The 50507-nt window shown below is 41.5% G+C and overlaps 2 protein-coding genes across 6 annotated transcripts; one reads left to right on the forward strand and one right to left on the reverse strand.

Annotated features, from left to right (window-relative positions):
• Positions 1 to 3885: 3885 nt before the first annotated feature.
• On the forward strand, positions 3886 to 7282 carry ckma (creatine kinase, muscle a). The gene is made up of 8 exons (XM_012868137.3): positions 3886 to 3994; positions 5018 to 5225; positions 5342 to 5496; positions 5647 to 5779; positions 5984 to 6155; positions 6272 to 6395; positions 6478 to 6667; positions 6792 to 7282. The coding sequence occupies exons 2-8, from the start codon at positions 5033 to 5035 to the stop codon at positions 6968 to 6970; spliced, it is 1146 nt and encodes a 381-aa protein (XP_012723591.1). The 5' UTR covers positions 3886 to 3994; positions 5018 to 5032; the 3' UTR covers positions 6971 to 7282.
• A 1817-nt stretch (positions 7283 to 9099) lies between these two features.
• mark4a (MAP/microtubule affinity-regulating kinase 4a) lies at positions 9100 to 49892 on the reverse strand. 5 transcript variants are annotated; one of them, XM_012868133.3, is made up of 19 exons: positions 49218 to 49892; positions 45231 to 45428; positions 39365 to 39418; positions 30667 to 30715; positions 30502 to 30567; positions 28046 to 28116; positions 27903 to 27959; positions 27211 to 27447; positions 24805 to 24924; positions 24628 to 24727; positions 24424 to 24533; positions 21721 to 21907; positions 21255 to 21466; positions 19994 to 20097; positions 19287 to 19571; positions 16355 to 16437; positions 15752 to 15800; positions 14757 to 14789; positions 9100 to 14686 (listed from the first exon to the last, which is right to left on the reverse strand). In XM_012868133.3, exons 1-19 carry the CDS (start codon positions 49269 to 49271, stop codon positions 14350 to 14352), a joined length of 2406 nt encoding a protein of 801 aa, XP_012723587.2. In that variant the 5' UTR covers positions 49272 to 49892; the 3' UTR covers positions 9100 to 14349. The 5 variants fall into 5 exon arrangements, with proteins under 5 accessions (XP_012723587.2, XP_012723582.2, XP_012723583.2 ...); XM_012868130.3 differs by lacking the exon at positions 14757 to 14789 and having other exon boundaries at positions 14504 to 14686; positions 15756 to 15800; positions 21255 to 21481; XM_012868131.3 differs by lacking the exon at positions 14757 to 14789 and having other exon boundaries at positions 14504 to 14686; positions 15756 to 15800; positions 49218 to 49891.
• Positions 49893 to 50507: the final 615 nt, after the last annotated feature.

Raw genomic sequence — 50507 nt, forward strand, 5'->3', positions numbered from 1 at the left:
TTTGTTTTCTCCATCTGAAACTAAGACACAGCTACAGAGATGAATGTTTTGATCCATATCCCGACTGTTAGCCATCACCTCATCAGCTAACGGTCAGCCCGTCAGCAGGCCAGGTGTCCTTCAATGGACTTTGTCACACTTTTATTAAGAAAGGACAGCATTTGGATCGGTCTGGGTAATAGTCTAATGTTCTTAAGAATGCTCAAATCTGAACTGGATTCTGGATTCTAGTCCTTAAAAAACACTGATTCTTAAATACGTCTCCTGGCAACGCTGGAGATCATTCAAGGCCTCCAGCAGGGAGCAAATTTCTATAGTCTGTAGGAATGCTGCTTTTCAACAGACTATGGATAGAAAAATGATTTATAATTTAAGTGATTTAATAAATAATGTCCGGGGAAAGTATTTGTGGTTATGTGGGTAAAGGAACATCCTGCCCTGGCAGAGAAAGTTTTGAAGCAGCTTCTTCCATTTGCATCCACTTTTATTTGTTATACTTACTACTTTGCCATTAATGTGTTTGAAACGAAGCAAAGACACTGACGGAACCTGGGATAGAGCTTGATCAGTCATGCACTATCCCAGGGACTGCAGGGAATCAAGATATGACTCCCTGCAGGCATGTCTTGATGACATCAAACGCTGGATGACTTTAAATTTCCTCCATTTAAATTCGGACAGAAGACAGAAGTTGTAATCTTTGTGCCAGAGTCCTCAAAAAATAAATTTATTAATCAATCACTTAATCTGGATGGCATTAACTTGGCCTCTGGTAATAAAGTAAAAAATCTTGGTGTTGTTTTAGACCAAGACATGACATTTAAATCCCATATTAAACAGGTTTCCAGAGTATTCCTTTATTCACCTCAGGAATATCGCCAAAATTAGAAACATTCTGTCCAGGGGTGATGCTGAAAAACTAGTCCATGCATTTGTTACTTCAAGGCTGGACTATTGTAATTCTTTACTATCAGGAATTCCACAAAATGCAGTTCAAAGCCTTCAGCTGATTCAAAATGCTGCAGCAAGAGTTCTGATGAAAATCAACAAGAGGGATCATATTTCTCCAATTTTAGCTTCCCTTCATTGGCTTCCTGTTAAATCAAGAATAGAATTTAAAATTCTCCTTCTAACGTATAAAGCCCTTAATAATCAAGCTCCATCATATATCAGAGCTCTGATTACCCCGTATGTTCCTAACAGAGCACTTCGCTCTCAGACCGCAGGTCTGCTGGTGGTTCCTAGAGTCTCTAAAAGTAGAATGGGAGGCAGATCCTTTAGCTATCAGGCTCCTCTCCTGTGGAACCAACTCCCAGTTTTGGTCCGTGAGGCAGACACCCCGTCTACTTTTAAGACTAATCTTAAAACTTTCCTTTTTGACAAAGCTTATAGTCAGAGTGGCTCATACCTTGAGCTATCTCTATAGTTATGCTGCTATAGGCTTAGGCTGCTGGAGGACATCAGGGCCTATGTTTCTCACTCTACTGATTTCTACTCTTCTCCAGTTTTGCATTGCTTGTCGTCATTTCAGCTTTTAACTTTTTGTTCTCTCTCTTTTTTCTTCAACGTAGGTACACCTGGTCTGGCGTTCTGTTAACTGTGACATCATCGAGGGAAGACAGATCCAGCTGTGCTTCTGTGCTTTTTTGTCTCTCTTGTTGTGTCTCTGCTCTGTCTTCTGTAACTCCCAGTCGGTCGAGGCAGATGACCGTTCATACTGAGCCTGGTTCTGGTTCTGCTGGAGGTTTTCCTTCCCGTTAATGGGGAGTTTTTCTTCCCACTGTCGCTTCATGCTTGCTCAGTATGAGGAATTGCAGCAAAGCCATGGACAATGCAGACAACTCTCCCTGTGGCTCTACGCTTCTTCAGGAGTGAATGCTGCTTGTCGGGACTTTGAAGCAATCAACTGGTTTCCTTATATAAGAAATATTTGACCAATCTGTATAATCTGACCCAATCCGTATAATATGATTGAATTTGACTTTGTAAAGTGCCTTGAGATGACATGTTTCATGAACTGGCGCTATATAAATAAAGTTGAATTGAATTGATTACAGCAGCTGCTGCACAGGATGAGAAAATCCACAGGAAAGCACAAACAGGTGTCTCTCAAAAATGAAAGCGCAAACAAACTCAGTCCACTGCAACAACGTCATTTCAGTCCAGGGTAATTAAATGTTAACATTTCATTAATGCTCTTTATAAATCCAAAAAATGTCAGAATTATTTTGAGCAAAAATTGTATTAGAAAATCTTTTTCTCCAATTACAAATCATATTGTCTAAGCTTCATAAGAATATGTTTTAGTACCACAAATGAAATGCCACATTAAGTTAATGATTCTTCATTTTTTTATTGAATCAGCCAGTGAGACCTTTGCTGTACATTTTTCCCCCAGATAGCTACTTTATGTGAGTTAGTGCTTCTTCACCTGAATTACTGTTTAGCAACTTGTACATAAAAAAACCCTGTTTGGTTAATTACTTTGTACAAATAGCCCATAGATGTGAGTGTGCATGGTTGTCTGTCCTGTGTTACCCTGAGATGGACTGGCAACCTATTTAGCATGTACCCCGCCTCTCGCTCAATGATGATAGGATGGAAGCTTTTGCTCCATCTAGCTGAATGTATCATCACAATAGTGACTCATTCAACAACCTGCTATAGACAAGACATGTGAATAAGTGCTTTACATTTGTAGCAGCCATCCTGAATCGTAAGGTTTAGGATGGCTGCTAACTTGGAGGTGAATCAAGTTAGCAGCCATCCTTGGAGGTGAATCGCTTAGAAGACATTTAAGTTGATTTGAAACTTGGGAATTCAGACTTCTAGAAACAAAGTAATGTCGCTGTGCTGACACAAAAGGTTATTTACAACTTGGTGTGCTAATATTTGATCAATGTAGCTCTACCATAAACACTTAACTAAGGGTTAGTACACAAATCCTCACCAAGAAGTAGGGCTGGGCGATCGATCGATAGACGTACATCGATGATAAAGTGTCAATAAAAAGTTTAATAGAATAACAGTTTTCCTTCCTTTTGCATTCTAGCCTATCATGTAGGTTAATATTACAGTGATATCCTCCCTTCCAATCACAAACGCAGACCCAGGAAGGTGCCATCACCAAGCTCCGCCCACTTCAAAGAGTTCAGAGAGCACACGGTTCTTTTTCTTTTTTAAAAACTTGCAGTTTTGGTAAAAAAGTTGGTTAAATGAAGGGTTGAGTTTGAATTCAGTGTTTGTGTTCTTCATCTAAAAAAAAAATTGCGAAGCAACAGCATAAAATGGCCAAGGTTGCACTTAAAATATATGTTTAGAATTTTTTGATAATTATTGATATCAATCAATATCATTTTTATTTTATCAATATGCTTTTTTTCTATATCGTCCAGCCCTACAAAGAAGGGTTCTGTTATAAGGAAAGTACTTTTGAAAAGTACACACACAACTCTTTACTATCTGATTAATACCCACCCTTGCCAGACAGCCTCACTTTTTACATTTCTACTCTTCCCAGATGAGAAGAAGACAAACTCTTTCTAATATTCACACCTAACACAAGCATCCCTGTTCTCCCAGGCATGCATGACAACCCAAAAGTTTTATTTTCTATCTTTACTTGCTGATCCCCTCCATATCGTCTGCACCTCCAACACTATTACTCTTCTGACCCGCTCCTCCCCTCTTTCGTACGCCCCGTCATCCTACTGGGGCCATGTATGGGTTCTGGTGGGGTGGGGGTCCAGCTGGGGTAACCTTCTTGGATGACAGTGCTGCAAAGGTGCCCCTTTCATAAACCGTTCAACATATCAGTACAGACACCAGCCAATGAGAGCTCAGCAGGCACTAAAATGGCCAAGCGAATGGCTGATGTCTGCCCAGTATATAAACAGGGAGCAGGGACCTCCAGAGCTGGGTGACCCCTATTTTGGCTGTGGTGAACAGGATCTGATCCCAAGGACTGTTACCTCTGTTCTTATCTTGTGTGCAGGTAAAATAAATTATATAACACAATAATGTTTTGATCTTAAGATAAAGACAGGGAGGTATAAATCTAGCTACTGAACATGGAAAACATTTTAGTGGTGCAAGATACTTGTATTGTGTTTTATATCTGGAGCAGTGAAGAAGCACAAGAGCTAAAGTTACAGATGGACATTGTTTTCCAAAGATAATGCACTTGGTTTGTCAGTTCACTGAATTTTGACACTTTGTCTGATTACAGTAAATCTGACTTGAGATAATGTTTGAGCTTTATCCATACCTATTCTGGTAGTGACTCTACATGTGTTCACACTGCAAAGATTGAGATCATTTGGAAAGTTCTCTTTGTGAAAAGGGAGTACATAGTTTAGTGCATGTTGAGACCCATCAATATCCAACAAGCTGTTGTAGCATTATTTTTCACTTTAATGCTATAACTGCTAAAGAAATCGTTTTTATTTGAAATCAAGTTCATTCCAGTGGACTGTGGCTAGAGAAATCAGGAAGAACTTAAAACCACGTCTTAATGAATCTTGTTGGTGGGTGAAGTCTCTGGGTTGAAACTTGTCTCCCACTCGTTAAAATTCTGCCAGCAGCTCAGTATAACAACTGTGCACACTACTCTGGTGTTGATCTGTTAAATGGTAAATGGTAACCATGTCAGATATGCATTCAACACTTTGTGTCATTACCAAGATTTTTAAGGCATTGCCTGCATGGGCTGAGTACATAAAGGGTATACAGTCAGATGTACTCTGGCTAAAAATACCCCAAGATCAGGCGCTGCTCCGTCTGCCCTCCATTTCGGTGTGACATCCGAGCCAGAGCCGCACATGTTACCAGGATTCCTCAGCAGACACCATTTAAATTTTGCAGCTGTCTCAGAGAATATCTCAAGTATCCAAATCATGACTGCAGTTTCACAGCTTCTGATTGCCTTCACATCGAGTCTGGTTATGTGTTAGCTCAGGAAGCTGTAGGTTTGTGTTTCTTCTCTTCTTCTCTTCACAACAATATTCTTTCTCTGTAGTGTCAGAAAGCAAACATGCCTTTCGGAAACACCCACAACAACTTCAAACTCAACTACAAAGTTGAGGAGGAGTTCCCAGACCTGTCCAAGCACAACAACCATATGGCCAAGATCCTGACCAAGGAGATCTATGGCAAGTTGAGGGACAAGCAGACACCAAGTGGTTACACTTTGGATGATGTGATCCAGACTGGTGTCGACAACCCTGGTGAGAGAAACAAAGGAGCTGAACACTAGACAAATAAGATTCAGCATTAGTAGTTCCATGCAACACCACTGCCATCTGATTCCCGCTCTCCTCTTGTACTTACTCCTATTCTTCAGGTCACCCCTTCATCATGACTGTTGGCTGCGTCGCTGGTGATGAGGAGTCCTACGAGGTTTTCAAGGACCTGCTGGACCCCGTCATCTCCGACCGTCATGGTGGATACAAGCCCACTGACAAGCACAAGACTGACCTCAACTTTGAGAACCTGAAGGTAGAGTTCGATGTCTATCAGGAAGCAAAAGTTTCATGAGTCTTAAAACAGATCTGTATAGGATTCTTGGAGATTTTATTAACCCCTAACATTTCCACTTAAAAAAATCACCACTGAACTGACATTGAACTTGTGTAACTTTTTGATTAGGGTGGTGATGACCTGGACCCCAACTATGTCCTGTCCAGCCGTGTTCGTACTGGTCGCAGCATCAAGGGATACACCCTGCCCCCTCACAACAGCCGTGGCGAGCGCAGAGCTATTGAGAAGCTGGCTGTTGAGGGTAAGCCATGATTAGTTTGGGAGAAACGGGTTAAACAGAAAGGAAAAACCTTATTGAGTGGGTTGTGTCATCTAAGGGTAAATGGTGAAACAATTTAGATATTAGAGAAGAAAATACAACCGTGTTCTTTTTACTGATAATTGATTGTCGTATCCCCGTCTCTCTTTGTTTAAAGCCATCCTAACACACTGTCTGTCCATGCAGCTCTTACCAGCCTGGATGGCGAGTTCAAGGGAAAGTATTATCCCCTGAAGTCAATGACTGATGCCGAGCAGGAGCAGCTGATCAGTGATCACTTCCTGTTTGATAAGCCCGTCTCTCCCCTGCTGACCTGCGCTGGTATGGCCCGCGACTGGCCCGATGGCAGAGGCATCTGGTAAGTGTGGCCAAAAACTAATCTGGCTACACAAAACACTTTCCAATTCTTTTGAGTGACTACTTCTACTTTTCTTAAGCATTTCATTAATTGCGTTTTTTTATGTCTCCTATTAGGCACAACGACAACAAGACCTTCTTGGTCTGGGTGAATGAGGAAGATCACTTGCGTGTTATCTCCATGCAGAAAGGTGGCAACATGAGGGAAGTCTTCAGACGTTTCTGTGTTGGCCTGCAGAAGGTAAGTGATGATGACAGGATCAAAATAAAATGTGTAGGTGAATAAATCATGTTTGACCAACCGTCTTTACATGACTCATAAGATTGAGGAGATCTTCAAGAAGCACAACCATGGCTTCATGTGGAACGAGCATCTTGGCTACATCCTGACTTGCCCCTCCAACCTGGGTACCGGCCTGCGTGGTGGCGTGCATGTCAAGCTGCCCAAGCTGAGCACACATCCCAAATTCGAGGAGATCCTCACAAGGCTGCGCCTGCAGAAGCGTGGCACAGGTATTCCCAGATTGCATGAGGTTGACCTTTCAAATATCAGCTTTGTCAGCTGAGATTCCAACAGAGCACAAAAAACTGGGGAGATCTGGTTTTCAGCTTCTCATCCCTCCCTTTTCTTCGTTAGGTGGTGTGGACACTGCATCTGTGGGCGGCGTGTTTGACATCTCTAATGCTGACCGTCTGGGCTCCTCTGAGGTGGACCAGGTCCAGCTGGTGGTTGACGGTGTCAAGCTTATGGTGGAGATGGAAAAGAAGCTTGAGAAGGGAGAGGCCATTGATGGCATGATCCCCGCCCAGAAGTAAAGAGGGACAATCTTCCTGTTTTCTTGTGACCATTCATGTGCTATAAAGCCACCTGATGGGCACGCAGAGAACAGCTCCTCTCCTAGAGACTTTTGCCTCTGCTAAACTCTTTCCTTCCTTCAATCTTTTGTTTCTTTCCTCTATCCTTTTGACTTTTTTCACGTTCTCCCCCGTTGCCTGGTAACATCCTGGGATCAACCTCCATTGAGCTGGGCTCTCCTGGCAGATGCGGCATCATCTACTTTTTGTTATAAAAAGTGATGATTAATGAACCTGTTCATACTGTTCAATAAAAAGTCCCCCATTACAGAATTTTCAGAGTTCCTTTTGTTGTTGCTTGGTTTGGTTGTCATGAAAAAATGCCTCAATGTAGTTGTGGGGGGAATCTAAGCTTGTAGGCCACCTTTACCAACTCTACCTTGAAGTAGCTGGTTCTCTGAATGGCTTCTCAGGCTTTTACAGTGTTGGTGACGTATATTGATCTGCTTGTGGTTACAATGTTGCTTCAACTCATCATGGTTTGCAGGTATTTGTTTCAGCACAGGTCTCCACTGCTTCTTATTTAGAATTTTTTTTTTCTTTTCCAGCGTTCACCTGTAGATCTGCTTCTAATTATTATTCATTATTCTATTGATGAACTGAGTTTGACCCAGCTTCAGTTGTCGGACAAGTGGGCTAAAATTTGACCCCACATTACTCTGTTATACAGAGGACTAATGCTAAACAAGCCCCAATCAACACCACCATGGTTGACAGCTGCTATAATGGATTTGTACTCATTAGGCTTTTTGTGATAGCCAAACATCTCCACTTTGGTATCACCTGTTCAGATGACATCATGTTGTAGGCTTCTTTAGAGGAAGAGGTTGTCTGGACAAGCACAGCTCCTCAAACAAGGTATATTTGTTTAGTCTTTTTTTCTAATGTTATGAACGTCAACATTTTCCGTGCTAAGGCCTGTAGAGACTGAGATGAAGCATTCATTTTGGCATTTTTATGTATTTAACAGTTTGCCTTATAAATACTCTTGCTTATTGAGTAATGAAGGACCTTACATTGATTGGAAATTGGGTTATAAACCTTCCCAGAGTAATGAATAGCAACAATTGCTTCCTTCAGTTTATTTCTGTTGCTTTGCTGCCCTGACAATATTAAACATACAACTATGTGCTCCTAACCAACTAAGTGTCAATAGTCTGGCTTTTACAGCAGTTGTCTTACTTGCTAATGACCCATTAATTGCATGCTATAATTAGCAGTACCAACTTTCCCTTCACAAACCTAACAAAGGTACACATTTTCAGACCAAGCTTATCTGGTTTGGCTGGTTTTGTATAATTATTAGTTAGGAGTCGTTATACGCATTTGTACACTTGGTGACATTTTAAATCTTTCAAAACCCAAAGATCAGGATTATATTATGATACACAAAACCTGATTTGATAGTTGTATTTCCAAGAGTCCCTACACAGCTTTCATGTAAAAAGTTATTTTTAAAATCTAAAATGCTAAAACTCAACATAAATCGATGGCATATATATTATACTGTGGGGAGATAAGGAACAAAAAAAAGTAAGGATAAAAAAAGAGACAAGTGAGGATGAAAAGATGGTAAGGAAGTATGGAGCAAAGAACGTAAGAAATTGAAGGAACAACTCAAGGAAGGGAGGAAAGAAAGAGAGAATGACAAGAAATGACAAGGAAGGAAAGAATGAATAACAAGGAGGGAATGAAGGAAACAACTGGGGGAGGAAGGAAGACATGAAGGACACATGGAAGAATGTAGAGAACTGACAAAAGGAAGTAATTAAGGAACAACAAAGAAGGAACGGAAGGAAAAGAGGGAAAGAAGGATGGACACCATGAAGAAAGAATGGAAAGAAAGAAGGATTTTTCCCCCCATAACTACCCCAACCTGGAAAGTACTGAAATCAAATCCCAGGCTTTTCCTGACTGTGTGGGAACCCTGACCCTTTTCTTTTGTGACCGTACATATGCACCAAATGGCCGCCAGGGGGCAGCACAAGATTGCAATGTGAGGCTAGAAGGTTGCTAAGGAACAAATTAACCCAAAGCCAGAGAAAACACTTAGTTCTGAAAACACAGGACACATAAATGAAGCACCACAATGCCAACATCAGTGAATTTTATTCAACTTCAGCGCCATGTTCTCTTCAGATACCACAACCACTCAACTCATGTTGTTTATGTGGGAAGAAATTTGACAGCAGAACAGAGTCAAACTGTGAGTAGTCTGTTTTGCATAACATCAGCTGTTCTGAAAATTACTTTAGAAATGAAGTTGGTGTAAAATACTGAGCCTACTGGGCTCGTAATACTGTTCTGTTCCAAATAGCCAGACCGGACTTCCTTCCTCAAAACTCACACCAGTAAATACTCCTTGAAAAATTCTTCCTGGGGTGACACTGTCACACTTCAAGGCAATGCCCCGCCCAGATTAAACAATATTAGCGAGTTGTGTGACTCCAAGTTATCTTTATCTTTAATTTTTTTCACACATATTTAAGATCAGACACCAGTAGTATAGAGCATTTCTATGGCTTGCTTGCAACTCGTGTTTTTTTTTTTTTTTAACGTGTCATGGCGTTAGCAGGATTGGTGTGGATTCAAGTTAAACCTCCATCGTTAAACGACGAGGCGGAAGAAAGTCACCGTATCTCACTGGAGCCCTTCTGTTAGTTTCTGTAGAGAGGGGGAGGGTGTGTGTGTGTGTGTGTGTGTGTGTGTGTGTGTGTGTGTGTGTGTGTGTGTGCGTGTGGAGGGGGGGGGCTTCAATTTGTTGGTACAAGGTGGTGGTGTCTGCATCTCATAAAGCATCCAATCCCAGGTGTGCATCAAAGTTCCTTTTCCCCCCATTAGAATCCAAACTCCTAAGTCATGCAGAATTGCAGGTTGGTTTTGCTCCCCCATAATCACTGACAGAAACTGTTTTAATCTAGAATTACTTCCCTTGATCTAACTATAAATAAACCTTGAGCTCTAAGATATATACTATATTCATATATTTTATATACAGTCATCAACTGACTGATATAAATCCTGTTTTTTTAATGATATTATTCTAAAAAATAAATAAAGTACCTGTGCAAATATCCACAAATTGAAGTGTTTCACATTTAAGACATTGGCGCCCTCCAGTGACTAGTACCGGGCATGACCTAAACAGGTACACTGGAGGGAGCTGATTCAAGTCAAAGCAAAGTGCATTGAGGTCTATATTACCTAATGCTAATATACACCACAATGAAAACCGTCCAGAGAGAGGACAAGGACAGACTCCTGGCGTCCATGTTGGTGCGTGCTTCTCAACCTGAGGGGGACGGCGGGTCCCCTGTTTGACTCCCAAAAGCAGCACACACCAAACAGGACCGAGATTATTCCACACGACATGACAGAGTGAAATACGGCTGATTGTTTCCTTGTGGGAGGGAGGGAGGGAGGAGGGAATGAAGCCAAAATGCTAACTGTGAGTCATACAAAAAGTTCTCTGTGTATGAAGGCGAAGGAAAGATGAGATTAAATGGAGGAAGTTGCTGAATTCCTGATGGGTGCGGACATGTGGAGGTGGGGGTGGGATGGGGCTGGTTAGTTTGGGTTACCATGAGTCAAACCACAACTGAGAGAAAGTTTTAACAGTAAATCAGCAGCCAAACAATATGACCTCTGTAGTCTACGCAAATATCACAGTACATTGTTCACTAAAAACAGGGAGGGAGCATAGAAAGCTTTCTCATTTTTTTTCCTTTTTCTTTTTTACATTAAATAAGTACTGTATGAAGGCGCTGGGGGGTGTTCACTTTAAAGGCAACTGGACTAACAAGAAGAAAACAGAATCCACATTGCCTCCATTGTGCCTGTCCAGATACAGAACACTCCCCCTGATCCCCGCAGTCGTCAATAATGGACTGAGCAGTTCTTATACTGTGCCACAGGGCTAAAGAGGTGCACATTTGGGAGAGTACATGACCTCGGCATGTAAGGGTGAGGTGGAGTGATAGGTGCTGCTGCTAGGCTGATCCGTGTTTAGATTTTACCACTGATAAGAGATGATAAGGTGAGATCACATGGCACAGAATAGAGTCAGCAGAAGAGTTGCATTGCATTGATAGTGCGCTAGTGGTGTGGTGTTCTTTGTTATTCTGCTGAGGGGAAAGGCTGCTTTGAAGGGCAAAGTTGGGGAGATGGTTTCAGTTGAAAGATTTCAAACATCCATCGTCTTCCTCTTATCTGAGGTTGGATTGTGAAGGCGACGGATCCTGGAAGGAATCCAAGGCGCCAGCTCCCTAGTGAAAGCTCATTGTGGGGGGATCCCCAGGCATTCCCCAGGCCAGAAGGGAATTATAGTCCCTCCAGCACCTTCCATATGTCTCCTCCCAGTGGGGATTGCCTGGAAAACCTCCAAACAGAGAAATCCAGGTGGAATCCAATGCCATAACATTGTAAACTGCCTTGTTTTGATACAGAGAAGTAGTGGCTCTACTCAGCTCCCCATGGGTGATGGAGTTTATCACTCTGTCTGTAAGGCTGAGCCGTCACCATGCAGGAGAAACTCATTTCAGCCAACTGTAACCAGGATCCCTGATTCTTTCGGTACTCAACAGCTTATGAAAGTAGGTTCCCCCAAGATAATCGATTAGAACAAATGGACTGTGTCAGCTTTCCATGGATTTGTCACCTGATCCCATAATGTAGTAAAACACTGATTTTCTTTTAAACAAACAATTTCTATTTAAGAACAAGCAACAAATCACTATTTGAGTTGAGAGAAATTGAAAGGTGGGACAGAATCTTACACAACACCGATAAATATGTTGAAGGTAGTGCTGACAAGCTTTGAGACCGTCAGTAAAATAAAACCCTAATAAAAGGTCACTATGGAGGTTCTTTAATGATCTAATAACAGCTACCTAGATTTAGATGTATCATTCTACACAACAATCACGTTTACCTTTTAACTACTACTAAATTAAGCAGCAGTTTCTCCCATATATCAGCCTTGTTATGTCACCATTGTTTTGGTGTTTACAAAATGTTTGAATCTTTTCAGACACCCTTCTGGCTCTCTGGCAGTTTTTCTGGCAATGATTTTAGATTTTATGACACTTGTGGCTGAAACAGTGTAGCCTTCATCAGTTTTACAAGAACAAGAAATAGTTTGGCACAGATTTTTGGCTTTAACAACTTCCATATGCCTGTGCATCAGATCAGAGTAATAAATGTTATAGATAACGCTATCATAGCTATATACCATTGTGATATTTTAGCAGCAGTAAGAATTGTATTTCTTATTTTAAATGAAAGCAATTAGAGTTGGCCAATACATTTTTGTTTTAATAGCGTAGCTCTGTAAAACAACAGAATTTTGCTTAGGGTTTAATGTAGTGTCTGAAAGTCATAATTAGTTACTGCATGAAGCAGAAGAACTAATCCCAAATCTGAAGGGAACCAATTTTTACAACTTTTCTAATTCTTTCCTTGACACTCTCAGTGGTGCAGACTTCACATATTTATACGTGGGAATGTTTTGCAAATGATCCCACACAACTGTTTTTGCTATGATGCTTTTCGGTCATCCTTTTTCTTTCTTTTTTACCAAAAGACAATTCTGTCAGGTGTTCCACAGGGCTGTGTGTTTGAGACCTTCAATGGCAGAATGTGAGCCATATTCAGATTGGTCAACAAGTTGTAAAAGCAGCTGTTGACATTAAACGCAAGGACGACTGACAACTATTAGATGGCAACAATGAACGTAATGAGTCACTTTTCAAGAGGAGAAAATGCATTTGTCATTAGGCTTACTTACATATTACTGTATCACTGTAAAATGTGATCCACACTTTTTAACCTCGACTGGATTCACTTTGCTGTTCATCAACTGTCTTCTTGCCTGAACGTTCTGCTCTGCTCTAGATTTACGTGGAGTGGGTGCGGCAAAAATAGAACAGCCCTGTATTTTAGAGAGGCGGCAAGCGCTGGCACTTCTGGGACGCTTCAAAGATGCACCGTGGCACGCTGGCTGGAACTGCTCTGACTGATTAGAGTTGCAGCAACCAGTGGCAAAGGCACGCCGCTGCCCCATCACAGCACTTCTGTGACGCTTCTGGGTTTGGTGGAACACCAGGGTCACTCTAACATGGTGTTTCATTCACCTAGTGTTAATTCATTAATTAAGAATGAGTAATGTTTTTTTTTTTAGGAAAACATATTTGGTTTGTCATTCTGGCACATAAAGCATAGGTTGGTTACTGGTTATCTAGGTAAACAAAGATTTTAAAAAGCTACAGTTTGAAAACTGCTGCAATTCCAACAGTCTAAAGTACTATTAGTTTCATCTATCTGAACGGAGCCCAGATTAACAAAGCTGTCCCTCCCCTACCCATTGCTGCACACTGGCAGACAGCTAGGTGAAATAAGGCTACTACTCTATTCCCTTACAGCAAGGACACAGTTGGATGTATGGATATACATAGACAGTAAAACTTTAGCATATCAATAAATCTTAAATGAAACTTTAGCTGCAGAAGATGGAATTGATGCTTTTAAGAGTAATAAATAATGTAATGCAGTTTTGTTTTAAATCTTTGCATTACTACAGTGATGTGGTATTTTTACAAAAAGTTACCCAACTGTGAGAATCAGTTTGTCTACTGGAAAGCTTTGCCTTCGCCACTTCATAAACTTCACATTGGCTTTTTGGACTTAGAATGGCTCAGCATTTGGTCATTGTTACTCCACATTAGTCTGTTATTGGGTGTTATTGACCTTAATCCGATGTAGTCGTCACCAGACTGTGCACGAGTCAATGCAATGCAACCCTTTAGATTTGCGCATCCGATCACTAAATCACACGTTTTCATGTATGTGAATGTCCGTAAGTGATCAAAAGGGGGAAAACAGAATGAAACAGTGCATGTGACTGTCATATAAAAAGAGCTTAAAAAAGGAGTGGGTGGTCAGTGAGGTCTGATAGCCAACAGGTGTTTCTTTCTGTGGAGATGGTAGTGACAAAGGGTAAAAACAAGGATCAGAGCATAACAAAATAAAGAGTCATTATGGCTAAGAGTAGCAATAAAAATATTCAACTAGATTCCATCTGATCCAGATCCAGTGGTTGCAGTAGCTCAGTGAAGCAGCTGGCTGAGCTGGGTGCGGTGATTGGGTGGACGGTGGGGTGCTTGGGTCAGCTTTACCTTACTGCTCAGGTGTGTGTGAGTCTATGTGTGTCTGCAGAGGGGGGTATTCTTGAAAGGGTCCAGCCCCTTGCCCCGTCTCTATCCCCCTTTCTCTTCATCAATTCACTTGGCGCACACACATAAACACACAAAAACACACTCTCAAACACAAACACTCCCTCTGGCTCAAAGTTCAAGGTCCTTTGAGATTTGGGTAGCGATATCCCGAAAAGCTAACGGTGCCCCCCAAAGTCGCGTGTAGCGCACCCCGTTAGAAGTCTCGGAGGTGCCCGTGGATAGATGGCACACCTCGGCCTCAAAAGCCACACGGCCCCCTGCCACGCCGTGGGTGCAGGAGAGCAGAAAGGGGCCGGAATGGTGGACCTGGCAGCCACATCCAAGTGCTGCCTCCCGCAGAGCCAGTACCACCTCCGCAGGGTCCCGCCGCCCACCTCCTCTCAGATTCCAGCCACGTCCGACGGCCCGGGGCTCGGGCGCTTTTTGATACCCAGGTAGATGGCAACTAGTGGAGGACAGTTCAAACGTCAAGTCAGGACCACTGCCGCTAAAGTTAGCGCAAAAAGTAGGACAACTTGTGTTTGGTTGATTTCGTCTTTGACGCAAGCCTGTTTTGTGACAATAAATTGTATTCTGTTGGAAAGCCTGTTTATTTCCCCTTAAAGGGTGCATTTGTTGGTTAAGCAGCAGAGTTGAGTAGGTGGGCATGTGAACACCTTGCCAAACCTTGTCTGACAATGGCTTTTAGTGTAGGTAGTGTGGAGGCATTATCCTTTGCTGGAAAAACAAAGCTCGTCATCATTGGAGAATGTGAGCTCTTGAGATGAGATCTAATAACCAGTGGGAATAAATCTTGGGAATCAAACTCTATCCTTCTAGATGTCCACACACACACACACACACAGTGTCCGAAATTAACTTCCTGATTCACCAGCCAAGTTGGCTGGTAGATGTAAAAATCAACCGGCCAGGCATATTTTTAACCGGCCAAAATATTATTCCTCACCAGACCTCAACTTTTATAAAAATTAAGAGTGAGATTATGTTAATTTTCGCGGGCGTGGCTGACTGGACCCTGGAAGAGAAATCTTTGTTGCCTGACTTTGATAAGAAAATATTGTAGATGATTATAAAAGACACAATCTGAATTATCAGATTCACATCCAGGCAATAAAAAACACTACAGATTATCATTTTTCTATCCATGTTGGCCTTATTTATGAATGATGCAGAGTTTCATCAAGCCTATACATCCCAACATTTTTCTCACTTTGACATTTTGTAAAAGAACCACACTGTCAACTTTGCTGCTAAACCCACAAATGCTGTAATTTGTGAAAAAGATAAAAAAAAAAAAATATATATATATATATATATATATATATATATATATATATATATATATATATATATATATATATATATATATATATATATATGGCAGCATTTAAGGGAAATAACCCTGTTTTTAAGATGTAGCAAAGTTCTAACAAAGACATAATGAACCAAAGACAATTCACTTACTTCTTGCGCCAAGTACTGTCTCCTAAAGCTGCTTGAGCACAAGTACTCACCTTGTGACCGCAAATCTCCTGATTCCCTCAGATTCATTTGTGACCCTGCAGGGCAGACAGAGTAATAAGTAAATCCACAATAAGCCTTTTAAATAATCCTCAGTTGTCAAGATGAGACGGCATTCAGCAAGTGGATACCATAAACTGAAACAAAAAACAAGCAAGTGATGTGAAGAACACTGTCCTTGTCCTGCAGAAACACGTTCCTCTAATGTGGAACTCACTCTCCATACGGCATGCAGACATGAACTCAGCCCCTTATGTCACCGCTAGTCAACTTATCCGTACCGATCGTTTTTATTCCACAAAATGAAATCAGAACACTGCAACTCTACTGTCGATGCATGAGATGGCATTCTACAACCAGTTTCTATTCACATGGATCATGAAAGCGTGAAAATAATCATTGACTCTACCCATGCTGGAAACCAAGTGTGTGGGCGCCTAGACAGAATGAAGAATATACACAAGCCATGCACACGACAAACAGCACGTGAAGTCAGGCACTGGGGTGAACTGAGCAAATTCCAGTGAGAGAAGCCAAACAGATGGGGGCAGCACAGGCAGACAAGAAGGAAGCGAGAGACATGGGAACTTACTAACTGTTTTTGATCCTTGGGGAAGAGTACAACCCGAGACTGATTTGTTTGAGCCCTGGCGCTTGGACGGGTCAAGGTTGACCCTGATGCCGTAACGGGGAAGGAAGCAGAAGAAGATAAAGACGGAGAAAAAAAGAGGGTTAGAAGCAGGGGGATGGGGGGTGTAGGAGGGGCATAGAAGAGTATTTGAGTCACAGGCCAGCAAGTGGTGAAAAAGAGCGCAGCGTGGGAGCTGATTGGCAGGGGTAAAGCTGAGGTTTGATAAGATTAGATATGTGTGATTATGACGACCAGGAGGGAGAGGGGAGCGCTGGATAATCCATGGCCACAGGAGGGCTTGCCAAAAGGCCAGAGTAGATTAAATGTTTGGATAAACATGAAGCCATCCCCAGACTGTGCTCAAGCTGAAAGGCAGGGCTTCATGAAGTCAACGCTGTTTAGACAATATACAACGTTTCTTCAGCACAGATTTTAACCTAACTGCAACAACAAAGAAAAAAGAGCTTCACAGAAAAACAAATCACTGGGATTATTCATAAGACACATTACAGCCACTGATTTCCAGATATTTTACTGGGGTTTCATTTGACAGAACAAATGTTATGCACTGTTGAGAGGTGTACACAGTATGCCCAGTTGTACATTTCCAGTTTTTAACACATTTTAATGGAATTACAGCTTGAACTCTTTTGTCTGGGTCTCATTTCGGCCCTTGTTTCTTTACATTCTCGGTCAAGCTCAGTCAGACTGGACTCTGAGCATCTGTGAAGACCAGCTTTCAAGTGTTGAGACACATATTTGATTGACTTTAGGTGTGGACTTTAGCTGAGCCAGTCTAACACATGAATACAAGTGTATCTAAACCATGCCACCGTAGCTCTGTGTGTTTAGGTTGCTGTTCTGCTTCAACTCAGATGATCGTATCATTTCTTGGATTTTGTAGAACTCGATTGGCTTCTGAAGGGTAGTAGTGAATAGGCAATGTGACATAGCTTTGCTGTTAGTATGGTAAAGTTACCACCCATCTAGAGTGTAAATGACCTGTTAAAATATTTACCACGGTTTTGATTTTGTCCGAATTTGAAACGGCTGAAATCTGAGGGTATTTAATTTGCAGGTAAGCTGTTTCTGTATTCCTTCCTTCACGACCTGGCAGTGAAGCAAAGTAGTGGATTTACACAACTGTAGCTACGCTGGAACCATTGTGAGTCCCCGTGCACATACCTCCATTGGGCCATTCGATTCAGGTGCATTGGTGCAGGCATGCATGTAAACGCTGCAGGACTCTGAGCCTTGAGGACTGAATTTGAGACCCCTGCATTAAGAGAACAGTTGGCTAGCTAGTTGGGAGATGCTTACTGTCAAGGTAAGCATAAAAACTGTCAGCCTGGCATTGTGGAAACTTTAAAAGTTATTTTATTAATGACTTAATGATTAAAGAGCAGTGTCATTTGGCTCCTTCATAAGACACTTTCAGTTGAACCTTATGGACCAGTTTCTTCCCATATATGGCTAATTCATAACTCTATTTTCTGCATGACTGTAAACCGTGTGATGTGAATGTCATCATATGTCCGTGCTCAGTGGTTCCTACTAGGACTCTCCCTGCGGACGTCCCACATGCGGCTCAGATTCTTTTGACTATGCTGATTGTGCGACCTGGCAGCAATAATCACACTCCCAAGTCAGAGGCCAGCACTAAACACAGTAAATAAAGAAAAAGATGGGTCCGATCATGAGAAAAAATAACAGTAACAATGAATGCTTTTAAGGATTGTATGTGACGAGATCTCCTGGATTTCCAGTGTGGATATTATTAACTCAGGATATTAAAAACTACATTTCTATTTGTCTGAGAAATCACTTCATTCTCCTTTTTCGGTTCCTTTCCCCCCTGAATACAAACTGTATGAACCGGCAGTTCATGACAACATGACAACAATCTGCTGTGTGTTCTCCATATGCGTGGACTGAGGGGTGGAGCGGTAAGCCTGAAGAATTGATCTGGTTCAGAGAAAACATCCAGGCCTGTTATGGTCCGACAGAACAAAGCTCTAAATGGTATGTGTGGCATAAAAACAACCCAACTCATCAGCAGGAGAACACCATACTTTCAGACAAATATGCTGGTGGCAGCATCATACTCTGGGGTTACTTATGACTTTCTTCATATGGAACTTGGTGTTTTATCAATATTAATGACGTTAACAGTTCCAAAGCAAAATAATGATATGATGGAAAACATAAGTTTAGGAATGGCCACACAGGAACCCAGAACTACATTGAACAGAGAATCTGTAATAACCTGAAGCGGACTGTGGACAAGAGAAGTTCTCACAACCTGATAGATGTGGAGAACTTTGAAAAACTTGACTCGACTCGCTAAGAGACGTTCACTCTACTCATTGAAAGCTCGATTCTAGTTTTTGAACTGAAATGAACTTTCACAGAGTAGAGTGGAGAAATTTGATCAAGTCAAGTTGTGGGCTTTGTTGAAGCTGAAGGAGCCTTAGTTTGATGTAGAACAGCTGTACAACCAGCTCCCTGCACCCTTTATCATCATTCTTTTGTTTCTTAAGCAGATTTAGCGTTTTTCAGTCAGATTCTACGGGATACGTGTCACTCTATATTGTGAGAAAGTTTAGAAATGATTTATTATCTGTTTGTTTGTCACAAAAACCTGCCATTTTAACCATGGTGTGAAAACTCAGGAGATTCCTGAGTCACCCATCAACCTTCACTTCACAAGTAACAAGTCTTTTGAAAGTTTTACTCATAACAATATTAATAACTGTAGATAAAAAAAATATTTATATTTATTTTGCTATGGTTCTGGCTCCATCATAACTTAAAGACTTGACAAAAACTCTCCACATTAGTATTTAGAGAGCACAGGTTTTCCCTGGCTGCATGTTAAACAGCACATATTCACCTGCGAGTGAGTTTGGAGGTCAGCTTGGTGAAGAGGTTGGAGGTTGCCCTGGTGCGTGCGTGGGGCAGCGGGCTGGCATCATGGTGGGACAGGGTGGGTGAAGTGGGCGGGGCAGAGTAGACTGGCGGGCCGCGGTCCCTCAGCTGCCCCCCATGGAAGGTGCTGCGGATGGTGGAGCCCCGGGTCAGGCGGCATCGGTCTGATGAGGAAGAGGAGGAAGCTGCCCCCGCTCCAGCCATGCTGAGCGTGGAGGGAGACGCTGTGGGCAAGCGGTGGCCCAGAGAACTGAAGGGAACAGGTCAGGAGATTCTGTGTGAGACTGGTCATGGATTAGTATGGCAGAGCCCAGCTTATTTTCACATGTTCCTATTACAGAAGGGATATTTAAGCTATCGTTGTTCATTAACACCATAGCCTGTTTATCAAAGGGAGTTATCTCCCTTTAGCAAAAATAAGATCTATCTCTAAAAGCCAAAGGTTGATGATGCAGGCCTAACGTAAAGCTGAAGAATCTAGCAAAGTGTCTCAAGGTCTCACGTCTAAAAGAGCTAGAAATACTGTTGTGTCTGACATTATTCAATAAATCAGACAGAAACTTTGTTTTTAAATTTATATTTACAGTTAATATTTATTTTTAACTATGTGGTTGTTAACAATTTGTGCAGATGAGAATCAATCCCATAGATTTTTCCTGAGGCTGAGCATACCTGTTTTCTTTGCCGTTCTGCAGAAGAGAGTGCCTGTCAGCGCCTGAGCGATCTGTGCACACGTATGTATTCCGGCGAGTCATGGTGCTTCCAGGGATGTTATTCTACACAGAGACGAACAGTTAGCCCACAGAGCCATGCTAAAACGCTGTGCAACTACTGCACAACCCAAGACTACGGACTTGATCACAATCTCCACCTGTTGAGGAGAGAAACGTTTTGCACAAGATTCCTAACATTATGGACAACCCTGCTAATCCAGTGCTTCAGCTCCGCCGTCCAGCCTCTATTCAAATTTAAAGACGACTTGCCTCTGTGGCTCCTCCCACAATTTCATCACAGACAACTTCTTTGCATATAAACTCATATAGACACAATGCCTCCAGCAACTTTCATACATGACTGCGCACTTCCAAGCAAACACAAAGGAAATGCAGTAGCTAAGATCATTTGAATGACACTTGTCGCTAGTATGTCTGTGGATGTTTTAGCCACATTATTATTCTCATTATTAGCCCCCTGCCCTTTTTTCCTTCTTCCTGATCCTTTGGGCAAGCTAACACTCATGGCCTGCCCAACTTTCTGTCTAAACCAAATGCTGCCTATAGAGGCATGTTTTTAATAAGTCAGTTGTGCAGCAGCAGAAATAACTCATGTGCTTTCGTTAGTGAAGCAAATCTGTCGCCGACACTCCACGGCAACCACACCCATCTTACTCTTCATCGTGTGCGAGCCACCAGGATTGACAGACTCCTGGAGAGGTGTCGAAACGTTTCAGAAAGAACTGAGCAAAATCTGGTTGCCTCTGATTTAAGCCTGTTTGCTGCTGCGATGACCCAGATGACTGACAATTTGCACATGCATACTATTTATCTTGCTATATTTCTATACATTACGTGTTAGACACTGCAACAGGGAAATGTTACATCTGATAAAACAGTGAAAGTTCTCTGACCTTTTATAAACACAGGTAATATCACTCAAGCCTCAAGCCAAGCGGTAACTCACTTTGTGTAAGAAAAATGTATAAAACATCCATTCTCTGTACTTCCAAGACTCCTTTAATTTTTTTTTTTATTTGTCACAACAAGTCATTTTTAACAATTCGTGCGCACACACACATACACGTATCCACTCCTCTGCAGATCGGTGGGGAAAGTTGGGACATTATATGCAACAAAACCAAATCAGTGTGTCTCCCCTCAAAGGATCCTGGCACCAAAACCCTCGCTCTCCTTTTATCGGTGGTAGGCTCACTAACCGTGGTGGCCGTCATGTCTTTGCGGCGGTCTGGGATCTCAGACTTGTTGGGGTTGTTGGCACTGCTGACCATCGGGCTGGAGGGAGGAAGGCTGTGGCTCCCCATTACGCTGCAGCTGGCTTTACGCGAAGGCATCCGGCCCTCCCGCAGCTCCCGGTCCCCTGTGCTGGTCGGGCTCCGCTTGGGGTGCATGACGGGCATGGAAGGCCCGCCTTTGTTGTGGAGGACAGCAGAGCACAGACACACAGAGACTCACATAAGGAATATTCTGTGGGTACGGTGTCCAGACGGGTCCCAAATAATGGGAATGTTCACAAATGTCCCTCTGTTTGTTAAGAATCAAAGGAGCCCAATAATGAAGCATAAATTATTAGCATTAATACCATTTAAAGCTGGAGTGCAGCATACAGAATAAATGTAAAAAATGGCATAGCAAGTTCAGGATGATGTCAGAGAAGAGACTCACAGAAGTCGCTGTGTCTCCGCTGTCTGTGGTAGGTGGAGGCGCTGCGCTGCGACTTGCTATGAGAGGAGGAGGTGGAGGAGGAGGAGGAGCCAGTGGCCGAGGAGTGCTTGTTTGTCCCATTGGTAACGGGGCTGGGTCGGACCCTCGCCAGAGACAGCGTACTAGCAGTGCGAGCATCACTGCTCTCCTGTAACGCCACACAAATGACAGAAAGGTGAACGTCCCCCACAGAACGACGTCCTGTTGCAGAGAGACACGTGACCAGTTGGACCAATCAGGAGATAAAAATCCCTTTATACTCGTGTTAGTGTGACTGTGGACACCATCTTGAAGAACTAGATCAGACAGGAGTCGGCTTGCATGGGCTTGAAGCCCAGGTTCACAGGAACTGCAGTTCCTGGAAGGGCTGCAACAAAACTTCTGAGCAGGTCCACCTTTCAGCAACAGCTAAAGAAGGTTTTGTAGCAGGTCTTACTTCACAGAGCTTTGATTTTACAGTGATAGTTGCTTCAAGACCAAATTAATAAAAAAAAAAATTCTCAGCCACAGGACCAAGCTTATAAATATCAAATATTTGAAAATATCAAGAGCAGTGTAGTTGTGGCCCCAAGTTCATCTTACTTTAGTAGAACAAACACAAACAATAACAGGAACTACTGGACTTACAGTGAACTTTGGTTTTCACCTCTAGATATGACTAAATATAGTACATTTGAAATTGTTTGTAGCCGGCTGGAGGCATTGAGTCAAAGTAGGCAATATTTCACATCAAGATGGTACACACAGTTAGCATGCACACTGCTAGTAAAATGTGTTGAGAAGAGTTTGAGAAAGGTCTCTCCTGTTATCATTTTGTTATTCAACACAATCTTAGCATCTTTTTGTAGACCTTCATTGAGCACAGTGACTCCCCCCTTTCACATACACACCACAGGGGGCCGCTTCTGCTCCTCATATGAATAATTAATGTGTTCACTGTAGGAGTTCTCCACTTAATTACCCAGTATAGTTCAAATAAAATCAGTGTGTCAACAAACAAAAAAATAGGGAAAGTACTGTCTTGGTCAGCCTTGATGCTTAATCATTTTTTCACAGAGTCTCTGTTATGGAGAGGATTGAGTAGAATTAAATGGCATTGCTTTATTTAATAAGGAACCAAAGCTAAATTTGTTAATCTTTAGACTGTATAGAGACTGTAATGGGACTTGGAAACTTCAGTATATTTAGGAGTTATTAAAGACCGGGGCAATCTATTCAAGGAAAACTGCACAAGTATCAACAGGAACATAAATAGAGAGCTATCCAAATGTCCAACAATAAATGGACTTTAGTTCAAGGACATAGTTGATTAAAATTTGATATTTTCATCCGTTTAGCTCTCTACCAGTCCGAATCATAGAATCTCATTTCACAGCTTGGGTCGACAAATATCAAGGTTTATATGGGCAGGCAGGAAGCCAAGGGTCAGATTTAAAACACTGCAATTAGAGAAGGAGCAGGAAGGACTCTTTCTACCGAATTTAAGAGAATAAGAGAGACTGACCAGACTTTCAACAGGTGGACAGACAAATTAAGCAACAGGTACTTTAACTGATGAAAACAGCTTTCAGTCAGTTAAAAAAAAATTCAAAGAAATAAAATACATAAAACAGAAATAAAATAAATAAAACAAAATAAGGACTTATTCCAGTACTTCCAGTTTAGATACTTCTAGGACACTCAGTAAAACCACATTTATCTGTAGTGTAGTGTAGTGTACTGTAGTGTTCTGGTAAAACATCTTTTTTACTTCTCCCTTCACCTTTTTAAGCTGTTGATGCAATTATTCTTACAGTAAGTATATACTTTGGACATTCTCTTTTTCTTTAAAGCTAACAAACCAAAAAACAGAGAATAAAGGACAAACAAGCCACAGGGAAAAAAGGTGAAACACAAAGACAAATAAAAAATAACCAGAGCAGAGGGAGCGGGACTGTACATAAACTTTTTTATCATGTTATACCAGCGAGTATCTGAACTGCCCATTAACCATGGTGTCAGATGTTTAAGGTGGAAATGCTCCATCACAGTTTCTAATGTTTGAATTTGCTGTATGGCTTGACAAGTTATGATGTTTCAAATTAAACCCGAATGTCATTTTTTGAAGCAAATGTATGCTTTCTACTAGTAAAAATGTTCTAAGAAATGGGCTGGTGACTGACTGGTCCTGAATGGTGACTGTCAGGTTGGAAACTAAAAAAATGTGTGTTAATCTTTTTCAGATTAGTGAATGCACCACACGGCTAGCTACTAGACTGTGCTGACAACATTCTTTGACATGGAAGAAAGAAGTTAGCTAATTTCAGCAACAGTTAGGTGTTTCAGTCAGAGGAGGCATAGAAAAGTAGGACGCCGTTTAAAAGTAAGGTGCATAATCTAAATAATGTCAAAACATGCTTGTGGTACTCTGAAGCTGCGAGAAAGTGAGAGAGAGCAAGACTTTCAGCGGAAGTCAGGTAGTCTGCACATCGTACATTCAGGCTTCTTTGTTTGATCCTTATAATTCGGTTTAAACCTAATCTACACTTTCAAGGAAAAGACTTTTGGAAACCAGGACACACAGAGACCAATGCAAACCGCTAATATAGTCCTTTCATGTCATTTGGCAAGTTAGTCCAGTAGGATTGTCAGTAAATTTAAGCAAGAAATAAACAGCAGACTCACGTCTCCTTTTCGACCCAGCAGTAAGTAGGTGGCGGTGACTTCATTGTATTTCTGATTGAGCAGAGAGTCTTTGATTTCTTCTGGCGTGAAGCCCATCCCAACCATAACCTCTAAGTGACACGACCAAAAACAATGACAAGTGAGAGAAGAGAAAAGCCTCACCATGAAAGAATCAGGTAGGTAAGATAAACCAGGCTGACTGACCTATGCGAGCTGGATCACTGTAGTCCTCCACAGGTTCTATATGGGGCTTCAGCTCATCCCCCTCGTACCCTGCATTTATCCATTTGTCCTTCATGACTTGCTACAAAGACAGAATCATACACATTGCCTCAGCTTGGACAACCTCCAATCTTCTCGTGTGCGTTTTGCACTCCTTACCTCCAGTGTGCAGCGCTTGGTGGGGTTGAGCACCAGAAATCGACGAAGGATACCCTCGCAGTCGGTTGACATGTAGAAGGGCACGCGGTACTTTCCCCTCAACACGCGCTCCCTCAGCTCCTATTGGTCACAAGCGTTTCACATTTAACACGACACCTTGTTGACTTATGGTTAATCGTGGAATGTTTAAAGTATGAGATTAAGCTAAGAGATTTACGACAATAAACATCAAGAACTGCACATAGGGTCATTTTTACCCCCACACAAACACAAGATGCTGCAATTAGCTGGCACGTCACAAACTGGTTGTTACTAGGGCAACTGGGTTGTAGCATCAACTGGAATATTGACTAACAAAATAAATCTTTGCTGAGATTGTTTATTGAATGAAATTGATTTGTCAATATAATACATTATTTATGTTTTCCTCCATTAAAATAGCCTTTAACTTAGTCTATTGTTTATTTCAAACAGGAATCTGGTACTAAACCACCGTTTGGTACCAGACAACCGTTTTGAAAAAACCTGCATTTTTTCCTACAGTGTAGCGATACAAGGGGGCAATTAGTCCCTATTGACAGAATCTGTCACTAAGCAATAGAAATGTTTTCCCAGAGTGCAACTCTTGGAACTTTTTTTCTATTTAGGGAGCTCAGGCATTTCCTCTGGATTTCTGGCCGCCTGGGAGGTATGCGGTATCCAAAAGCCTCTACTGTCCACATCCCACAAAAATACAGTCCCAATATGACATCTGTGATGAGCCAATAAACAGGAGGACTGTTGACTAAAACACTAAATACCAACAAATGAATAAAAATAAAATGGAAGTCCCAGGGTAGACAGCGGGGTTCCTGTCTCGTCTTGAATGTCAGCTATGCTCTGGGATATCTTCTGGCGCTGTTTCCTACAAAATGTTTCTGCAATCAAAAACTTTTTGTCATCCTGTGTAGGTCTATCCCTAGCCCATTTTAATCAAAACTCAGTTTTTTCCAGTGTTGAGTCTGAATTAAATGAATAAAAAGGTGCTACAGCATTACTGGATGTTACCTTATCAGAGGTATAGAATGGAGTTTGGGATGTTATAATCTGATGATTTTATTCAATGACGTGTGCATTCCCATGGTATTTCATAACCACAAAGCATGACTCAAATTAAAGCTACCCATATTTTGTCTATAAAATCTAAATTTAGTAAATGTTAGATTTTGTAATGAGTTAACAGACCCAGTTATAATATCTAGTAATGGGAAAACATACCTTTAGATTCTGGCTATAGCCAAAAGTATTCAGTCACCTGCCTTGACTCTCATATGACCTTCAGCAACATCCCATTCTCCATCAGACACTGGCCCACAGTTTGCAACTATAACAGTTTCAACCTTTGTAGGAAGGCTGTCCACATGATTCTGGAGTGGTTTTGGGAACTTTTGACCATTCTTCCAGACGTACATTTGTGAGGTCAGACACTGATATTGGATGAGAAGGCCCGGCTCTCAGTCTCCGCTCTAATTCATCCCAAAGGTGTTCTATCGGGTTGAGGTCAGGACTCTATGCAGGCCAGTCAAGGTCACCTGCACCAGACTCTCATCCATGTTTCTATGGATCTCTAGTCATGTTGGAAGAGGAAGAGGCCATCTCCAATGGTTCCCACAAAGTTGAGATCATGGAGTTGCCCAAAATCTCTTGCATTGCAGTTTCTGTCAGCCTGCCCCACAGCAGCTCTGGCTGCAGCATAGCTCACCACTATCAGTGTGTGAATATAATATATATAATATATAAATGGGTGAATGACTGAATAACACGTGAAGCGCTTTGGGGTCCATGGGACTTAATAAAGTGGCTTACAAGTACAGGCCACTTACCATTTACCATGTATGGTTTGGATGCACTGTTCTTGAGCTACATGAAGTCTGGAGGTCTGTAGCGATCGACTCCACAGAAAGTTGGCAACTTGCACCCACTCTGCCCCTCAGCATCCACTGCCTGTCAGTTTATGTGGCCAACCACTTGGTTGCTACGTTGTTATCGTTATGAATCCTTTCCACTGTGTTATAATACCACAGACAGTTGTCTGTGGAATATTTAGGAGTGAGGAAATTTCACGACTGGACTTGTTGCACAGATGGCAATCTATCCTGGAAGTAGACTGGAATCCACTGAGCTCCTGAGAGTGATCCATTCTTTCACAAATGTCTGTAGAAACAGTCTGCAGGCCATGGTAGTGATGGAACACCTGGTTTCTATTATTTGGACGGGTGAACCAATACTTTTGATAACATAGTAGATTGCAGTTTGGGATGACCTTTTTATTCAATGCAACCATTCCTAACATTCCTTATGATGCTAAGTTGCCCATAATTTGTGCACAAAATCAAAATGTGGGTATAAGATGCAGTAATGGGAAACCTTTAGATTCTGGCCATCAAACGGCAGCGAGCCGCTGACCAGCGTGTAGAGGATGACACCCAGGCTCCAGACGTCCACCTCCGGCCCGTCGTACTTCTTGCCCTGGAAAAGCTCCGGCGCAGCATAGGGTGGCGAGCCACAGAACGTGTCCAGCTTGTTCCCCAGCGTGAACTCGTTGCTGAAGCCGAAATCAGCAATCTTGATGTTGGCGTCGGCGTCCAGCAGAAGGTTCTCCGCCTGAGACAATTCAGACCGAGCGGAAAGATTGGACAGGAGGAGGAGAGCAGAGTAGAAAAGAAACCATTATGCACACAGCAACAACACATTCAGGGAGAGTAGATGGAAGTGGAGGGGGGGGGGGGGCAGAAAATGAATGAGTAGATCTGAAGAAGAAAAAAAGGAAGATAGCACAAAGTGGACAGATGGGGGAGGGGGGGGGGTTGCATGCTGGACATGACTCATGCTGTATGTATGTCACAGTGTGTTTAGGCTCTGGCTCCAGCCTCTTTATTCAGCACTGCAATTAGGATGTTGAAGGACTGCTTTTAGAGACACAGATCAAGATTACTCCCACACGTTTGACTCGCTTGAACAAATTCTGTGAGGGGAGAAGATCGTCCTAGTCTTGGTTGACTTCTCCAAGACTTCTAGCTAGCTAATATAATTGACTCGATTTATCTGCTCTTCCTTACCTTCAAATCTCTGTGGACAATGTTCTTGGTGTGGCAGTAGTGGACAGCAGAGACAATCTGTGAAAAAACAACAACAGACAGACCTGAAATATTGAGGAGTTAAGAGCTGAAGGCAGCTGGACTGTAAGAAGAAACATTTCTACCTGTCGAAATTTGGCTCTGGCTTCAACCTCCTTCATTCTCCCATGTGACACGAGGTAGTCAAACACTTCACCTGCGAGTAAGAGCGTCAGGTTAGCTATTAAAGTCAGAGGAATTACTGTCTCACTCCAGCTCGCTTAAATATGGCGGATACACAGAATGAAAACTCATTCATTTTAATTTTGGTATTAATATTTAATTAACAGTAGCTCCTATCAGTTTTAATGCCCTCCAGGGGGAATGCTGCAATACATAGAAAACATACATACCCAAGAGTGCTTTAACAAAATGGGGAATGCATTTTCTTACCAGGAATCTGATGAGAAGATCAATTGCGTTCCCACATGTGACCACCTAATATAAAGTTACAACTTGCTTACTAATATAAAGGCAGGAAAAGCCTGGTTCTGACAAAGGCAGAAAACCACCTTCACCAGAGCATCAGAAGCTAATGCTTTGACTCCATAGATCTTGTTTACACAGCAACGTGCAACTAGTTTTAGGTACCTTGTTTTTCCAAACTTGATAAGTAGTCATTTAAATGATCAGAATCTTAATAGTGACCAAAATGATGAGAATTATAATTTATGCCACAATCAAGCAGCCCTTGTGGAGGCTGACAGAATAATATCACAAAATTGGCCAATTGTTCTTTTTTAAATATGAAAATGGAACAAACTGAACTTTTATATTTTTGACCAGAAACAGCATTTAACTTTATATTTTGCCTTTTTAAATGAAAATTAAACAACCACTTCCTGATGAGGTAGTTATTAAACCAGACATGCAATCGAAGGTGGATTGGCACCAATATACCATACAGATCCTTTGAGGAGATCAGTTTTATAGAAAGTCATGTTTACGTGAAATCCCTTACCCTGAAAACATTATACAGATCTATCAGAATAATGAATTTCCAATAGTTTATGTTCTAGACAAACAACTAATCAGAATTTGTTTGATCAATCCAATAATGTGTTGCATTGATTACATGTTTATATTGCCACAGATCCCACACAGATCCCCGGGCAACCTACTGTTTGTCCCTCTTCTATCGGTTAAACTAATTCAGGAGCATTAAATAAAAAACTAATAGACTTAAAAACAGCGTCTTTCCCAAAGCTGTGAGCTTTTTGCGATAGCCCTCACAGCAAATAAACCACCAGCCCAGTTCATATTCTGTTACATGTTTACAAACATGCTACTGGTTCCACAGGTTCCTGATTCCATTGAAAATTATTTACACTCTCTCACATGCTAATGTCTATTTGTGCACTTTTAGCTTCTCAAGGAGTGTTTGTTTGGACATACATGCAAAGTCCACAGTTATGTAAGTTGAAGATTCAAATTATTGGTCATGACTATTTCACACTTTAAAAAGGTGCATTGTGCAAGTTCCAGTTTTCTTTTTACTGACGTTTGTCCCCTCTGACGACGAGCTGAAATGACACCAGTGTCATGCACATGCACGGGAGATGAGAAAAAAATACTTCACAGGTCTCTTTTAGAGGTGTCATGTTTTCTAAGGTAAGAAATATTATTTAGTTATATTATATAGAAATTATTTAGTTTGAATGGAAATACTTCATATTGAGTCAATAGTCCATTTTTTTAGGGGAAAACCATACCTACCCTTTTAGTTGGGCAATAATGGCGGTGGCCATTGGGAGCACCGGGAGTTGTCCCGGTGGCCCCGGTCCACTCAGCGATCGCAAAGGTTCAGATCACTTGATAACAAAACTAATCCATGCCATTCCTGCACGAGCTTGCTAGCTCGACTTCAGTAACAGTTGAACAACACAGCCTCCTCCAAAACAAGAGGAGTTTGAAGGAAGTACGTGCTGAAAAGTAAGCCGACGTTTAAAACAGCCATAACATTCAGTTCTTTTAATTTATGGCAACACGAGCTTTCACCTTTGATTTACACATTCAATAAACGCCTTTCTCTGATTTGTGTTTTACAGTTTCTTAGCTCATTTCTTTGTGGTTGTCATTGGTGTCCATAAACTAACATGGATCAGCTGATTCATTTAAAAACACATTAACAATCATGAGGTGCTTTGCATTGACCATTTATGGTTGAATGTGGGCGTGTAGAGGCCAGAACACGAAGTGGAACCTGGCATGCAAACACTCAGCTGCAGTTGTGATCTGCACCTGAATATAAAGAGAAATTGTTTGCTTGTGTGCATGCTCATGGTTTTATAAATCAGGATTATTTTTGGAGAACGCGTTTCAGGTGTACGCAAACTTTTACTATAGATCCTACGCAATATTCTATAAATGAAACCCCAGATCACTTGTTTAAAATGTAGAAGTGATAAAAGTTGCTTTCTATTTTATTTTGACTTTAGTGTGTCTGTGACAAACATTGTGTTATTGCTTGATTTATTTAGGTTGTGGTGTAACCAAGTCTATAACCATCTGCAACATTTAACACCCTGACCAAACTACCCACCTCCACTGGCATACTCCATAACCAGGTAAAGGGTCCTATCCGTCTCAAGCACCTCAAATAGCTTCACTATTGACCAAAACAGAAATAAATAACATTAAATACACTATTAACAGCACTGTTCGGTCACACATGAACAAACCAGAAACATGGAAGGAGGTGCCTTACCTATGTTAGGGTGATTTAGGCCTTTCATTATCCGTACTTCCCGAAAAAGCTGAAAGAGAGAGAGAGAGGGAGAGAGTGAAAAAATGAGTGATTACGCAGCATAAGGTTAGGATCTGAAGCTCAGCTTCAACAGCCCCAGAGTTTAACCATACTTGGACACTTCCATCCAGTTTATGATGAGTCACCAGACAAAGTTAGTTGACCTCAGAAATCTGGGACTTAATCTGGCCCAGCAGGGTTCCTGTTTTAAACTGATTGTTCTTTATTTCTACAACAACCATCAAAATGGTTTTAACTATTTCATTAATTTATTTAGAACCAATTCACAACAAAAGCCATCTGAAGGCGGGTCACATGGAAAATAGATACAGAGATGAACCCACCAAGCCAGATCCCTTTTGAGCCCACTGAACGTCCTCCCAGGCACAAAACAGGCGTTTACAGAGAGAAAAAGAGGAGCAATAACCTGTTTCAGATATTAATATCACCTTCATGTCTCCTTTCACTCATACATGCTTACATTTCTAAAATTGTGAGCAATACTCAATTACTTGTGTTTCTTCACACCAAAATTTAGATGACATTTCAAACTATGTATGACACTCTGGTAGTTTTGGTAGCAACAACAGAAGCACCCAGATTCCAGCACATAAGAAAACTGAGTACAGCAAATTTGCTCTTTTTTATTGTTGTGAGCTTCCAACCTGTCTGCTATGGAACATGCTGCATTTGGAAATGTTGGGAGTATTCAGGATACGTCAGAGTTAGAGATTTACATTCTCTAATACACACAGGCATCTTAACAGTGCAACCCTAACATTTAAACTATGACCTCCATTGTCAACATAAACCATTTTGTTAGTGAATGCTTTCTCACATGCATAGTCAGACTCTAATCCTAATATAAAATCCTATAAAAAAAGAATAAAGAGTCATGAAAAGAAGAATAAAAAAAGTTTTTTTTATTTCTTCTTGTATTATATACCCTACCAGTCAAGTCTGGACTTACCTTCTTATTCAATGGTTTGTCTTTATTTTTATTACTACTCCTTCAAGACATTTGGAAAACCATTTCAGGTGACTAACCTTATGAAGCTCATTGAGAGAAGGCCAAGAGTGACCAAAGTAAAAGAGAGAAATATGTATCATGTGACCCTGCTCTTCAACAACGCCGGAGGAGCCCAGGCTGGCTCTGAAAAAAGCTGCTCCTGAAACACGTGAAAGTGGGCGGAGCCGTGCGCTATGTGGCTAATATGACTTGGCGGAACTGGGTCTTAAATCTCCGCTCTAGTTCATCCCAAAGGTGTTCCACAGGGATGAGGTCAGGTCTCAAGGATATCCACACTAATCTTTCTCATCCATTTCGTTATGGACCTTGCTTTGTGCTCTGGTGAACAGTCACGTTGAAAGAGGAAGGGGCCATCTCTAAACTGTTGCCATAAAGCACATGGAGCGGTTCAAAATCTCTTGGTCTGGTGAAGTATTCAGGAACTCTTTCACTGGGATAAAGGGCCAAGCCCTGCTCCTGACCCCTCGGCAAACCCAGACGTGACCATCAGATTGCCAGATGGAGAAGTGTGAACTCGTCTCAACTGTCCAGTGTGCTTTACACCACTTCATCCAATGCTTTACGTTGAACCTGGTATGGCTTGGATGCAGCTGCTTGGTGATGGAAACCCATCCCATGAAGCTCTCTACACACTGTTGTTGAGCTAATCTGAAGGTCACATGAAGTTTGGAGGTCTGCAGCGATTGATTGGCAACCTCCACTCCATCAGTGTACGTGGCCTACCTTTTGGTGGCTGAGTTGCTGTCGTTTACAATGCCTTCCACTGTGCTGTAACACCACAGACAGTCGACTGAGTAATATGTAGGAGTGAGGAGATCTCCAGACTGGACTAGCTGCAAAGGTGGCATCCCATCCCAGAACCACGCAGGAATTCACTGATCACCTGAGAGCAACACATTCCTTCACAAATGTCTGTAGAGACAATTTGCAGGCTGGGCTGCTTGATTTTATACATCTGTGGCCAGGGAAGTGAATGCAACACTTGGTTTCCGTTATTTGGATGGGTGAGCAAAGACTTTGGGCAGTATAGAGTATGTTTACACTTTAAAGACTGTTCCTGAAAGTAAAAATCAGTGCCTGCCCTAACTATTAGGTTGCTTGGGAATGTATTTTAAAAAGGACATTTTTAAATATGAATGCATTTCAAACATGACAGACCAGCATTGTTCTATTATCAATAATAAGTAAGGTCATCAAGCCATAACTTTTCATTTCTTAATTTTACTAAAGCTCAATTTGCCAAAGGCATCTGAGCCAGTTTTTATTCTCTGGTTATACAAACAGGAAGTGGATGAAGAACAGAGAAATACCACCAATCCTTTCTTTGTGCAGACATGTGAGCAGTCGCAGTCTTAGGGTGACCAGTTCACACTGACATCTCGACACCTAAAATAACTGTATCACATTCAGAATTTGTGAAATCCTCCTCATCGCTTAAAACGGCAACAACAACAAAAGGCCCACGCACAAATGTGCAAGGAAATGTGCAGCCAAAAATCTGAATCCACTTTGGACTTGGTGTAGCATGTCTATTGAGATAGATCTATCCAGTACAGAGGATTTCATGTAAATAGCAGTACGTGTCCCAGAGCAGAGAGCATGGCTGAAAACACAGCGCTGATCCACCATAACAAGGACAACAGGAGGAAAAGGATGCCTGATAAGCTATTCTACTCCCAGTCTTTTCTCTGCCCCCCCTCCTCCATTCAATTCTTCTAGCAGTCTTCACTAGCAGCGCCTGACGTCACTGTTGCCATAGCAACCCAGGTATTAAGACCCGGCTCGCTCCCAGCTTTTCCAGCTGTACAGGAGGGAATCTTGGGATACGTAGTGCTGATTGAAAGCATCGCATCCTCCCAAGCATCCCATTAGTTCCCTGGTCAGAAGCATCAGGCCGACGGGATCTGATCTGTCAGAAAAATAACAGCGAAGGACTCCCCCAGCGACACGTTTGACCCTCATTGCTGTTGATTAAATAGCAGCCCTGTAATAACAGTGGATGAGCAAAGCTCTGTGGCAGTAAGGCTCCTCCCGCAAATCTTGGCTGTAGTTCAAATCAAGCAGATGGTGACAAGCTGCATTAAAAGGGAGTTTTTTTGCACCAATGTGTTTTGAACAAAGAAAAAATGGAAAAGAAAAACAAACCCACAAAATGGAAAATGGTTGAATTTAATTTCTGTAGTATTCCATGTACAAGACAACCATCCTTCTTTCTCCTCTCTATATATTAACATCCAGATTATGTTAATATGAGCTCTGCTGTGTTTTAGGGCCAAAGAATATTCCACTGTCATTATTCTTAATCTGATCATTAGTCCAATATTAACATATTAATATTAAGATGAACGGTGCTGACAGACTCCAGCTAAAGAAAGCTAAGATTCTAGCTAAAGGTACCAGTTTAAGGCTGTGCACAATTATACAGCATCTTATTTCACATTTATCCCTCAAACAGATTTTGTTTCTTTCCGTTTAAATTGGAAATATAACAGGGGTGTGCAGAGTTCTTAGAGCCACTGTCCATAAAGAACTGGAACACTGCAGAAATATTATGTGGATTTGGTCAACCAAAGCCGCTCCTAAAGATATTTTTGCTTTTGCCTTTAACGTTTTCATTGAATATAATCTTTTCATTCTCATAGCCTCTGATACCAATGACCTTGTACTGCTAGAGTATTATACAGGGTTTAGTACATGCAGTAAATACAAGAGCTTATTGTTGTTTTGTAATCCAGATACTTTACTCTTTGCATGCATCATTTTACATTAGAACAGAAAATGGGTACGTCTCAGTTTACCTTCCTGAAATTTTAAATCATCTTAAACATTTTGTCTTAGTTATTAGGTTGGTTAGCTTTGCTTCAACAATTATCTGTAGGTACTCCCAACATAATCATTAACTGAATAGGAAATAAAGTAACTTCACTGTCCCCTTTTAGCCTTCCAGTTGCCTGGTTTTAGTTGGGTTTTCTCTGGCAGGCTGAATGAACCACTGACATATCTTAATATATAGAAAATACTGCTTCCTTTTAAATAGTTTCTTACATCTCTGTGCTTCCTCCAACTTTTTAAAAGGAGCTAATCTAAGGTGAAAATAGCTAACCCAGTTTTCTTCCTACAGTACAAACTTCCACACCCTATTACTGTTACTGTGATCTGGGGCTCAATGTGGTACATTTACTGAAAAAGGTCTGATTTTTGACTTACCAGTCAACATTCAGTGATGATCAAGGAAAACATTTAATGTACAGCCAATTTCTGGTGTATCTCTATTAAAAAAAACAACATACTATTCAGAGCAGCCCCAAATGCTACGCAGCTTTAAAACCATAGCTGATTAGAACAATTAATATTGTAGTAATATCTTCGCCGGAACAACGTGACTTGTGATACAAAGAAATACCTAAACAATGCTAATGTCTTTCTGCTTCAACTTCAATGCAAACACAACCTGCAGATAATAAGTTGTTCAAACAGCCAAAAATAAAAACATTATTTTCTATCTCAACATTTTTTGTTAAAGTTTTATAGGCTACATCTGATGAAGGAAATAACTGTCATAGAGAGCTTAAATCTTTTGCTGTTTAACTAGTTATTTTGCAATACTGATATTGCATCAAGTAAAATTGTCATAACGATAAATGTGTGATATATGGCGCAGCCTCTAGTTTCCATACACCACTTGTTATTTGAAACAGTATTTATATATTAATATGGTAATAAAAGGACACCTGTTTGCAGAGATAATGGGACAAAAAATGTGTAATTTGTGCACATGAGTTGCCTCCCTGCACCATTTCTTCAGACACCACACATCCTGGGCACAACCTGCTTAGACTTTTACCTTCAGGTCAGCAATACAGCCCACTTTTCACAAAAAACAGCCACCACAGAGACAGTTTCTTCTCCCAGGCGTTCTCTTTGATGAACATTTAACAGCCCAGAGGACCCAGTTTGATATCAAGCTTAATTGCACAAATCCAACCGTGTCTTCCTCTTTTGTAAAACATTGAATATATACATATTTATAAAAAACATTTTTCTTTACCTTTTTATATAGTTATACTTAAAATGTATTCATTAAGACCAAAGAATCAAAGTCAAATTCCTTGTTTGCACAAATTTGATGAATAAAGCTCATTCTGCTTCTGACTGTCCTAACCAAGCAGACAATTTTCTGGAAGAGTTTTTTTTTTGTTTTTTTTTGACAGAGACACGTGATGTCATGAATTTGGACTGGCTCTCTGGCTCCAGTCTATTTCCATTTTGATGGGCAAACTTATGTGACCAGTTTACTGCATTTTTCTTATTTTTGACAGACTTCCGGGGTTTTTCAGTTGAGTTGTTCAGGATTTACAGTGCAGGCCAGCAGTTTTAAAGGTATATAGCCACTTTATATGGCTATATCAAAAAGACCAAAACCTTTTAATCATGATAAAATAAGGATATATACTCCAAGCGTCCATCCAGATAGTGCTTTTATATAGTAAAGCGACCGCTCGGCGTGATTGAAGACCAACCGTTATTACCGTATCTTTCGGACTTTAAGTCGCTCCGGTATATAAGTCGCATCAGTCAAAAAATACGGCGTAAAACATATATAAGTCACACCAGACTATATGTCGCACTGGACTATATGCACTTATTTAGACATTTATTTCACACTGTCCAAGACTAAAAACTGACATGTAATCTGGTGAGCCAATTTATTAAATTACACAGCTGCATCCACAACCGGCTGAATAACATGGAACATTCCTGGGAGGCTGAATGGAGTAAATTAGCAACTGCAACCAGCAAGATTTTATTCAGCGCATTTTAGCATAACTGGCCTTTACGCTGAAAGTTGTCAAACTATGCCTAAATTAGACAGTGGGCGTAATGGTGCTACGCGCTAAGCTAATAGTACGACACAGATGTTTCAGAGCATCATAAAGCTGCCCTGCATCAGCGAAGCTGTAACCCGTCCAGACAACAGACCTTTGAGCTAGCGCTAGCTGTTATTAGCTTCACAGACAGCCCAATAACAGGGTTCTGCTGCAGTCTGGGTCCTTCAAGCAGCTGTCTCTGTCAGGGAGTGGGTTTGTTTTGCATGATCTGCAGCATCGACGGGGCTGAGCGGCAGGACCGGGTAAATACGCTCGCTGCACTAAGCTTTTTTCCTCCATCATGATGCATGAAATCGGGGACATTTCCAGGGACAGCTTTTGCCAGGGACAGGTCATCAAAAAAATAGGGTGACATCTGGTCGCAGTATTTTAAGTGGTACAGGAACAGGACAGTTTTCACAAGCCTAGCCAGCCCAGTTGTGGATATAGACTGTAATGTTTACTCCTTGGTTCATGCTGTTCAACATAAAGTACATTTTAAATTTGATATACAAGTCACACCTGAATATAAGTCACAGGATCGGCCAAACTATGAAAAAAGTGCGACTTATAGTCCGAAAAATATGGTAATTAAATAAAGCAATCTACAGCAGCTCTGACAGCCTCATATCAGAACATCAAGGAGAAATAAAATTCACACTTATAAACGGAAACAGGGACACAGCATCAAGGTAAGAACCAATCAATTCATCTATTTACAATGTTGTTTGTACTTAAGACTGTAGAAGGTTAAAGGAGCATTGCTATTACTATTATCACAGTATTTATTAGGACGTTTACTCACGTCAATCAACTCTGCAGTCACATCTGAGCTTCGGCAGCTTTAGCATCTGCTAAATCCAGTCTGTTCCCTCTTTTGGAATTATTTTTTTTTTGCATTTTTTCCCACTGGATCTTGCACCTTTCTACAGTTTGCTGGGAAATGCTAATAGCCGTTAGCTGCTTCCTGCATATGCATAGTGTCATACTTCTGTTATGAATAAACACGAAGGGCTCATATGCAAACAAATTGAGCAAAAACAAAGTGTAAAACGCCAAAAATAATAACTAATATCCCAGCAGGATGTGATTATCTCACATAAGAACTTTGTAGGCAACCAGAATGAGTTACTGATGTTTACAGTCAAAAAAGTTAAATAATGTGGCTATGCATCTAATTCTAATTTATACCAAAAAAGATTAAAGTTCATTAGAGTTCTTTGCAGCAAATTGGCCATTATTACTCAAACAATCACTTATCAGAATATCCACTGAGGAAAATAAAAATAAAAATTTATTTAACTATTTATTTATATAAAAATGCATTTAACAATGGTCTGGTAAGATCAATGTATACTGAAAAGTGAACTAAGGAAAGGGTTCATTTTAATGAGAGACAAGCTTGATCATGCTGTAAATACGTGCCAAAGATCCACAGAACACGTCCTGGTTTTAAGAAAGGCACAGTGAAGGGAAAGTTGTTTCCAAATGTTTGTTCTGCAGAGGATTTCACATCAAAGGTGGAATAAAAATCTAAGTCTCAGAAACCTGGAATTTTAAGAGGGGCGTGTACACTTTTGATAGTCAGGGTAAGCGGTCACAAAGATGTTGAAAGGTGGAAACCTTTTAGTTCATTGATTTCTTACTCAAGCTACATCTGAGCCCCTTAAGGCTAAATGTTGGTGACAGCCATACAAGGATGCAATCAGCCCTGCAGGGCGTCTGCATCCTTTGTCTCTATAAGCTTCCTCTCACATTTGCTTGAGGTGACACTGGCGCAACTGGGAGAAAGCAAGGCAATATCTTAGACCCAGGGTTCCTATATATTTTCAAGTCAAATTCCATACTGAAGGAGAAATTGGACACAAAGAATAAAGGGAGGAAGGACCATCAAAGAAATGAAGGAAGCTTATAAGAATAAGAGGAAGATCACAAGGAATGAGAACGGACAGAAAAAAAAGGAATAGCAAAACTTTTAGTAAATAGAATAGCTAGGAAAATCTGGGAATAACACATTTGTCCATGCTCTAGTCCCCCCATTCTTATTCCAATCTGGAAAATATTAAAATCAAATGTCAGCCTTTTCTAGCCTGCATAGGAACCCTGTACACCAGTCTTCATGTGTGCTGGACATCCAGTACAGGTCCCCTGATCAACAGCTCCGTATATCAGGCTACAAAGCAGGAACTCAAATCACACATTCCTGTCACGACATTTCTCACCCTTCTACAAAATCAGAGACAGTTCCAAACATGAACACCTCTACAACACGTCCTTTTTTTATTTCTACAAACCCATGTCTGAGGAAGAGATGTTAAGAAGACATGCACACACATAGAGGAAAGCATGGGTTGGGTGACCGCGGTCTCCAGGATGAGTCAGCCCCTCTCAGGGCAGCGATTAACCAAGAGAGAGACCAGAGATGATATGTGGAGCAGAGGTCCCCTCTTCCTCCCGTCCAGGCCCTAGCACCTGCCAAACAGCATCACGTCCCACGAGCCCTCAGCATCAGCATCAGCATCAGCTGCTCTCCCTTCCTGCTCCTTCTGAAGGGGGAAACAGCTGAGGAGAAGCCTGAACCTCTCACAAACCTCTCCAATCATCATTCTGTTCTTTTCAGCAATTAGAGCAAAGCCAAACACTGTATATGCACAACATTAAAAAAAACAGGCCAGGCTCTGTTTTCTTTTCTTGCTGCTCGGAGACATGACACACATTTCTGAAGTAAATGCTCAGAAACAGAAAAAAGAAGAGAACTGACCTTTTGTAGACTGGTTGGGTTCAGCTGGGTTTTGTCAATGATTTTTATTGCAACCTGGAAGAGATGAGGAAGAGGTTTTGTGAACAAATCTTGTTTAACAGAACAAACCCCAAAAGTAAACGTAAAGCAAGGATATTAATATGAACAACTAATAAATGCCAGTAGTTCATGTCCCAAACATTTTAAGACATGACTTCTGGGCTTGAGATCATGAAACATAGTTACAGCTGAGCATTGGGCTGTGCACCTGCAGCTCCGCACATCTAAAGAGCAAATCTTTGCAACCCAACATCATTTGGATTATTGGAAAACATGTTTGAACCGCAAACTTCAAGTCTTACCACAGGTGTCATTCAGCTTTAGGTCTGAACTTTGCCATTTTATCAAAACCATTTCATTGTAGCTCTGGCTATATGTTTAGGCGTGTTGTCCTGTTGGAAGGAGGACCTCTGTATCGGTCTCAAGTCTTCTGCAGCCTCTTACAGCTTATTTTCTAGGCTTGTTAAGTTTTTAGATTCATCCATCTTCACATCGGCTCTGACCAGCTTCCCTCTCCCTGCCTAAGAAGAACAACTCCACAGCATGTTGCTGCCACCATCATTATGCAGTGTTAGTTTTCCCCCCACATAGTTTTTCTCATGAGCACCACCGTCCACATGTCCACTGTGTCCCCTCAATGGCTTGTGGGAAAGAGGACTTCATATGACTTTCCTTCAACAGTGTTTTTTTTGTGCCGCTCTTCCATAAAGCCCAAATGTATGGATCGCACAATTATTAGAGGTTCTATGAACAGGTTCTCCCACCTGAGCTGAGGATCTCTGCAGCTCCCTCAGAGTTAGCTCAGGCATCCTGCCTACTCTGTGTTTAACGCTCTCCTTGGTTAGCCTGCCGGTTTAGGTGGACGGCCATGTTAGTGTTAGTTTCTAAATGTAATAGCTGGTTAGCACCTTGCACATTGTGCTGCTTCTCCAGGAGATTCTTGTAAAAGAGATTAATAATCTCATTGGATTTCTTCCTGGGAAAAATAAAGTTTAAAAAAATGTCTTGGAAGGGTTGAGCAGTTGGTCCATCCTTTCTCCATGTTCAGATGATGGATTGTTCAGAGCTCTGAGATGTACGACGCCTTTTGTTTTCTAACCTAAACTTCTCCACAGCTTCCTCCCTGACCTGTCTGCTGGGTTCCTTGGTCATCCTGATGCTGTTTGTTCACTAATGTTCTCTGACTGACCTCTGAGGACAGAAACAGGACAGCTCCACTATTCTGAAATGAAATCTCACTGCTGGACTCCATTTACTAAGCAGGAGATTCCTGAAGAGAATCTGTTTCATTGGACTTTTATTTAAATGGTTTCAGCATTAGGTAGGTTTAATACAAATGCCGACACGCCTTTATTTTTATTGGAAACACAGGATTTTTTTAAAGTATCATTTTCCTTCAGTTATATAACTCTGCACTACCTTGTGTTGGTCTATCACACAAAATCCCATTGAAATAGGTCAAAGGGATATGAGTATGTGTGCAAGGTGCTGTGGACGAGTTCAATTTCCTCTTCAGGTCTTCTAAATGTAAAATAAAACATGCCTCCTTCCACACTATGCAGAAATGTGTAAAAGTGTTACATTTAATATGCTAACTGAGGAACAAAAGAGTCTAAACTTAAGCTCCTGGGGTTAACCATTAACAAATGGAGTGACTTCTGGGTAAATTTGCAGGAACATTCCCTCCTTAGAAGTTTGGCAACTGTCTTCAATGTTTTCCACTTTGTGACAAATCTTTGAGTGTTGGACTCTAATTTGACCTGAAAACACCATTTAAACCAAGAGAACCAAACACAAACAGAGCTGATAAATCAGGCGAATGTGGATCCTGTTCCTACGGACTAATTCCCGACAAACAAGCTGACCTGGGATCAGGAAACACAAACACAAAGACATCTTTAAAAGATAAGGGGGCAAATAGGACAACCATTATACAATAGAAAATCTCAGTAATAAAGCTATTCTTGAGAAAATATACTTTGAAAATATTCTATTTATTTAGCTATATATTTCACATCTATTCTCACGCTTTTCATGCAGTATTTAATGTACTATTGTATCAGGAAGGAGGGCGCCACACCCCCCCAATGGCCTTCCCCACTCTCCTTGATGGTCATGTTCATAATATTTTTTTATTCAGCCTTGATCACAACGCAAGTCATTTAAGGTCACCTTTCCAAACATTTAGGTCTCATAACTTGTCCTCTTACTAAACATAATAAATATTCTCATCTTGTGTTTTTAATTTTTTTATTTGCATGACTGCGTGTCATTTCTGTTTGTATTACAGTTCCGATTTCCGCCCTGGTGCACCACTTAGTAAGTCCAGATAGTGGGCTAAAGCTATAGAGTTATGTTTAAAATTTACGGTTTGAAAATTTCAGAAATTTTATGGGTTAAACTCTCCCTGTTAAGCTGTCCAAGAAAGTTTCGAAATGGGCAGAGTTTCTCCAGACTTGCTCCACACTGCCCCTCCCTCACCTGTTTCTGTACTCTGTGAGTAAACTATGAATGGATTTTGTTCAAAGATTTGGAAACTGAAGCAGTGACATTTATTACTGTTATTAAGGTAATACTTTTACATCTGGCATGAGCCTAGAGTGGCAGATCTGTTCAGCATCATGGTGCAGGCTAGCGAACAGAGTAAATAGCCCATCTCTATCAGCTGGTTAGACTCACACATTTGAAGCAGACTGACAAGAAGTGATAATACTCAATTTAATTCTACTGAATTGAGCAAGTATGTATTCCATGTTTGGTTTAGTCTTCCAGTGCTGTGTATATTGGGTACATATAAAAATATATATATAATTTGTTTGCTTGTCTGTTTTAGCTGAGACTTATTTTAAATTGATCTCATCAGTGTGACTAATGTCGAGTTTTATTATCTGTTTATCTAAATGAAAACAGGTCATTTAAATTGTGGCTATCAACGCTCTCACGATTGCTCTTTCACTCTTCGGATCCTTTACCATGGATCAAAATCAAAATAACATTTAAATATCTAAATAAGACAACATTATGGCAATAATACATTTTTCAACAGCAGTAATGTAAAGATTGCTGCTATTCAATAAAAGCAATTGTATCTTGTTTTAAATCTTGGAGTTAATAACATGTATGGTTCAATTCAGTTTATTGTTATAGTGCCAATCCATATGTTGTCTCACACCCTTTAAAAAAAAAAAAAGTAAATTCAATCCAAACATGCAGACAGATTCCCAGGCGTTAGGATTAATTAGGAGTCATACATTCCTAATTAATCCTGGCTATCAAACAATGTAGTCAAGTTCAGTTTATTACTCAAAAATGTTATCTATCTATGGAAACCCAGCAGATTGCATTGACTCATTGACTAGCAGCATTCACTCCTCCTTGGAGGAGCATGGAGCCACAGTGGACAGCCTCCTTTGAGTCGTTGACATTGCAGCAATCCCTCATGCCAAGCCATGTATGTAATGAAAGTAGAAAGGAAAACTCCCATTTAACAGGAAGAAACCTCCAGCAGAACCAGGCTCAATGAGCGGCAATCTGCCACACAACAAGCACAGAAGCACTGATCCAGGAGTAATTTTTACGTTAAAGGAAAGTAAAAAGTTACAAGTTCTGTTTTCTTCTTGGTTTTGCGAAGGTGCTGTCATATATGATAGGAAAGCAGAGCAAGCCACCGTGAGCACCATGATTATTTTGTTTATGTGTTAGGGCTGTGACGATGCAAAACGTTGATATATAATACTTTAGGGGAAAAAAAGGAAAAAAAAAAAAAGGAAAAATTCTTCATACCATTTGATACATCGGCAACATTTCTGGAAAGCACAGGATTATTTCTGGTTTGAAACTAAAAATGTAAAAACAGTATGACAAATGTAACTTTAACTTCATAAATTAGGACAACCCCAATAAGAAGGGGACAATTTAGCCCTCCTTCATAGAAATTTATAATTTTAATGCCATTTCCTTGTTTTCAAAACAATAAAAAAAATGATAACACTTAGCATAAGTTTATGCAAGTTTATCCCTTTATGCAAGTTTAACCCAGTTGTATAATTATTTGATTTTATTATAATTGCTTTTCCTTAGTGTGTCACTGTGTGCGTCCACTTGCCTGTTAATTTGCTGACAATATAAATAAATGTTAAAGGAGTCATCATCTGGATTTCTGACATTATCATGTTAAAACTTGAGGGTTGGTGGAAAACCTTCCATAAAATCAGGAGTGTGGGCTCTTTGTACAAACCATAAAAACCCACAAGAGCGCTCTTCACAAAGCGAGATCTTGGTGCTCCTCCTAGTTTTACATCATTCGTGGAAGGATGCTACCATAAGCCACACCGTGTCTCATCAACTGACTCTCTGTATGCTCGTCACATTCTGAGTTTTTGTTCACTTGGGACAATACCGGACAAAGATGGTAACAAGCTTGCGTTTAAAGAAAAGGGCGATGCCAACAGGAACTCATCTGCAGTGCAGTCAGTAAGTTTTGTTCCTTGTGTAACTTTTTACCAGGGTTCTCTCTTCTCTGCTGACTTTACTCTGACTGCAAGCGTGGAGCTTTTATTGCGGCCAGCTGCAGTGTGTGTGTGTGTGTGTGTGTGTGTGTGTGTGTGTGTGTGTGTGTGTGTGTGTGTGTGTGTGTGAGAGAGAGAGAGAGAGAGAGACATACACTCATGGCAGCGCCGGCAGACGATGGTAAACAAAGCATGGCACATGAACGCACACGCAGGTCAAATGCTCGCAGGTACTCTCGCGAGAAATAAAATGGGGTATGAAAAGGGTCAGAATGAGCTCTGTTTAAAACATTTTTGTCCTACAAATGACTGAATATTAATTTAAAGACATTTACAGAAGTATATGTTAAATACCAGGTTATGACTCCTTTAAAGGTTTGTTTAATTGCTTAGCTATTGATTAGACTGAGCCATCCACTGATTTACATATCATTGCGTCAACTGGTGCCACGCTGGAACTGAGCGGAAGTGCAGGTCGACAGGGGAGCTCAGCCTGACAGAACTCTGTCATTAGGTAGTCCACGTCCCTGAAGCTAATATTTAAATAGACAGCGTTAGCTTATGTCGTCCAGGAGGTTTACTACTTCACTGGTGCAGATATATGATCTTAAATGCCTTTTTTCGGCTAATCTCAGAGATCAGTGTCGTAGCATTAGCATTTCATGTTAGCTTGTAACTATAGCATGTGGCATCATTTATCATTTATTTTTTTCTTGTTTGTCTGCCTTATGAGGAACGATACTTTTGTGTTTGTCTTGTCGATAAAGAGGGTTGCATATGTTTTTCTGGCTGTACTCAACATGTTAGAGTCTAAAGTTCCAGCAGCAGCTCATTGTTGAGGAGCGGCTGCAGGGACGCTGAATGTCTGTTATTGCAGAGCTGCGTTTGGAAAAGGTGCAACATGGACAATTTTGATGCAAACGAGTATTTTTGAGACATTTTTTTCTTCTTTTTATTGATTATATTGAGAGATATACGCCCTACCATACCCCCTACCTGTAAACCTAATGAAGAGACTGAAAATATTTGATGATGCTTTCTCAACATCTACCAAAGAAAAAATTATGTAGTCAGTTATATTGGAGTGTGTTTTATCCACACTGACTAGAACAGCTGCAGTTAACAAACACCATAATCCCTGAAAAAGGAGTCTGAAATTATTGTCCATACCCTTAGAATGAGAAAACAGAAAATAGCCCCAGCACTGTGCTCTACTGGAGTGATACCTTCCCTCACCCAGAAAACATTGCCATCCACAACATCCCCAGCCCACTCATCCTTTTCCCACCACCCGGGGTCTCTGCTGTCCCACAGCTCACCTCCCTGCCTGTCAGGATGTGGCGGCCCAGCTTGACTTTGGCAAAGTTTCCCTTGCCGATGGTTTTGAGCAGACGGTAGTTGCCGATGTGCGGCTGCTCGTCGGAGCAGGAGGCGATGGAGTTCCTGCACCGGGCACCCAAAGAGCGGCTGGACTGGCTGGTGGCCTTGTCTGAGCGGCTGGCACCAAGCGGCACATGCTGTAAGACAAGAGGAGAGAATTAGAGGGTGGAGAGAGGATCCCCAGCTGTGCCAGCTCCAGTATGACACACTGCAGCAGCAGAAAGCAGGGGATGGACAACTACGGCTCTTCTCAACCACAGAAAACCTGTGGTCTACTGAAGGAAAGCAGTGTGGGCTTAATCTCAGTTTCTGCAGTCTGTTAAATCAACACAACATGACATTTAAAATATCTTAATTTCTGGGAAGATTTTTATGATTTTAGCATACACCAAACTCGATTAGCAAAACCTACTTTGTTTGGATAATATCTTTAATTGATTACCAGGAGGCTTGGTGAGAGAAATGCTGGCATGCTGAAATAAACCTTTCATCTGCCAATACCAATATTAGTAGAAGATTTTAAAACAAGAATATACAAAGCCAAAACTTTAATCTTAGAATAGTAATTATTACCTTGATTAGCACAGTTAGCTTTTCTGTTATCTGCTGAATGCCTCGCGCTATCTCACAGACTGGATGAACAGCAGACATGTCTCAACCTGCTGTAGAGCTTTTATATATCTTACTACATTTCCTCTAACTAAGTTAGATGTATTGGAAGACTTTGAGTCTTCTTCCCTCAGTAATAATATTCACACTGGAGAGTTAAAAAATATTTTTTTACATTTCAGACCAGCCTATCTAACTGATAATAAGCCAGATACCAGATTACCACTATATCATAAAATCCTTTGCATAAATTGATTCACCAGTCACTTTTCCAGAGCATGTGTGCGTACATACTATTTGTGAACACAGCCAAACTAACAGCTGAAGGCCCACTGGGCAAGCTGGCAGAATTTCAGGATTCAAGAAAAAAAACTAAACAGTTTTTCAGACAGCTGTACCGACTTACAGATGTTTGAACACGCTGGAAAAAAATAGAACCGTCTGAAATTGTTTTTATTTTGCAAACAGATGCCTGTATAAGGCTGTAAGGGAGAGCCGGCAAAGTTAAATGTTGGTGGCTACATTCCAGCAGATGTTCAGCTCATAAAGACAAAAACAAGTGAAGCTGAACTGAGCTTCAGGGGCATGAGACTACATGCCCCTTGTTTCTGGGTAAACAGCTGCTGTCCAGCACATGAGCATATTGTGTCTTTTTTCTGGGTTTAGCATTGCCTTCTTTCTGAGGTTTGCTACTTATTTCTACCACTTGTTCACTGTTTCTGAGGACTGAGGTGTTGCTGTGTGCAGAGTTCTCTACAATTCTTTTGTCTCTTGGTTGTTGACTAAATCAGATAATTGTTTTGCACTGCTGATAATATTTGATTAATATGGAGGTGCATGTGGGAGGGGAATTAAAGGGTTTCTGGTGTAGAGTAGTTGTCAGTAGTTGGGGCATTATGCTACAGTAACCAGAGGTTTCATCAAAGTGAGTTTGTAGAAGAAATGCACTTGTCTATCTGGAGGAAGCCCAATACTTTATTAGCAGAGGCTAGCATTACAACCGCAATCCAAAAATCTGTGGCTTTGCTTTTACCATTCTCTTCTTTTGTCCCCTTTAACATTGTGTGAATGTGTTCATTGATGTGTGCCACTGACTTAGTGAGATAAAGCCAGAAGTACAACTGTAGCTTAAAGAAAGTCTATCTGCACAGCAGCCATCTTAGATTTTGATGTCAGTGTAAATACCATATAGCTGCAGCTTCAACACCACTTTGAGGCCTCCGTCCAAAACCCATCCCATGTTGTACTTTCTGGTTCTGCCCAGGGGCTAACCTGCACAAGATTTCTTCAGATTCAAGCTTGCAAATTAAATAATAAACAAGATATAATTTTGTGTCTAATCGATGCAGTTTGTGTTTAAGGTTTGGATAAGGGGTCAAGGTTATGAGAACAATGCCTGGAGTTAGATGCTTCTTTTTGGGGTTAGCCATGAGCCTCAGGCTTTCTGAGTGGGAGTACCACCTGCACAGGTATCTGCAATTCCTTTCTTTATCATTATTAAAACTCCAAGCCACTAAGAGACCTTAGACTTCACAGATTTCAATTGTAACTTTTAGAGGGTGTTGAAGTTTGTTTCTTTGGACCTGTAACCTGGACATTCTGACGTCCATGTGGGATATGAAAAGCATTTTTTTCATGATTTTCTTTAACTGCTGTCTGGTGCCACCCTATCAAAGGGAGTATTATGGTCACATTTGGACATCAGCGTTAAGTGGAAGGTATACATTTGCACTTAGATATGTAATCCCCCATACAAACATAGACTCTGTTCAACGTAACAAACCCTAACAAGGTAAACGACCACCCAAAAGCGTGAAGTTATGACTTTTACATTAAGTTACGGTAATTTTTTTTATTTCGAGTTCCTCTTTCACACAGGTAAAAATCTCTCAGTCAGGGCCCCAGTAGCACTAGTTGTTAGCCTTCCTCCTATAAGAGAATATATCTTTCCACAAACTGTTTAATATAACTTTTGTGTGCCACAGGTAAGATACTGATTACTAAGAACTACCTCACAATGTTTCACTTCAATGACTGAATATGCATTCTTTGTTAATGTGCAGTATTAGCTGACAAAAACTCTGATATCTGGAACAAAAAAGGGGCAAGAAGATAATGATACCCATGAAGCAGGTGCAGAGTGGCCAACAAGGGGAAAGAGTAAATTAAGGAAGCTTGGTGGTCCTTGGCTGTATATCTCCAGCACTGTGATCCATCAGAGGCTGCAGTAACACAACAATAACAATCCTGCAGCCGCATGCCCCACCTTCAGACCTGGTGATTCTATTCCTGCTCGCACCTCCATACCTACCTACAGAACAGCTTGGAAAACTAGGGCCACACATGGAGAGCAGCAGAGTTCCTTTCAACTGGCAGGTTAACAGAGCAGACAGAGCTTTACCTGAGCCATCATGGCAAGGCACCAGTGTTATCCGCTCAATTCACTCATCTTGTCACAATGGCTTAATTATACTGAAGGATGACAGCAGCTTCAGATCCGTTCAAACGGAGAGTTCAGATCCACACTCAATATGATAGATAGATAGATAGATAGATAGATAGATAGATAGATAGATAGATAGATAGATAGATAGATAGATAGATAGATAGATAGATAGATAGATAGATTCTTGCTTCTGTCCTTCCTGCAGGCCTCTCCTCTGTCCCCCTGTGAAGAATGTATGGCCTGTCTGACACCCACTGGCTGTAGGGCTGGGCGCTTTGTAGGCTGCGCAGCGACGGACTGCACATCATTTTACGCAGTAATCCCCTCCACTTCGTACCAGCAAGCCCACATATTCTATATGCGTTTATCCGGGCCTCCTGCACGCGTCCCACCCATCCGATTTCCACACACACGACCACCAGCATCCACACGGAGAGACAAGAGGCAAAGGGGTACACTGTGACATCACTATCTGTCCACAGCGGGATACGGAGAGGTGACGGCCCGCTTTCCGCACATATTCGCTGAGCGATATCGACCCGGGCTACCATCAGCTCTTCTCTCCCTGCACGCACACACACACACACACACACACACACACACACACACACACACACACACACACACACACACACACACACACTCAAGGTTAGCACATCCCGGGCCCCCTTGATCTGAACAGAACGAGAAGAAACTGCGCCGTGCGTGTCCCCTCCTCCTCTTCTTCCTTATCCCCCCCACCCCCCTCCCCCCCATGCACCGTGGAAAAAACAGCACAGAAAGCCAAAGGCCACGCACAACAGATCTGTGCTGGGAGATGCACCATCTACCATCTGCACCAACACAAGCAGAAAACAGTGGCCCCACTTACATGTTCTCCTGAGCTCCTGTCGTTCCCAGACTGTAACGCAGATCGAGACGACATGTTTTCCCTCTGCCCCTATTTTCCGTCCCCCTGAGCAACGATCGCCGAGTGTTTGCGCGGATGGCGTTCACAGGAGCCACAGACAGAATGGCATCCGCAGATGTGAGGCCCGCCGTCCCGAATCAATGTGCCAGCTCTCCGAGCGACCGAGCCGAGCTCCAGAGGAGACCTCTGCCTGTCATGGCAGCGATGGATATGTGGAGGAGAGGGAGAGAGGTGGGGGTGTCCTCAGACGAGCTGCATTTCCCACCATGCAAACATAGATGTCTTTTCAAACGTATGGATGTGCGGTCGATCAGCAACGCGGCGCACGCAGCTCGGCGCACAATCCCTGCATGGAGAGAAGAAGAAGAAGAAGAAGAAGTGGTGGTGGTGCTAAAATGCGGCGATGTTTGGCTGGAGCCCAGCGTCTCTGTGGCGACTCTCCACCCCCTGCCTCATTTTGCCACACAAAACAAACACGGCACCGTCTGGACCGCCGTCACCCCGCGCTGTCATAACAGCGAGCGGCAAAACGCTTCGCCCGGTCCCCGCGACGCCAGCGCGGCCGCTGCAGCGACGGGAACACAGCTGAGGGTGCAGCGGAGGAGAAAAGGGCCCAAATGTTCCCGATTCTACTCCAGCTCGATCAGATGCGCACGGATCTGTCAGGGCGGCAGCAAGAAGCGCCGACAGGACATCCGCTCCCAGGTTTACAAGTAAAAAGACGGATCCCCGCGAAACGGAACACATTTTATTTAGTTTACCCGTGAGAAGCTTACAGTGAGCGCTAAACTGTACCGATTCTGTTTAAAGTCCTTTACAGTTGTTTCTAGATATTTATTAATTTATTTTTATTGATAATAAGAAGTTCAGCAGCGCTATGAAGATTATTATGAGGTTTAAGAATTTCTAAAGGTCCATTGCTCCGTAGAACAACATTTATATTCTCGCTTTTCCGTTTTAAAATATATATTTTTATTATTATTCAACTGCAATTTCCTTTCCAACAGATCTTTAGGAAGTCCTGCTATAATTTGTACCAGTTATTAAATTTAAGCGTCAAAGTTCTCAGCCCACTCGTGTCTCTCATCCAGCCGTTTGGACAGACAGGAACCACAGAGAAAACTGCAGCTGCTTAAAATAGACGCAAGTGTTGCGCTTTATTTTGGAAATCAGATCCGTCGACTTCCTGTTCCAACCTGCTAATCATACATTACTTGATGCAGCTGAGATGCGCCACATTAGAGGCTGACA

Source organism: Fundulus heteroclitus, chromosome 11 (assembly GCF_011125445.2).
Source record: "Fundulus heteroclitus isolate FHET01 chromosome 11, MU-UCD_Fhet_4.1, whole genome shotgun sequence".
Lineage (NCBI taxonomy): Eukaryota > Metazoa > Chordata > Actinopteri > Cyprinodontiformes > Fundulidae > Fundulus > Fundulus heteroclitus.

Bases quoted from the DNA above. Each gene is read 5' to 3' on its own strand.
- ckma (XM_012868137.3), top strand. From the start codon at position 5,033: ATGCCTTTCGGAAACACCCACAACAACTTCAAACTCAACTACAAAGTT. The intron at 6,156-6,271 runs GTAAGTGTGGCC...GTCTCCTATTAG, and splicing joins CCCGATGGCAGAGGCATCTG to GCACAACGACAACAAGACCT. The intron at 6,668-6,791 runs GTATTCCCAGAT...TTTCTTCGTTAG, and splicing joins CCTGCAGAAGCGTGGCACAG to GTGGTGTGGACACTGCATCT.
- mark4a (XM_012868133.3), bottom strand. From the start codon at position 49,271: ATGTCGTCTCGATCTGCGTTACAGTCTGGGAACGACAGGAGCTCAGGA. The intron at 30,716-39,364 runs GTCAGTTCTCTT...TCTCTCTTTCAG, and splicing joins ACCCAACCAGTCTACAAAAG to CTTTTTCGGGAAGTACGGAT. The intron at 28,117-30,501 runs GTGGGTAGTTTG...TCTTACTCGCAG, and splicing joins TATGGAGTATGCCAGTGGAG to GTGAAGTGTTTGACTACCTC.